Source organism: Papaver somniferum, chromosome 8 (genome assembly GCF_003573695.1).
Source record: "Papaver somniferum cultivar HN1 chromosome 8, ASM357369v1, whole genome shotgun sequence".
Taxonomy (NCBI): domain Eukaryota; kingdom Viridiplantae; phylum Streptophyta; class Magnoliopsida; order Ranunculales; family Papaveraceae; genus Papaver; species Papaver somniferum.
Genome location: NC_039365.1, coordinates 16,523,571 through 16,595,659, shown reverse-complemented (window position 1 = coordinate 16,595,659; position 72,089 = coordinate 16,523,571). Strand labels below are relative to the sequence as shown.

Genomic DNA, 72,089 nt, shown 5'->3' with positions numbered 1-72,089 from the left:
AAACGGAGGTACTACCGAGTAATATATCAAAGAATTTTTGTTTTGCTTTTCGATTTTTTTTTGCTCGGTAAGTAGGAAATATATTAAGAAAAAGGATGAATGGAGATGCTTTCGACTTTTCTTATTTTTTTTGCTTTCGACTTTTCTTATGACTCTTCTTCCGTTGCCAAATAGTCTGAATTACGGAATACGTATTATGCTACCAGTTACTGTCATGAAATAACAATGGAATGTTTGAAAAATGCAGAAGGAATAGTTTATATAAGTTGTGAGAATCAAAAGGAAAAACTAAAATCGACGAAGGAATGTGTAATTAACTAATTATTGAAACAAGAATCCAGCACCGAATCAACGTGGATTTCTATTCTTTTGCAATTAATGCATGTTAATTGATAATGGTTATTTTAGGGCCGGTTTGGATTTTTGGTTTAGCTTATTTGCTTGACTAAAGAAGTTGAAGTCGTATGATCCAGAAATGGGTTTTTACGCTTTTACGACTGCATGGCACACTGTAAATTCTTCTTGATATGTAAAAAATGAAAATCAAGTTTACCAGAAATGAGATACGGTATTAATCTTATCCTTCTCCAAGCTCTTAGCCTTATCTACTTCCCGGCGGGGGCACTGAACTTATTTGACTTTAAGCCCCTGGCCCCCTCTTTCCCTTGTTTCAATTATGCGTTCATATAATTATGATGGATTACAGCTAAACCCACTTGATAATCATTTTAGTAGTTAATACAGTTAGACATTTAGTACCACGTACGAAAACTTAGTCTGTGCACTCCATAACTAGCTGCTCCTTCACATGCAGCATGCATGCATCAATATATTCACCTGCATAAAGTTTAAAAATCAAATTGCCCAACTACATGTACAATTGTACAAGGCTACAAGCTCTGAACCTGAAGAGTCGCATTCAAAACAAACCTGGATTAGAAAATGCTTCCAAATATCAAATAGTACAATAATTTCTCCTGTTCGTAATTGGTTACAGAAAACAACATGGAGACTTACTTTTGTTGTTGTATTTTTTCTTTGAAGCATGAAATTGTATTAAATTTAGGAAGAAATAATACGAGGGTACATTGTACTCATAGAGTCTGTCATTATAATATGACCAATATACGATGGTGTTTTGTGGTCCCAGATTGTTGTGGAAAGATTTCTCGTTATGCTGTCATCTGCTGCTTTGTTTGCTAAATCGTCCGCCGCCTAATTTCCTTCCCTGTAATTATGCTCAACGGTGTAATGCGGAATCTAGGCCAGTCTGAGCTTGATTTCTGCTATCATATTGTTTAAGTACCAAGGTGGTTCGACAGCCGAGGTTAAAAATCTTAAAAGATTTTCCGAGTCCGTTTCGAATTTCACCCTTGGCCATTCTCGATCTGTAACTGTTCTTGACGCTATGAGCATGGCCCAAGTTTCGGCAGTGAGCGCTGTTGTTATCCCCAATGGTTGTGCAATTGCTAATATTGTGTTAGCATTTTCGTTCCGGCAGATAACTCCGGCTCCTGCCAGTCCCGGATGACCTCTCCCTGCTCCATCTGTGTTGATTTTGATCTAGTCTGGTTGGGATTTACACCATCCTAATAAAATTGTGATTGACTTGGGAATATGATGCTTAATGACTGTAGAAGATTGCATTCTTGGTAGCACTGGTGGAAGATTTTGTTGTGCCCAGGTGTATTCCTGTTGTACGCGGGTAGCCATTTGGAGTATTTTGTTTGGTTCAAATGCTTTTGGTTGTAAACGACGTCGTTTCTAGCTAGCCAAAGGGACCAGAAGAGAAAGCAGAATGTGGTGGTGGTTTCGTTACCCATTTTAGCCCGAAGAAGAAAGGATATAGATGTCTGTGGGTTTATTGAAGTGGGTATTCCTTGGTGGGAGATCTGTGGAGGGGATATCCGGGGAAGTAGTAGGTTCCATGAATCCATAGCGATCGGACAATGTAGCAGGATATGCTTTGCATTTTCAGGATTAGAATTGCCTTGGGGGCAAAGGTTGGAGTTGGTGAGGCGGGTGTGATTGAGTAGTTGGAGGGTTGGTAAACCCTCGTTAAGTGCTTTCCACAAGAAAAACTGTACTTTTGGTGGAAAAGGGAGCGTCCATTAAAAGTTGGTCGGAGGGAGTGGTGGGTTCTGCTGCAATTGGTCTGAAGTGTCTGTTAGGCATTTGTATCCTGAACCCGTCGTGTATTTTCCCGATTTTGTGAAGGGCCAGATTATTCTATCTGGATGGTTTTCATATGAAAGGTGAAGGTTGACGATTCTTTGCATTGTGTTTGATGGGAGGATGCTCGGCATTTCGTGATTCCAATATGATATCCGCTACTGATTGTATAGGGTAGCAAAGTGTTGGGTCTATGTAATTTTCGAACTGAGGGATCCAGTTTGCTTGGATTGGGGTGGTGGAGCCGTCTCCTATCTGGTGAAAGAGATGATTTTTCAGGGTTGGTATGAGGGAAGCCAGATTCCTCCACAGGGGCTTGCGGATGAGGGAGGAGGAGGGATGTTTAGGAGGATTGGTTGATGTTTAAGGTATTTCTCGTTGACTTAGTTTCGTTTGATAAGAAGAGAAGAACTTTATTAGATCACAGAAGAATGTACAAAAAAAAAACTAACGTGTAGTGTACAAAAAGAAATTACAATCAATAAAAACCAGCATCCCAATTAAGCATTGTATGAAAAAAAATTTAGCATGAATCCTCCTTCCAGCAGTTGTATCCCATGAGGGGACTAGAGTTTTAGCAATATCACAAAGCTCAACATCAGTTTTGAAGCTCTAATTTTCCTGGAAAGTGCGACAATTTCTCTGGTTCCAGAGAGTCCAAATAATAGCTGGTGGTATAAAGTTCCAGATATCTCTCCTGAGTTGCTAGAGATGCAATTGTTTGGCCAAGAGACATACAATGAATACATAGATTCTGGAAGGACCCAACCCTAATCGAATTTTGACGTAAGAGTAGTCCAAACACAGTGTGAAACTTTATAGTGAATTAGAATACGATCTTGTGACTCTGTACTATCACCACAAAGAATGCAGGAGTTATACAAGTCCATACCTTTACGATTTAACATCTCCAGAGAATTAAGTCTTCCATGTACAACACACCGCATAAGAAAATAAATTTTTGGTGAAATGCAAGCTGTCAATTTAGCCAGGCTAGCAACCAACTTTGGGGCTTTGAAAATTTTGAACCGAAAAGTCCAAATTTGTTACAATTACTTCAAAACTTAATACAAATGCCAATGTCTTGTATGTTAATTTAGGGACTCTACATGATGTTAGCCATAGCTCTGCAGACCCAATTCTTGTTATCGAGTAACCGTTCTTTCTGGAATTCTTTTCTATTTTCTTTTAAAAAAAAAGTGATTGGTAATTGAAATGATATTCAGTTGGTGTATGCGAGTTTCGAACCCAGTGCCACGACAGTGATAATAAGATTGTCTAATGATTTTTATACTGTATCAGGCATGTTCGACGCTCAGCAACTGGATCCCAAGCCTAATAATTTGTAACTATTAACAAAAGAATAATCACAATGGACGAATTTTTTTTTACATAATTTATGAACCAATCAAATACTCCCATCCCATCAATCCTAGTTGCTGGATGATGAACTATTGAGAATCGTCCTTGATATCATCATTATCGAATCCAAAAATATCCTTCAACCACTTGTAGATACCCATCTTTCAATTACATCATGAACACATTCTCTGCCCCTTTACGATAGGAATCCGCAACCCCTAAAACTTTACACTTAACACATTGATGCAACTTGTCTAAACACATAATTAGCTAAGAAACAAGATCAAGTCTTTATTATTATTCTAATCGTATCTTTCTAATCATCTCTTCCCAATTTTTTGTGTAATGCTGAGTGTGACAATATATATAGTGATTTAGGTTTTGCTAGTTGTTGTACGAACTATGTGGTGTACATTTCACGCTGACGCGGATACACATTGCTTATGAACCCTAATCCAAATCCATGTGACTGTTTGAGCAAGACGTTTCACCTTTAATTCGTTAATCAAACTAGATTATGGGTATAGTTAGTCTAAATTAATATTAAGAGCTAGCACTTTTTGTATTTAAAACGGAAAATGCGTCATTTGTCAAAATATTTTTAAAACACGGTTCAAATGGACAAGTAAAAATTAATTTGGGTGAAATGGACAAAAAAAAAATGGCAAGGATGACGCTGGATTCATCCTGACATAAACTTAAAAAATAACAAGGATGAAACTGGATGCATCCTGTGTAAATTAAAAATAAAAAAAAATATTTGAAAATGGGCAGGATGAAACTGGTTACATCCAGGCTATTTTTATATTTTTGTCCATTTAAACAGTATCAAATTCTAACTGTCCTTTTCACCCAGGAATTGTTGATTTGGTCTTTTTAACCAATTTTGTGCATTTAAAAATGTTTAAACTCTCAATAATTGTTCTTTATCATTTTTTTTAAAACCACCTGATAGCACTTTTTTTTTTCTTTAATCAAAAGCTAGATAAATCAAAGAAAATGAATGTACAAAACATCTACCAGTGGTAGAATAAGAAACAAGATAATTTAATGAATACAAGGTCCCAATTCAAGACATACAGAGTAAATTACTTGATAGAACTCCTGTTGGTGAACCATTTAACATTAATACTTAACTTTATTCAGAGAATTAACTCAAATATCAAGTTCTTCAAGGAACACATATACTTTTTTTATTTCTGGAAAAATGATATTTTCACTTTTATAAAAATGGGGTAGTAAATCGAATAACATATGATTCATGTGAGATTATCCTCAAAATCATGACATAAATTTTTAATAAACTCGAAAAGAAACTGTTCGGAAATCCAGAGCTGTGAGAATCTAGTGAGAATGCTAGAAAAGGAATTAGTTCAATTATTGGTCCAAAAATCCAACGCCAAACCGACGTGGAATTTTATTTTATCTATAAAAGTAGGGCTTAAACTATGTTGGTCGGTAATGCAAAACTTAGGACACTAGTTTGGATTTTGTGGTTTAAGTTTAGTTGTTTAAAAGGAAGTCGATATTCGGATATTGTCATGCATGCAAAGACAAAAGCATGCAGCTTGAGAGTTCATTGTAATTTTGCATTGGTGTGCGTATTGCTTTACTACGTGTCTTGGCTAATGTCTCTGTTTTAGAATACGTTAACGTTCTTCATTAACCCTTATCTATTGCACACGCGTGTACAACAGACAAACTAAGGCAGAAAACCCTTATCTATTGCACACGCGTGTACAATAGACAAACTAAGGCAGAAAACAGTTCTAGCATAAAATACCTCTGCATGTATTTGAAAAATTTAATCAAACAACTGAGATTGAAATGTCACGTAAACGTACAGATAATCAAATCACAGCTCTGTAATTATTCTCCATATAGAATGTGGACATAATCGAAGTAGCTCCATAGCTCTATAGTTATTTTCGTCATTTCTGGTATGCAATTCGATCACATAGAGATGATTAATAGGCAGCAAGATCATCAGATGTTGATATCAATAGGCAAAAAAGTAAAAAAAGAAAAAGATTGGATTAGTGTTGTATATCGAGTTGTTCACAAACTTGTACATCAAATGATATGATTAAAACCTGAAATTTGTTTCTTCTCATATCGACGTGGCATTTTGAATCTTAATCCGAATAGGGTTCCATTCCTCCATCCATGGACTAGTCTAATCATTTTGGAGACCAATATACACCAAAATATCTAGCTAACCGCGTAAATATCTTGACAACAAAGTTTCAAAAAGTACTTAGGAAATAAATATCTCCAAGTTATTTTCTGAATAATCACGATTTTACCGTAAATTATAATATCCATTTATTGATGGAAAAAATCCAAAATCAAAATAGCACTCGTAATCTGAGATGGAGATTGTGTACATGTGTAAGGCTGAAACATAGTTAGTGTTATCTACCTGTTCAAAGTGGTCTAGGGCCAGGGCCATCTACTGCATTTAAGGATTGGATTCTAGCTAGTCGGCATTATGTGTTTCGTATCCAAAATAGTTGCCTATCAGAGACACCGGAACTGTCATCGTTGGTTAGGTAGACAAAATGCATTTCACTATAAACCTAGTAACTCTAACAAACAATTAATTATTGTTATCGCTTTCCACAGTTGTCGTACAAATCGTGTAACTTTCCGACATTGTTTAACAGCAATATAGAATCCAGACTGTTCCATGGAAAATACCAGGAATATCCAAGTCCAGCAACCTTTAAGATGGAGTTATTCACATTTTTTTTCCCGTTCTAAGGTTTCATGAAAGATAGCTTGAAATCTGAACTAAAATGCTATCTGAATTGCGTTATGTGTTCTGATTATGGTCAATTTTACGGTTGATTTTGTTTCTAAATTTTAATCATTTCTTGAACTCAATTTAAAATGACGTTCAATGTAATTTAGATTGATGTTTTCGAATCCATTTTACATTCCACGCTTAGACTTGGACTCCTATGATTTATTCAAAAAATATTGAGGTATCATGGAACTTGGAAGATGAAATTCTTTCACGTTAAGACTTACTAAAAACAAAAATTTAATAAATCTAACCAACTATTTAGGATAATAAATATTTACAGCCAATTCCAACACACATGTCGAAAATTTCCCCAATCATTTTCTTCTGGATTTTTCTTTATGCAAAGGCTTCCAAATACAAGCTAATTATAAGTGATCAAGCTTGAAACATATTAATTTTTACAAACATATTAATTTTTATAAATTAGTTATCAAACTTATTAATTAACAAAATAACTACCAAGTGACGTGTTTTCAGTCATTTTTTATCTATTTAGGATCTCATCAAGGTCTTCCACACTTTTCTGGATCACAAAATTGGTTAAAAAGACCAAAATCAACAATTCCTGGGTGAAATGGACAGTTAGATTTTGATACTATTTAAATGGACAAAAATGTAAAAATAAGCAGGATGTAACCAGTTTCATCATACCCATTTTCAAATATTTTTTCTTATTTTTAATTTACACAGGATGTATCCACTTTCATCATCCTTGCTATTTTTTAAATTTAAGATAGGATGAACCACCAGTTTCATCTTTAATATTTTTTTTTTTGGCCATTTCACCCAAACTATTTTTTACTCGTCCATTTGAACTGTGATTTAAAAATATTTGGACAAATGACCCATTTTCCGTTACTGGATCAAAATACTGTTAGCAGCACACCTGAACTGACATTACCAATTTACCACCATCTCCCCAACAACGCATCTTATCCGTACCCAACTTGCAACAACAAGTTTCAAGGTCATCTTAGGAACTGTATTAATATATTTTATCCAAAAATTAATAAATACTAAAATCTTAAAAATAGAAAAAAATCTAATAAATTTTTAATTTCTATTTTTATAATAATTAAATGGGTTGGTTTGGTGGAAGATAAAGGGCGATGGAACAACACAAACTTCTTCTTCATCCTCTTCACACACAGTAAACAAATTCTTTCGCTGTCAAATAAAGGTCTCCCGTTTCATTTTTAATGGTTTAAAACAAGTGCTTGTCTTTTTGGTCCAACAATTCATTTCTCTCCATCTCTCCATTCAAAAGAAAACAACAAACACAAACCCCACAAAACAGAGGAGAAGAAGAGGGATAAAAAGAGTCAAATGTATACAAATCTATGTAAATGGAGCAGTAGCAGACAGACAATACCTTCCTCCTAAATTCTCAGCTTAATAGTATGTATATTTCCCTTTTTCTCATTCCATTCTCCAAAAGAACAATTTTTTTCTTCTCTACAGATTATTATTCTTTAATTTAGGGTTTGGGTTTCTTCTTTGGGTATCTTGTTTTTGATGAATTGGAGATAAGGTGGTATAGTTTGAGACTTGGGTTTCTTGTTTTTTATCAATTGGAATAAAGGGTTTTTGGATTGTTGATCATTTGAGGGTTTGGGAGGTCAAGATTTTGATCTATTTAAGGTAAAGATTTTCAGAAATTTGACCAATTTGAGAGGTAAATGTTTTCTTGATCAATTTGAGGTAAAGGGTTTCAGAAATTTGATTAATTTGAGGTGTGGGGGTATCTTGTTGTGATCAATTGGAGTTTATAGAGGATTCAGGATTTGGTTTGGGAATCAAGATTTTGATAAATTTGGGATTAGGGTTTTGATAATTTTTTGTGAAAATTGATTCTGATGGGAGCTGGGAGTTCAAGTATTGCAGCAGCAGAAGAAGGAGGATGTTCTTCACCAAGTAAAATGATGGTGGTTGGTCTCGGTGATATGCCTGAAAGCTGTGTTGCATCTGTTCTTGTGTATCTTGATCCACCTGAAATTTGTAAACTTGCAAGATTAAATCAAGCTTTTCGTGGTGCTTCTTCTGCTGATTTTATATGGGAATCAAAATTGCCTTCAAATTATAAGTATCTTATGGAGAAAATATTTGGTCAAGTTCCTGCTAATCTAAGTATGAAGGAGATTTATGCAAAGCTTTGCAGGCCTAATCGATTCGGGGATGGGACTAAGGTAAGATTATCATTTGATTATGTGGTTCTTCAAATTCGAGCATTTGGGGGTATTTGATTTGCAGTTTTGCTAATGGTTTTATTTGTATTGTTTTAGGAAATTTGGTTGGACAAGAGGACTGCACAGCTTTGTATGTCGATTTCGGCAAAGGCGTTAACAATAACCGGAATTGATGATAGGAGATATTGGAAACACCTACCAACTGAGGAATCTAGGTATAAATTCTTCTCTTGTTTGGCTTGAGAAATTTCATTTTGGGTTGTTAAATTCTGTTTTTTCCAATTAAATTTTGATCTGTCATTCGCTTACACTCGTACGATTTGTCTGGTTTTTGTAGAAAAATTTACAATAACTGAGTATATTCTTTGCTTAAGATTGTTCATTGAGATCTTTTTTCTATGAGTAAATAGATTTGATTGATATGCTTAACAAATTTGTTTGATATTTTTTAGATTTCGCATTCAAGTTTATTAATTGGTGGATCTGATTTATGAATTAGAATATGAAATTGAGCGATCGTTGATTTGTTCAATTCATATTTTAAATTGACACTTTTGTGGGCACAGTTTGGGAAAGTCATAGGCAAGAGTTGGGACTCGCTAGATTGATAACACCCCCTTTAGTTTTGAATTTACCTAGGCTTCTCAAATTAGTAGAAGCCATTTTCTACATCTCTCTCATTTCTGCGGGCAATTTGGGGTTGAGTACTATTGGACCACTGCAAAGGGAGGTTGGTCCCCGTGGGGATATAATCTTAGTAAACTTCCATAAGGGAGATGTAGAACATTAGACACCCAACCTCTACTGTGTCTGGACCGATCTTAAAGTTTAGGGTAAGGGATTGATGATGATGTCATAGCAATATTGTTTCCAGGTGTACTTCATTTAAATATGACAAGTTTCAGTCAAACATAAGAAATATAAAACTAGTTCAGCGTAGGAAACAAGTTTTACTTGGTCCACCGATGTTACTTTTGGGTTCAGTTGGTGCAGGCCATTGCTATGGTCTTTTAAGTGTAAACTTTCTTACAGACAGGAACCTGTTTATTGTTATACAGTTGTGGTTCAAGTTCTTATGAAGTTATAATTTCTAGTATTTATCTGTTGCGTTATTGGCTGTAAGAGTAAAAGCTGACTCGGTTTCTTTTTTCTGCGTTCTTTATAGGTTTAACTCAATTGCATATCTCCAACAAATCTGGTGGTTCGAGGTTGATGGAGAAGTAGAGCTTTGCTTTCCAGCCGGGACCTACAGCCTATTCTACAGGATTCAGTTGGGCAGAGCCGCAAAGAGGTTCGGCCGAAGAGTTTGTAACCCTGAACATATCCACGGATGGGATTTGAAACCGGTTCGATTCCAACTTCAGACATCAGATGGCCAACACGCGATGTCCCAGTGTTATCTGGATGAACCAGGTAACTGGGTTAATTACCACGTTGGAGATTTCGTTGTTGAAAACCCAAACACACCGACAAAAATCAAGTTCTCAGTGACTCAAATAGACTGCACCCACACAAAAGGCGGCTTATGTTTGGATTCTGTGTTAATATACCCAAGTGATCTTAGAGACAGGTTAAAACGGTAACCGATTTTTGAAGCGGATTTTAACCTTGTTTTCTAGGGTCTTAGGATTTAGCAAGAGAGAATATATGTTATAGGAGATATAGATATAAATAGATGTGTGCCCTGGTTGGTCTGTCTTGTTATTTTTTACATATTTTTGTTGGCTTCTCCTGGATAAAGCTGTAAAGGGATTGTTGTATATTGATCTGTCTATACTTTTCTTCAATGTAACAATCAACTACTCTGAATTTAGAGGTCCTGTTTTTGAGTAGCTGTACCTTGTTACTTAAAAGCTAGAGGTCATGTGTTTTGAGTGAATTTTCGCCATCATTGCTACAGAAAACTGCTACTCTGTTGCAGGAATTTAAGGAACACTTCTGTAGAAATTATTTTTTAAGTTTAAGCTTTTATGTTCTGACAATGGATTCGTTGTGCTTCATGTTGTCTTGAGAATAATTTCTCTTCAACTCTAAAGATATTGAGTTTTCTTCATTTTTTTTTGTTCTACAATAATTTACATGTAACGAACACATGATAAGAACCTGCACATTCTTCGCTAAAAATCTGTTGGGGTGAATGCCAATTACAATTGCAAGAGAAGTGTTGAAAACAGACCATATGCTGCAAACTTGTTGCGGGGGATGCCAACTGCAAGAGAAGAGTCGAGAACACGCCATATGCGAAGCAAGTGATGTGTTTTTATGGTTTTTTGTATTCAGAAGCACCTGGACTACAAGTAGAATGCTAGTGGCTTTGCAAACGTGCCATATTGCTCTATCTTGACATTTCTTGTTGATATGATGAGAGTATGATGAGATATTATCTGAGATATTTAGCCAGCAAAGAGTGGGACCAAGATTAGCAAAATATCAACACTTTTTAGGGTTTGAAGATAGTATGGCAGCCCATCTCTTTCTTACAAATATCAAAACACTCAAATTGACCTAAACAACTTGAAAAATAACTTGGACTTTTTATTATAAATGGAATTGCCTCTCATTTTAATCAAATGTTATCAACATTAGGTCTATATAATAATGGGAAAAAAAACAAAGAATATACCTTAAATGTAGTGTGGACGCTAAGATATATTATATGTGGTGAAGATTGGAATGCTTGAAAGCAATGTACCCTGCATTTCCACACTTCTGCCATGAATTGGTTCACTGCAATATCTTATGTATATATGTAGTCTTCTTCCAAGTTACTATCAATGACGATAACAAAACTTATCCAGGTGCTAATGGAGTAATATGAGGTCATTCGTTCAAGTCTTGTTGGCTACCAGATACATGAAACACCGATGTCATAAATGAATGGCTATTCAGCCGAAGAATGATACAATTGACTTCATAGTCATAATGACCGTTTTCTTGAGTTTGAGCAGTGAGCACTGGTTAGCAGAAATAACCAGATTCTCCACAAGAGCACTTACCTCCGCGGTGAAACTTCCAATACAAGAACGCATGCTGCATCATCTGATGGTTCCAACTCCAGGAGATGCTAAGCAGCATTTTTCTCAAGTACCAGATTATTGTGGTTTCTGACAAACTCCACCAGATAAGATCATTTGGGGGGGCTGCCATTTATGTTATACACTTCTCTGCTCCACTGAGTCTCCCTAACCGGCCAAGGAGATCAACAATATAAACACAATGCTCAATTCCTTGTGTGACACCAAATTCAGACATCATACAATAGAAGTATTGAGACATTCATTGGTGGGCCTCATGATTACAGGCACATAGGAGGGACACAAAGACGACTTGGTATTGCCACTCTCCCATATTACATGATAACTTTGATCGATTGGGTGGTTCAGCAAGTATTTTCAGTACATCGACAGTACCACAACATTTTCAATACATGTCCCATGGCTGCATTTGCAATGGCAGGTCTGAACCAAAACCAAGGTTCATAATTAAGCTGTGAATCTGTTGGCCCCTCCACCAATGTTACCAAGTTTGAACTAGCAGCAAGTCCTCCAGAGAAGCTCAAATGATCAAACTTGACTCCAGAATGATGCATTTTCACACATAGTTTGAAAGCCTCTTCACCATTGCGTTGATGAGAATTAGTAGCAATCATAACATTCCACAACACAGCAGTTTTACTAGCAAACTCGTCCAAGGTAAATTACTCAGAAGTGAAATCACCACATTTTGGGTACACATGAGTGCATTCCATGTAACCTCAATTCCCTCTGGCATGATATGAACAATTCGTTCACCTGCTATTATCATTCCGCATTTTCCAAACATGGTTACTTGAGTATTACCAATAAGCAAATTCTCATGAAAGCCTGTCCGGATAATAACGCAATGACATTTTTGAACAGAGATTTGGGGACTGACATGCAGCTAAAGCACTAGCAAAAGTTATTTTGCTAGTTCTTAGCACCTCAACCAAAGTTCTAGTGCATCCCCATGGTGACCATTTTGAATGCTGGAAGCCATCACTGAGAGCCATGAAATCAAATCCCTGTCAGACATTTCAAGAAACAAAAACTTCGAATCTTCCAAACCTTCCAGACTCAGAATACAGAGTAATAAGAGTATGGCAACATAAACAATTGAATCCAATCCGAATTTAACAATTAAACCATGGCTTCCCATTCCCCATCTAAGAAAATCTGCACCGCTGCTGCAAACCAAACAAGACAGTGCTGTAGAATTTGGATTCAAGTTAGCTAGATACATTTGCTGGAAAATTCCTAGTGATTCCTCACAAAGCCCAATCTGGGTTTATGCAAATCTGAATGAGTTCCATGATATTATGTCGTGTTCATTCACCCGATAGAAAACACAGTAAGCAATCTATACATCACCACACAACTACCAAACAAGTGTATAAACGTGTTCACCGCAGAAACATTAGATCCCAAACTAGAAACCATAACATGTGCAAGAACTTGAATCATAACTCACTCTGAAGTGTCCAACATAAACTAATCACTGTTACAAAAGAATTTTGATTGCAACTAACTTCTGGACCTACCCTAGTCTCGGCTGTAACAAAGTATATGTTCAGTAAAAAAAGTGAACGGAAACAAAACCACCGAATACAAGTACCTATTGATGCAGCAACATCATACAAAGGGGCCTGCACAAGGATAACCAGCAAATACAAGTACCTATTGATGCAGCTACATCATACAAAGGGGCCTGCACAAGGACAACCAGCAAATACAAGTACCCATTGATGCAGCTACATCATACAAAGGGGCCTGCACAAGGACAGTGCATATAAAGTCACAATTTCCAACCCGACAGAACAATCTTAACAATCTGATGACACTCCTACACAACCTACCAGCTAACAGGTATATCAAATGGCATAACTCTATCCAAGATGGATCCAATTGAAGTAAATATATGGACACTGAATATCCACACTGAAAGACAATAGCTTTTACTACTGTCTAAACTGCAAGGCAACAGGTGGTGAAATTCTCAGAATTACATTCCTGACAAGTGTAAGATAAATTCTAAATTCAGATTTCAGATTATTCAAAGAAGTTAATAATGACATGTTTTTTTCTAAATCTGCAATAAGCAACCCCTAATTACATTACACAAATACTTAATCATCATAGTGACAATGAGAAACAGAAATTATAAAGGAAAAAAAACATGGTTTCAATTTGAATCAGAAGATGAAGAATCAGAAATAAAAAGATTAATATGTTGAATAAAAGTAACATTTTTAGGCCTATCTTTTCTCCTAATATAACCTTTAGCTTCCTCCTCAGAATACTTTGAAAACCCTTTCTGTCCATTTCTTTTCCATAATTCTTCAGCGTAATTCCGATGTCCATAATAAGCCACAGATTCAACAATCGATCCTCCTGATCCTGATTCTTCTTCTTCATCTTCAGCAGCAGCAGAAACAATCTGAATAGGAAGTCTTTCGTAATGCCCATTATTAATCCCTTCTAATTCATCCATTCGATTTAAACCCAATTTCGAAACAGAATACAATTCTCCAAAAATCCGATTACCCGAATCGGGAAAATTCAATAGAAATGGAACTTTGTACGGACCACAAACCAATGGGTATTTGTTTTTTGATTTGTAAATCCCTAGATATTCAGCATCACCTGATTTTATCAAATCTTCTAATAAAACATGATTTGGAAAACCCTTTTTCAGGGTTCCGTATGTAAAAACTAGAAATTTCTTCTCCTCAACACCCATCACTTCAATCTCACTCAAAATCTCTGTGTATCGCTAGTTTCTGGGGAAGAAGAAGAATAGGAATCTTGATTCTCTAGGAATAGTGGTGAGTGGTGGTGGGTGATCCTTTAATTAAGTAGAATTAGAACACATTATGCGGGCCATCTTTCTGGAGTGATGTTTGACGTAGATATAGGGGAAATGAGTGCCGTGTGATCGTATCATAGGATAACACGTGGTTATATATACCGTTTGTTTGTTGCGATATTTTTAGCATAATGATGAAAAGTGTTCTTCACTCCATTAGATCATATCTTGCTCCTAGTTAGTAAGTTCGCCAATGATTCACGAATCATTCCGTATCGCGAATTTTACCGTTTTATTCGCGTATGTTTGCAACTCCGAACCCAAGACGCGTATTATGTGGTATTCCCGGATTATTCGTGAATCGCTCACGAACTTTACGTATCCCGAATGATACGTCCGTTTAATTCGCCAGAATTTCTTTAGCTTTAATGTTTTTAAAGGCCCTATTTTTTTGGGCGTTACTGCCTCCCAAGCATACACGGCCCAATATTAGACGTTGTTGTAATTTTTATGAAACAAAAATGACAGAAGAGATTTGAAGGTGAAGGTGAGAGAGATCTAAACCACTATACCACGTCCTCTTTGATGACTAATGTTGTATATATTATTAATATCATCATATTAAGTTTATTTTTTTCTTTAAATAACTCACGTGTATGCATAAAAATTAGTGTATGACCTTATAAATACTAATTATTTATTATATATAAATACCGAATTTTCAGATCCGAACTCACATTTATAAATCGAATTATACACGTACGTATGTCGTTCCGAATTACTGACAAATCACGTTCCGTTGACCGAATTTTGGACCGAATTTGGGTTTTACAAAACCGTATAATACTCGTACGTTTGCCGTTCCGTACGTTTGCCGAATCCCGAATTACTAACTAGGATCTTGCTTAATATGGTTCAAAAATAAATAAATTATCTTGCTTAATCAAGAGAATAACCTCGTTGCAAATGTATGGTTGATAACATTAAAATGAATTGAATGTCTACATGACTACTGAATACGGTTTGACCAATGAATTGATATAAAGAAAGATAAATTCTGTGTACAGGACAGTCATGAGAATATATAGCAGACTCGACTCTTTCTCTCTTAGATTTCTCATGTGTGTCGCACACACTTGCACTACACCACACACATTCACTCACACATTTGCACCACATTCTATTACCCTCCCTCAAGCTCAAGGGGGCTTGAAGAGGCTTCTTGATCTTGCACACACATTCACTCACACACATATTCTAAAAAGACCATATGGAGCAGTGGCGACACCTAGCAATAGTAGTGTCAGTTGGTGAAGTAAAACGGATAAGGTAGTTCAGCATCTTATGTTGCAAGAGTAATTGTTGCAGCAGTAGTTCACATAAAGAGATGAAAGCAACTGAAGTTGTCATAACTATCCAGTCCTTCCTCTCGTAACAATCCAGCAGAAGCACTGAGTAGTCTTGGTATTCTGCATTCATTGCGATATGCCAATCTGAAAACACAAGAAGTAGGTAAAGATATTTCTGGTCTTGCACCCAACAACATGAGGCAGTAGTTAGTATAACAAGGTGTCTCGAACAAGAAACTCAGCTGCAATGAAGCTTGGTTTTTGTAGTAGTACCAGTAGAGAACACCCATAGCATGCCAGGAACATGAGCAGTAAAGGAATAGGGCAACACACACAGCTCATGACAAAGCTCACATAAAAGCATCTCAATAGAAGCACCTGCCAACTGATCCATCATTGAAAAACTCCATCTCTAATTACCATTCTCAGCTGGACCTAATATTATTCAATCACACAAAATAACAAATAGGAAAGTAAAAGATAACTAAACCATGCTACATCAGAATTGAATGTAGACTCATTAAAAAGAACTTCAACCTGTACTTATATATCTCATCAATTTCAATCCCATAACAACATCCTCAGTTCCATCATTACACGCACAAAATACTTCAACACCGCAGTGAGGACCATATCAAGGAACATTGAGGTTGTCAAACTCAATGTCCTACTGAATTTAAGGAGAAATTCTCTCCACTACCCGGTGGACAAAATTAAGCTTCTTCCTAACTAACAATAGTAGCAAAAATAGGCATTCTCAGACCAACTAGATTCATGAATCAATATTAGTAGATCTTGATTAAAAAACTAGGTTAAATCCAACAAAGTTACGATGAAAAAAAATTCTGAAGACGAAATTGAATTTTGTTGAGAAAGTGATGTAGAATTTGAACACATGAGATCAAATCTAAAGTAATCTAAACATGAATTTGGAGATTACCAGCCGAGATTCAGATGATAGTTGATGAGGTAAGAGATTTCAGTCCATACACCAACAAGAAATTGAAATAACCAAGAGCTCAAACCCTAAAACTGAATTTTAGATCCAAAATACATGCTTAATTCTAATTGACGAGGTTGCAGTAAGCATCAGGATCAAATCCAAACCCTCACCAATTCCTGTAAATCTTTACTTCTTAGAAAACCTTATCAAATTGAGGAACAAATCTTCTTGAAGATGAATCAGAGACGAAGAATGGTGGAATCTATGGATCGATACCCTCAGAAATTCATGATTTCTGAGTCCGATACCATGATAACATTCAAATGAATTGAATGTCTACATGATTATTGAATACGGTTTGATCAATGAATTGATATAAAGAAAGATAAATTCTGTGTACAGGACAGACACGAGAATATATAACAAACTCGACTATTTCTTTCTTAGAATTCTCATGTGTGTCGCACACACTTGCACTACACCCACACATTCACTCACACACTTGCACCACATTCTATTAATGATGTTTACTCCTAGTCCAATTTTCAGGCACTTTGAAATATTCTCCAGCGAACTCTAGAAAGGTTTTCTTGATAATTTTCATTAAAAAACAAAGACGTTAGGGGGAGTGACATTAAAGTTAGAAGAAAAAAATAACAAGAAAATGAAGAAAAATAAAGCAAACTCTCAAAAAAGTAATTAAGAAACTCCAAATCAAAAGTTCGAGACACAAGTCTTATGCTCAAGAAGCTCCCCCAAAAAAAGTCCTTTTAGAAATCCTTATTTATGTCATGAAATGAGCATTCGACGACATCTATTTGCTCATCTTATTTAGAGTCGGAGTAAAAATATCCCAAACCATAATTATTTCCAATAAGAGGCATTTGCATTTCTGAATAAGATTTAGCATAACTCGCCAATATATTCTTCCACATATATAATGAAATTTGATTTAGAAAACAAACCAAATTTTTTTCCAGATTGTAACCCAACTAAGAAACATAGTCCTTTCCCATAGAAAGATTGATACGGATATGTATATACCACAAATTTATGAGATTACAGGTCGGAGCAACGATCGCAAGGAAGAGGTTCTAGCCTTCTAGGTAAAAGGAATCCTTTTCCCGAAAGTGGATAGGAAACCAAAGGCCAAAAGGTCCAAATTTTAAAAACTTACCATAGAACGGGCTTGAGCGCCATTTGATCTGGGCAAATAATTGCCCACCTTTTCCATAGGCTTGCTCCACCACCGGATTGAGATATTTTTGAAATGTCATAGAAAGTACGTCAACCAATCCTACTTTCTAAAGTGCAAGGGTTTGATTAATTGTTGAGATGTTGTCACGCAACATTTCTCTCAAAACTAAATAGTAGATGAGAGAGATATCTCTCTCAAAACCAGATAATATATTCTTCAACGTAATTCCTATGTCCGTAATAAGCCACAACTTTAATAATCGATCCACCTGATCCTGATTCTTCTTCATCTTCTTCAGCAACAGAAACAATCTGAATAGGAAGTCTTTCGTAATGCCCATTACTAATCCCTTCTAATTCATCTATTCGATCTAACCCAAATTTTGAAACAAAATACAATCACTCAGAATTTGATTACCTGAATCATAAAAATTCAACATAAATGGAACTTTATATGGACCACTGACTAATGGGTATATGTTTTTTTGACTTATAACTCCCTAAATACTCAGCACCAAGTGATCTTATCATATTTTCTAATAAAACATGATTTGGAAAACCCTTTTCAGAGTTCCATATGTAAAAAATAAATGTTTCTTCTCCTGAATACCCATCTTACTTCTTCTATCTCACTACCTCCAAATTTCTCTAGTTTTTATTCTCTTCTGGAGAAAAAGAAAAGAGAAATCTTGATTCTCAAGAAATGAATAGAAGTGAGTGGTGGTGGTGATATTAAAATAACAACTTACGGGGCCAACTACAACCTAATATTTTGTTTGTTTTGGAGGTATAGAGTAAAGGAGTGACGTGTGGTCATACTATAGTATACCACGCAGTGATATATAACGTATTCGTTTGTTTGTAGCGATACTTCTGTGGGAAATATTAATGTTTTTTTTTCATTTTCTTATAGAAAAAAATAGAAATATATTACTAATTTAATAGAATCGAACAGAGGGTTGGTGCCTCCCAAATTTAAGGACTTAGGTTTCTGCTACCAATCAAAGATAGATGTCTGAAATCTGTAGAGTTACCGTACTGAATGTCCTTACATATGATATTTTCAAAATAATTTAAATAAGACAGTAGGTAATCAACATTGAAGTTTGTCTTCCAGTTAGTATTTCATCTTCCTCCTTATAGTGTGATAGTTAGGTTCTTATTAGTACCCGAAAGATTGAAAATTCTGCAATTCAAAATGGACGCCCATTCTAGAGATTCTTGAGATGCAATGCAGTCTCCTTTTTCTTTCCTATGAGTCGTGACTCCTCTAGTTTTCTTTCCAATTGTTTCCCCGGAAGGACCCAACATAGAGTAACACATATGTTTTCCCAATCGCCCCATGGGGTTTGGGGTTGGTGTTTGAGAACCAAGAGAAGCACCAATCTGATAGGGTGTTAAAATTTAAAACTGATACATTCAAGTTTAAAGAGAAATGAGCCCAAACAACCTTAGTGAAATTGCACTGCATTAAAACGTGTTCCATACACAAATATGATTGATATGGGAAAAGTATTTATAAATATACCCACTAAGAGGTAGAATGTTTTGTTGTATTTTCCGGATGAAGAAATTGATCCTTGGAATAACATCCATGTTCTATATTTTTCCTGCCAAAGTATCATTTTGTTGAAGATTTTTCTTGTCAAGGATATCATACAGAGATTTACTTGTGAATATCCCTTGAGGGTTGTCCAACCATCTAAGAATATCATTTTTCCTTCTATGAGGATGAACGGTGAAAATTCGACTCACCATATATTCCAATCAAATAGAAGATTTAGAGTTTGAACATTCCATCCAGAGTCAGTTAAAGATCAGCAGCTAGACTAAAACCACTCTCCCTGCCATCCCCATAGAGAGAGAGAGATGGGATGACCTTCTAGATCAGGGATCCATTTATCATTCAAGATAAGAACACTTTTTCCATCCCCAATTTCCCACATGTTATTATCTTTAATCAACATCAATTCTTTGAATAATCCCTTCCAAGCCCAAGAGGACCTGTCGTTACAAGTGGCATGGAAGGGGTTTATTTTAGGAAAGTATTTAGCCTTCGTGGTTTAGAGCACATAGAATTAGGTTGATCGAAAAGTCCCCATCCATTTCTGGCTATTGTAGACAAGTTGAAATTTGTGAGATCTTTTAGACCATTGCCACCCTTCTGTTTATTTTTACACATACCTTTCCAGTTTTTTATATAAAGCCCCTTCTTTCAATCATGTTTTCTGAAAAAGCGGGGGTCTAACAACCACACCCAATATTTCGATTAACAATCTGTATTAACTAGCTCCAATATAATTTTAAGAGAATCAACTAGACATCCAGACTCAATATTAATAAAAATATATCAAAAAGTTATATCTCACTTTCTCGATTCAATACTTACTCAAGAAAATATAAATCTGCGAGTCTAATTGAATACAAGAGAAATCACTGGAGCGGTACCAAAGACCAATGTTCAAGGATCAATCAATTTCAATCAACAACCAAAGGTTGGATTTCCCAATTGATTGATTTAACGCACAACCTGTGATATTTCAATTATATAACAAAATACAATGCGGAAAAGAAATAACAAAGACACCAAAAGTTTTGTTAACGAGGAAACCGAAAATGCAGAAAAACCCCGGGACCTCGTCCAGATTGACCACACACTGTATTAAGACGCTACAGACACTAGCCTACTACAAACTAACTTCAGTCTGGACTGTAGTTGAACCCCAATCAATCTCACACTGATTCAAGGTACAGTTGCGCTCCTTAGGTCTCTGACCCCAGCAGGATGCTACACATTTGATTTCTTTAGATGATCTCACCCACAACTAAGAGTATGCTACGGCCCAAAGTCGAAGACTTTAATAAACAAATCTGTATCACACAAAAAATTCTACGTAATAGATAAATCTGTCTCCCACAGAAATACCTACGAGTTTTTGTTCCATCTTTTGATAAATCAAGGTGAACAGGAACCAATTGATAACCCGGACTTATATTCCCGAAGAACATCCTAGAATTATCAATCACCTCACAATAATCTTAATCGACTAGCGAAAGAAGATATTGTGGAATCACAAACGATGAGACGAAGATGTTTGTGACTTCTTTTATATCTTTCCTATCAGAGAAATCAATCTCAAGCCAATCTTACGATTGTACTTAATAAGATAGAAACAACAAGATTAGATCACACAATTACAAGAAAAGTAGTATCGGTCTGGGATTTTATACTTTTATAAGACAAGACAAGACATAATCGAAGTATAAGATCTTGTATACTTCGATTGTGTCTTGTCTTGTCTTATAGAAGTATACAAGACACAATCGAAGCAAAAACGATTTGATTCACTCGAATAGATTCATGAACTTTATAGCCACGGTTTGCAAACTTGCATTCCTTAGTTTATATAAGTTTAAGTTTCATGAATATTTGTTTTTAGAAAATAACCAACTTAAGTACGCATACTGGTACGCGGACTTAAATACCCGGCATAAGTTTGTTTTCAATTCACAAACTCTAGCAGAAAGTCACGGAATGTGAACTTCCGACAGTACGCGGACTCTAGTTCTGGTTTTCCTGAGCACATTAGTACGCGTACTTTGGTTCAAGGAATAAGGACTTAGACACGTATGAGTTACCACATAATATTTACACTCACCATTTTTTCCGATTCGAAACGGTTATTGAGCGTTACGAATCGGGGTTGTAACTGTTCCGGACCGTTACGAAAAGGGGTGCTACAATTTTTTTGTAACGGCCCAGCAGCCGTTACGATTTTTTTGTAACGGCGCTTGTAACAGCGAAGAGCCGTTACTACGTGGCACTGTCGTAACATGCGAGAGCCGTTACGAATTTATTTAGTAACAGAACGTTGTAACAAGCTGAAGCCGTTACGAATTTTTTGCAACAGTAAAAAAATTACTGCCGGTCAACCTTGACCTGGTCAAAATCAGTCAGCAATGACCAATTTTGACCAGGTCAAGGTTGACCGGCAGCTCATTCTCGGCCGGAATACGCCGGAATTCAAAATAACCACCTGCATACACCTTTCATTTATCCTTCACAATCAACATTATTTTTTTTTCAATCAAATTCATGTCCATTCAATCAATTCTAATCACATTCAAATGGATTCATACAAAGGATTCATACAAAATACAACTTAAATTATTCTAAGTATCAAATAGTAGGGGAATGTATACAAATTCCCATAAGTATCAGTTCATAGAAATTCCTATGTTCACAAATTTATATAACTTAGACTGTACATAGAAACTTACTGCAAATTTTCTATATTCACAGCTAGAGCTGATAAACCAACTTGAAGCTGCAAATTTTAAGACTTCAAGTTCGAAATCCATGCATAAAGTTATAGATGAAAAGTATCTGCTAAGTTTAAACTTCCTAAGCATATATACCAACCTATGTTAAAAGCAGAAAAAACTTCAAAAAAATATAAATTGGGGAGAAGAACAATGAGAAATACTTACTGTGGTTTTGTAATAAGAACAAGCCCATGATTTAGTCATCAAGAGCTTCAACTGAAACTGCAACCAGTGATCCAGGCCATCATTGCAATTGGTCCTGAAACAAACCAAAGTCCATAAGCTCTCTCGCACGCGCAACAAACAAAAGTCCCGTAAGAAACATGAAATCTAGAAATATACAAGTTAAGTACTTACCCGGTATTCTAGCAGGTACACAAGTTGATGCCAATCCAGCTGTAGTTCACTTCCCACCAGCATAATACCTCGCAAGTATAAATTGAAGGTCAGAAACCACGCCTCTTAAACTTTATAGTACAAATATAACCAAGTGAAGTACTTACCAGAGATTGATATTTCCCCGGCTGGATACTGCTGCTTCAGCTGACCTTGCGAGAAGTCCCCTGTGCATTCACATATAACAGAACAAAATCCACCCACACATATACAAATAAATGATGAACTGAAAGTGCATATCCATTCATAAGCCGGTTTGTGTTCACATATTTCAGGAAAAAGTTACATCGGACAAAAAAAGTTGCTTCAAGTAAAGCTATTCTTATGCACAACTGCATAAGAGTATGCGTATGAGTCAGCATACATACAAAAGTGTGAACTGAAAAAAAAAGGGAAAATAAGCCTAAATACTTGTTATGCAGCACTGCAGAAGTTGCTTCAAGTAAATCTATTCTTATGCACAACTGCATAAGCGTATGCGTATCAGTCAGCATACATACAAAAGTGTGAACTGGAAAAAAAAGGGGAAAATAAGCCTAAAAACTTGTTATGCACCACTGCATAAGAGCATACGTAAAAAAGTTTGAACTGCATAAAAAGACCAAAAAGAACCATATGAGTTGAGGCAGATACTACGCGATGCCCAAAAAGGTTGACACATCAAAAAGAAAGAGATGGTGTGTCGTAACTTGAGAGGCACATCTTTGGATGAAGCACATATCCTTCAATTCCAACGTCTTTGAAGGTCGCTGCATACTTGTTGGCACTCACAGTTATTGCATCTGGCTTAGAAATAGTATCGATACACACCTTGGCAAGATGTAAGGGTACAGGATCTCCGTGAATTATTTCTCCTAAACCACCAGTACAGATGTTACCAGTTGCAACCACTTGACCCTCGAAGTTCAGTAATGAACAACGTGGCATGCCATGTATTCCTGATGCAGCTGGTGAACTCGTCGCAGCTTGTGGAGATGATAGAGGTGAAGCAGAAACACCCTGTGGAGATGATAGAGGTGAAGCAGAAACATCCTGTGGAGATGGAGTTTTTGAGGTGCTGGCCAAGTTTGAGCCAACTGATGCTGGCATTGCAGATTGGATATCTTGAACTATGTGGCATAAGTTGCCAAGTCCTTCGATTAGAACCCCCACCTTTCCACCTAGTTCTTACACCATTTGAGTAACACCACCCTCATTCTGTTTCAACTCATTGACCTTGTGACGTACAGGAGCAGAAAGTTGGACTTGTGTACGAGATACAAGACCAAGAGAACGAGCCCGTCCTCTAGTATCCTTTCTAAAAGCTGCAGCAAGTGCACAAAGTTCCTTTACTGGAAGACATGCATCCAGTTTTTCTTTGATCTCTTCTTGCGCCTTCTTCAGCTTATCCTGTTGTGCCAAGCATAACAATCGAGAATATTATAATATGTTTAACTAAAAACAATGAGAAGACTTGAAATAACTGAAAAGTGAACTGACTCAAAGCATATGGATGGGCGCTAGGTAAGATTGAACCACTCTCTTGTGTATGAGCTTTAAGCCACACATCCTCAGGACTGATCTCTACATCAGGATTCTCGGCCTCCTACATTTACAGAGATCGAGACAAGTTGTGAATATATCCGAGTTTGAGGCATTATTGAAATACAACAGAGATGGGTAAAATTGTGAATGTAGAAGAGATCGAGAAAACTTACGTACCAATTCAGCTCTGACCAAACAATGAGGTTTGCGACCAGAACAATGTGTGTAGCCATATTGTTGTCTTTTACGCTTATGGTCAATTCTACTTTGCGTTGCCTTTTCTTCTTTTTCATTCTCACAAAATTTTATCCAATCCTCTTCTCTTACAGTTGGTGGAACATGTAGAATCCTTTCTTCATGAGTAGGGTACAAATCATAATAATCGGTACATAACTCAGTTTTAAATCTCCTCCATGGACCAGCCATGGACTTCTGAACAATATCCTTCGATGTTTCATGGATATTAAATTCATTCTGTAAAGTCAGATCTCATTAATGGCTTACTGAGGATACAACCACTATAAAATAAGTTAAAGGAGTGAACAACAACTGAGGATACAACCCTCATTAAGGTAATTTTTGTACCTTAAGGGTATTCCAAGCATCATCCTTATGCTTCTGAGGCACAAGCTTCCAGTTTTTGTATGAAACAGGCACATGTGTACGAACCAATGAGCCCTTCCGGTGACCAACTGTCGTGCAGTTCCTGGAAACTGGTTGTCCATACTCATTGACGACTACTGCTGCCATATCCTGGAAAAAAAAAATAAACATCATGAAAGAAAATATTGCATAAGAGAAAACAGATCACATAACAAGCGAATAAAACAAATAACACCTCTCAAATAATAAGCGATCAAATAAAACAAAAAAAAAAAAGCAAAACAAGAGCAAAACAAAGGCAGTCGTTCTTTTTATAGATATTCGTGAAGCGCAACACATTGCAAAGGTGGCATCAGTTTCATTTCAAATAGAACCAATTGAAAGCAAATTTTTGAAATTCTCATTGTCAGTAGGAACTGATTGATAAGCTGTAGGAACTTCAAATTTATCTACTGAACAAGTTAACCCCTGATGTGAGGGCAATACCACGGACCATCCCTCATCTGTAAGATCCTTCGAGTAGAACACTTGAGTCGCTTCAGATGCAAGGATAAACGACTCATCGGACACTCTAACTTTGTTTTTCATCTTGGATAAGTTGACCTTTATAACCTTTGAAACTGCATCAACCTTACACGCATTCTTATCTCCAACACTAACCCAATCACAACAGAAAACAGTTTCTTCAAACTCCATGTAATTCAAGACGATAATCTCTATAATAACTCCGTAATAAGTTATTTCTGCTTCCTCGGCCGACTTCGCTTTCAGTCTTTTAAAAGCTTTCATTGACACGCCACTGTTTTGCGATATATTCTTCGCCTCACAACCTAGTGTGCTAAAAGTAAAGCCATTGACTTGGTATTTCCTGTAGGATCGTGCCTTGAAGAGGGGTCCTTGCACGAGTCTCCAAAGTGTTGAATCAGTCTCTTTGGCTTCTATCAACTATAAAAGTTCATGTTGGAGTTAGTATCACAACCAAAAACATAACAAGTTGGGATGAAAGATTTAAGATATCATGTTACCTCGTCGCGCAACCATACATGAAAACTCTTTGAGGTCTGCTGACCATTAGACGTGTTGCCGCTAACATAGGAATCATACTTCCTGCAACCACATAAAAATAGTATCAAATAATGAAAACATCTAATGCATCAATGAAACTGCTATCTCAAATAAAACCAAATACATAGACATTGATACTTCAAAGAACAAACAAATAGCATAACTCTAGCATACTACACAACAATTTAAAATTCACATTGAAGCAGTAATGTTTACCTTCGCCAGTCATCTATCTCAAAATACTTAGATAGGATCCAGCTGCGGCATTGTTCAAATTGTACTTGAGTTAAAGTCATACTCTTTCCAGTACTTAGAGGCATCTCATCTGCAAACTCATAGTCATCATCTAAAAAAGCCCGTCGAGTATGTTTATGAGTACCATCACCATCATCTGACATGCCATCCATAAAAAATAAGCTAGCTTCTCGCAACGAATACCCTCTCGCAATGCATCCCTCAATGTACCTTTTATTGCGCACCAACCCTTTAAAGCCTTTCATTAACCTACAAAGAATAGTAAAGTGTAGAAGCTGTCAAGGCCTTATCAAGCATGATTCTTATACTAAGTTGTCAACTTCATAAAATTTCAGAAGAAAAAAACTTCAAATAAAACTTTCTTAATCAAAGTATCTTACACTCAGCACCTGACATTCCATATAACATTCTCAAATTCAATTTAATCTATAAAGCAAGGGTTTGTACCCTCCATATCAGCACTAGCCTAACACATAGTAAGTGTTAAAAGACAACCTTTCAATAATGAGAACTAACAGTTCCACTCCTTTTTATGGTTACCATGGATTTTTATACTACTGTGTTAGTCCAATCATGCATTTAACAACTGAGTTCCACTAAATAATTACAACACTAGCAATTTCTAATAAGGACATTACGGATTCGCAAATAGTATATTCACGAAATAAAGTCATCCTCTAGCATAAAAGAAATTAATCATGACAACACAATAAACAAAATTGCTAAACCTGGGAAATAGTCAAGTGGGAAATTTACCTCTCAAAGGGGTACATCCACCTAAATCTGACCGGACCGCAGATTAAAGCTTCATCTGCCAGATGAATCATCAGGTGGATACTAATGACAAAGAAGGATGGAGGAAAGTATTTTTCTAGAACACACATCGCCTCCACCAAACTAGCTTTAGCTTGTAAAAGATGCTCTCTGTTAATAACCTTCGCACATAAGATATTGAAAAATAAACTAATCCGGAGAAGAGCAACTCGCACATCTTTAGGAAATGAAGTTGCAGTATGAACAAGCAGTGGAAACAAAGACTGCATCATAACATGGTAATCATGAGACTTTAAATTCTTCAACTCCGGTGGATTCATACCAACGTTGTTGCGAAGATTGGAGCAAAACTTTGAAGGCACCCTTAAATTCTTCAAAACTGTACAGAAAGCAACTTTTTCATCCTTTGTTAAGGCAAAAGACCCATCTTCCATTGTTGTCTTGCCCGTGTTGTCATCCTCTTTCAACCATAACCGCTTTTTAATCCCCATAGCTTCCATATCTTTACGTGCATTAAGACCATCTTTTGACTTGCTATTTCCTAATACAGTATTAACAATGTGCTCAGTTATATTCTTCTCGGTATGCATCACATATGTACAGTGACGAACTGTGTACGCTCCCCAATACGGCAAATCATAAAGAATAGACCTTCGAGAAAATAAAGAGTGATCGGAAATTTCTTCATCAGCATACCCTTCAGTCCCTGTTTTACGTTTCTTTGATGGTGGTTTTCCTTTACCCTGTTTGCTTTTCAAATTAGCTACCATCTCTTGAACTTGCAATACTATTAGTGGCCATGGAGCTTTACCATGCTCAACTCCTCCACTGAAGTTTGTTTTATCATCTCTAAACTTGTGTTTCGTTGGCATCCATCTTCGATGTCCCATATAACACAACTTCTAACTATATGGCAGCCACTCAACATCTGTTTCTTCTCCACAACTTGGACAAGCAAAATACCCATGAGTTACACATCCAGAAAGAGTCCCTAATGCTGGAAAATCATGAATTTCCCATAACAACCTATCTCTCATCAGAAATTCAGATCGGTGAAGCTGTCGAAAGTCATAACACCATCATTCCATAACTCTTTCAACTCTTCAATCAATGGTTGTAAGTAAACATCGATATCTTTACCTGGTGCTCTCGGGCCTGATATCAATAAACATAACATAGAAAACTCCCTCTTCATACACATCGAAGGATGAAGATTATACGGACAGAGAATTACCGGCCAACAGCTGTAATTGAGACCAAAGCATCCATTGGGGTTGAAGCCGCCAGTTTTTATACCAAGAGTAACATTCCGTGCTTCCTTAGCAAACTCTGGACAAAAACTATCAGCACAATGCCAAGCTGAAGAATCAACGGGATGACGCATTACATTGATATCTTTCTGTGCTCTAAAATGCCAAAGCATCGCCTCTTCTATCCATGGTATACTATAAAATCTTTTCAGCCTTGCAATTATTGGAAAATGTCTCAACGTCTTCTGCGCAACTTGAGTAAGTTTTCTCTCATCATTGAAAACTCTTACATACCGCGGTTCTTGACATACAGGGCACTTCAGCAATGAACTCTTATCCTTCCAATAGAGTATACAATCATTCACGCAAGCATCGTAGGTTACATAATCCATCCCCAACTCTTGAATTATCTTCTTGACATCTGGAAACTTACTTGGCAGGGTGTTTTCTTCGGGAAGCAACTCTTTTATCAATTCTAACATTGCAGTCATACAATTATCTGAAATCGCATACTGAGTCTTTATGTTGTTCACCATTATCTCTACATACAACGCCGACTTTCCTTTAGGACACGAAGGATACAATGGTACTCTTGCTCGCTCGGCCGCTGATAACTTTTTCTTACAACACCCCTTGGTCCCAACATTCTCATCCACATCCACATTTGTTGTAACATTCTCATCCACATCCACACCTGCTGTAACATTCTCATCCACATCAACTCCTCATGTGACATTCACATCCATATCCATATCAGATGTAACATTCCCATCCACATCCACAACTACTGTAACATTCCCATCCATACCTGCTGTAGTGTTATCCCTATGTCTTGACCGTGCTTCTACTGAACTTTCACCATGATGACGCCATGTTGTATACGTCAAACAAATACCATATTTGAGAAAATGCAATGATATCTCACTAAGTGAAACTGAACCTTTACCATTCATACAATTTCGACAAGGACATGAAAATAAAACCCTCCCACCACCATTATTCTTGGAAAACTGTATAAATGACCTCACACCTTGTATGTATTCACCAGACTTACGGTCACACTTCATCCATTTCTTGTTCTCATCAGATGACATATTACCCTTCAAAATAGACTTTATAGGATCAAACCAAATACTTAGTCCTAGTGGTGGGTTTGCCGAAGCCCTCATGAAAACGACAGAAACATCCTCTCAACGAGGAGAGGATGAGCTACAAGTAGTTCATAGAAAACAGATTACAAAGAAAACAGAGTTCATACTTATGGTATGCAAGTTTTGTAACATTGTCTCAATGAACTGACTCACATCACATTTTTTTAATGATGTTATATTTGAAGGTGAATATGTTTCTACAGATGGATAAAAACATACGATTATGTTCAAACAATGTACGTAGTCCTAGTGATAGGGTTGTCGAAGCCCTGGTCGAATAACTTCACATGCTAGTTTACATAAAACACCATAATCTTAACATGCTATAAAGAAAAAATTAATTCATACTAATTGAAACCCTAAAACTGAAATTAAACAAATCAATTCATAATAATTGAAAACCTAAAAATAAAAGTAAAAAAAATCAATTCATACTAATTGAAATTAAACAAATCAATTCTTATACCTTCAATTTCAGCTCTTTGGAGTTTTTCAAAGTTCTTCAATCTTTCAAACCCTAACATGAAATCAGAATATCAGTTAGTATATATCCTTCAAATCCTAAAACTTGATTTAACAGATGATAAAACAAATACCTTCAAAGTTCTTCAACTCTTCCACAGATAAAACCCTGAAATAAGAGAAAGAAATCGTATCAGATTTATATCAGATAAAAATAAACCTAAAACGAAATCAGAAATAGAAATCACAATATATTTATCAGATGGAAAAACTCTAAAATTAAAAACCCCAATGAAAAAAACAGACGATGATTGAATGAATAAAAAAAACAAACTTACGATTGAAATAACAGATCGAGAAATTTGAATACTAACTGATTTGAAACTTACAATTGAAATAACAAATCGAAAAATGTCTTTGATAAATTTCTGGTATCTTCTGCGGAGGCAACGAGATGAGAAACGAAGAGAGAAAGAGAAAGTGAAAAAAATGAAATGAGTGTACTCGATGAAACCCTTATTTCTTCACGAGATTATCTCTTGAGGGGAGGAATAATACTCTAGCTTAGTGAACTTGGGTGGAAAAAGGGGGCACACGGCTGAATGGCACATGCGCAATAATATCTGTTACCGGCTCTAGTGTCACCAAGCGTGTGACTGACACACGTAAAAATTAGCATGTTACTATTCGTAACAGTTTCCCCTCTTACGAATCTGGAAAAAATTTCGTAACGGCTCCTCCCTGTTACGTCTAGGTTGTAACGGCCATTTGTAACATAAAAGTTTGTAACGGCTGCTGGGCCGTTACAAAATTTAGTTGCAATTCGGGGAAAATGGTGTAGTGTTATATCCAACCATGGTTATATAATCTAAACTCTCATTTCAATCATTGAAACATTCTTAGAGGATGTTATATAGTTGTTGTGTACACACTATTTTTCGTCAAAGGAACTTTCAAGTAATTGAAACTTAATATGAATTTCGTCACTAGTAAAGATGAACTTGGACAAAGCTAAAGCTTATCAACACATATTTCGAGAAATAGATAAGCGAGATAAACTCGGCTCGAAATAGAAAATGTGTATAATCAAAGTCTATATAGCAAAACGACTTTTGTCTCAAGATAGAAGATAGAGTAGATAGGATTTGGAGTGATAGATAAGTTCAAGTCTCCACATACCTTTTAGTCGATGAAGTTCCTGATGTGATTTGTAGATAGTGGTAAAAGTGGTTCGATTCTCAGACTTGTGAAGGATATTAATTAGACTTAAGTTCTAATATTAAAATAAAAAAAACTCACTAAAATTTTTAGCAAACTCAATCAAAGATGATATCAATATTAAAAGAAACACTGAGGCTAAGATTCCGCTATTTTTCAAGTTCAAAGTAATTAAACCAATACTTATATTTATGCAATTTTCTCGTTTAATTTGATTCTAAAATATTGCAACAAGTAGATTTTCAAAAGTAGTAATTGTAAATACCAAGTATGAAGCATCAAAAGTCTTAAAACTAAGCAAACTCCATCAAAATATATCACAATCACTCAAATAAAAATCATATTCAATAATAGTTCAAGGCAAATAATCATATAATTATTGCAAATAAAAAGATAAAATAGAATATACCACTTTTAGTTGGAAAAATAGCTTCCTCTATCGCCTCAGTAATGGGGTTTAGCTCCTCATATTAATCATGATCTCAAAATTTGTGTTTTTTGCTCAAAAGATGATTAAAAGAGTGAAAAGTAATAACACAGACTGTTTGCAACAGTGTATTGGTGTTGCAAAATAGCTGTTACAATGGAACTGTTACAGAAAACTGTTGTAAGTACTGTTGCTTTGTCGCTGATTTTAAGACCCTAGAATACGACTGTCCTGCACAGCTTAATGTTCTTCAGCTGTTAAACAACGACACTGTTCTGCGACTGTTTCCCGTGCGTCAATGTTCTTCGCGTTCTTCCTCTTCAGCAGCAGCAGCAGCAGAAATAGAGTTTGGTAAAGCTCTGATTTCTTCTTCTCTAGCTCTCCTTAGGTTCCCAAACTCTCGACACCTCTTCTATATGACCCAAGACATCTATTTATATCAAAAATACCGATTAAATCTCTCCCAAATCTTCCAAAATCTCTTTCCTTCTCTTCACGGCCAAATTGCGGCAATTTATTGTTTTAGAATTTCTACGCGTTTCTGAGCTTTCCTTTTTATTCTAAACTCTTCCTTAGATAGATACAAATCTTTGGGAAAGTTTACAGCACTTTAATCTCTCTAAAATTCCCTAAAACAGGTCACACACGTGACTTTCCATATTTTTTGTTGTGATAAAAATCCGTCAATTGAGCCCAGACTAATCGATTTAAACACCCATATCAGATTCCTAGACCATAAGGAGTCTATCCTATGAAAATCATAGGTTTAATCGACCTCAAACTCCTCCAAATTACGATTGCCAAAATCTGTTCTTCACTGCACCTATTTTCCAGCCAAAACCTGGTTTTTGAAACGTTGAAGATGGTTGCCCCTTATTCAGGATAGGAGTGCGATTAGCAACTTCCTGGAAATGGGATGCCCCTTAGTAATTAGGTTACCCCTTATCCAAAGTGAGAGTCCGAATAACAAATGTCCTCCGGGTGCCCCTTAGTAATTAGGTTACCCCTTATCCAAAAATACCTACAAATAAATAAAACACCATACTAAGTACAAAAATGAGCCCTAACAATATATAGAATCGAGACAAATCGGACACAAAAATGTGTCTATCAGTTCCACCAGTTCCTTGAGTAGTTCTTCGTCTTTGTATGATGAACGCCATGGAGTCTTGATCTCAGATACACTTTCTATCCTAGTCCGAGACTTAGCTATAAGTAGACTATAAATCAAGACTTATAGTTTTGATCACTAACATTGACAAACATGCTTGAGATAGCAACGCATGCGAGTTCGACCGAGCAGTGATCTAACAATCTCCCCCTTTGTCAATTTTAGTACAAAACTATCAATACATACGGAATACAAAAATAGATAAATAAACTTTTGTAGCTTCTCTTCCACATGCCTGATCTTCTTGGTTCTTCAACATTACTCGAAATCTTCGTCACTTCCAAGTACTCCAATGATCCCAAAAGATTGTAAGTTTAGTATCATCGTTGTTTAAAATCCGTAGCCATAACAATCAGAAAACAAGAATTTTCAATCATTGTTATACAATGTCATAGTATTATTACACAACACCAAAGTTCAATTGTATCACAACTTCGACAACAATACTATGGTGATATGTATCACTCCTCCTTAGTCAACACTCCATCTCACATGGAAACCACTCCCCCTTGCATAATGATCCGAAAACCATATGTATTTGTAGTGTGAACTACACAGTAATTCTCCCCCTTTTTGTCAATAAAATTGGCAAAGGTACGAAAACTAGTGGGATCCTAATGAAATTTCCATAGAGACATTTCATGACCAAAATCAAGCACATATCAACATTTTTAGATGCAATCATATAGCCGAAGCTAAATGCTTTCATAAAGGAGTTTATAAAGATACAAGATAACCCCTATAATATTCCACAGCCGCGTCCCCACAAAGATTTGGCAATTAAGTGCAAGTTCAATTAAGAACTCTCCCCCATAAAATGTCATTCCCGAAAGAACAGCAAGAGGGACCTTACTTTCAAAAGAAAAGAAGGATTTATTTGGACATAACAAATAACATACGAATATGAATTTGAATCCAAAAATACTCAATTAAATTAACCACAAGAAAAACCATGATTAATTTAATCGGAAATGCTCAACATAAGAGAACTTACAGAACCGCATAGTATATACATAAAATATGGATCAGGGAAGATCAATACTGCGGAATAGACAAGGATTCATTCTATTTTCCATCACTATTTGCACAATGACATACAATACACAAAATTTCATCCTATCTTCCATCAATATTTGCATAATGACATATAATAGGCTTAAAAATTTTGTAATGTCAAAATTTCATTCATTCTTGTATCAATACATGCATATCGACATACGTAGGACTTAACTTTTGACAAGGTATGGGACAATCATAGTTCATGGACGTAAACACACATATCCCATAAAAAATTGCAATATATAAAACCATAAATATTAATACTGCAAAAATCATCTTCCAAACAATTTTAGAATTTAAACAAATAAACCTAAAAGTATGAAGATGAAAACGTTGGACATAGATATGTGTAATCACAATAATGGCTATTCCAAACTCTAGTTATTATTCTAATCAAAACAACAAAATAAAATTCTCATAAGAAGATTTACTAGACAAATAACTCTTAGAGAACATGATTTAACAAAACATTAATCGCGGCCAGCACTAGAGATTGAACAAGAACTAGCTCATCAGTTGCTTTCTTCAGTTCGTTTTTCAGAAAATCAAGATTCTTTGTTGATATTCCGAGTTGTTCATGTACAACCTCAAAATCTCGAAGAAGATTTCCGACCAGCTGTGGTAGTTTGTTTTCATGATCAACATCATGATAGCAGGTTATGAAAACAGGGTGCTCGTAAAACAGGTTATGAAAATATATATATAGTTATATTTATGAGTGTTTCTTAGGAAACCCTAGAGATACTCGTATACGTTCCGTGTGGGTCCGGTGAACGTGCACTTATGGGTAGAACCTTGGTATGAGACCAAAAGAATAATGGAGCAAAATTTAAAAGGGATCTTGATACTCAAGAATCATTTTAAACAAGGGGTGACCTTCTTAGTTCAAGGGAACATAAGAGAATCGTTGAAAAGCAAGGCAATCAATTCTCAAGAGAGAATGATCTTGTAAAGTACTGGAGCAAGGCTCAACAGTTTAATGATCATCTTTTCGTACATGAAAACAATTACTCCCTCCATCCCACTATTAGATGACCTAATTGATTCAAAATTTTGTCCCACTATTAGTTGACCTATCTCATTACACAAGGGGATATTCCTAAAATTATCCTTTTAATTAATTATCGTTTGTATAAAAATATGTAGAATTTGGTATCCATGTTTATATTCGTTACATAGGTGTTTTAAAATGTCTTCCAATGATACAAAGTTTACGAAAATTCATGATATCGTTTGTGAGATAAATCATTTTTAAATTTTGGCAAGTTATTATCCATAAGGGTATAATTGTAAAAAATACCTAATAATACTCCTTTCCATTAGTTTCCTTAAGATTTATTCAAACTTCAACTAGGTCATCCAATAGTGGGACGGAGGTAACAACAACTACTTTCTCAAGACATACAGGTTTCTTGAGAATTATAAGCATCCTTCCATATTACAATAAGGATGCTACATTGAGTAGTCATGTTGTGTTTTGATGATCTTTTTGCTCATCAAGAATATTGACTTCTTCTCTCTTTCCTTTTTGAAGATTTTCAGAAAAATCAATAGGATTAGTAGAAAAAGATTTAACCAGAGGGGAACAAGGAATACCTGAACTTGCTTCTTTCCTTATCTTTTTGATGCTCCGCTTGAGTCTGTTTATGCTGATCTTGAACTCCGAGACTCGATCATTGATAGGAATGAAATATGGAGCAGACACCTCGGGTTAAGTGTCTTCTTTAGAAGAAGATAAGGAATTTGGTTTTTCTTTCTTTCTCCTATGTCTTTTTCTCTTCTCAGAGTTATTCAAGAAGTCAGTTGTCCTTCTGTCGTTCTTCTTTCTACTATTGTAGGCGTTTTTAGTCTCAAAATCACAATCAAGAAATGTGTTATCACAGTATTTCTCTTGATTACAGACAATGCCTTTTACTCCAACAATATGAGAAACAGGTTTAATAACTTCTTTAGACATCCATGCAAGAATGTTACGAAGTTTTTCACTCCTTAATCGAAAACGACATTTTCGTTCAGGATGTCCTTTATTTCCGCAATAATAGAAGTTAAGGGACTTGTTCTTCACTATTGTCGTGTGAGTAGATTTTTAAGGAGCAAAATTCTTGTTTCTAGGAGCTTTACTAGCTGCAAGAGTTTTTTTCACATGAAGAGTTATCAGTATGCAATAAGCCTTTAAACCCCTAGGTGTTCCTAGTGGCGGAGTGTTGTCTCCGAAGGGCTTACCAGAGGTATACCCACAAAACCTTTATACTCCAGACCCTAGCTATCTACACAGAACTTTGGAAGGAACTAAATAATCTCCTTGGTTGGCATACTTATTGACTACATGAGGAAGTACCCTGATGCGAAATTCCAATTGTTGTACACGAGTTTGCACTCAAGCATACTAAAATTCATATGAAGTGACAGAGCTCTACTCAGATAGTCGCACTATGGACATCAATATCCGGAGTCAAAACTAATCACATGGATAGATCAAGAAGATGGATATAGAAAAACATAGATGGTTTTGATGTTTACTAGGTGAACGGTGTTTCTCATATCTGTCTGAAGGCCTCCGCCAAAATGAACCTATCCTAATGGACTGAGATACCGGTCTGACTAATATCAACACACTGGCATATACAAGGGAACCAGTGATTGATAATCCTAACTCTAGGTCAACACAACTGGCATATACAAGGGTTCCAGTGGTCGACTTTATTGAATTTATTCCAGTTGGTCTGATGGTCTGGTCTTTTTTTTTTTTGTATCTCAATCACTCTAATTCACCCTAGCATTGGTAACAACTTGAATCGTGAGCCCCACCTAATCACTTAGAGAAACATAGTTTAAAAACAAAACAAAATAAAAACAGAAGTGAAAAGGACTCAACGAGATATGGTGAAACTATCATGTTATTTCTAACACCTGAGCTCTGTGCTTTTATGAATAGACTCTTTAGATGTTGCCATCTAGTCAGATTGGTTCCTCAACTCCTACAACCAAAATGCTTCCATCCACTTAGATTGGTTAGTGCCATCCTTAATAGGGATAAATTTCTAGGCTCTGGAGTTTATTTATTGCAACGAAAAGGTAACAAAAAGTTCTACCCCACCCCCAAACTTAAATCTAACATTGTCCTCAATGTTTCTAATCAAAGAACAGTACCAAAAATATAAGTAACATGAGGAAATAGTAAAGAGAGAAGTCGGAAAGATAGTACCTGGGTGAAGTGTAACCAAAAACCTACAAAAATATTATACAACATACAAAATCGCCTCGATGGTCAATCAAGGTAAACAGGGTCCTCCAGAGGGACCTCCTCAACATCACCTGTAGGAAAAGGCTCTAAAAAGGGCTTCAATCGCTGACCGTTAACCTTCGAAGAACTACTACCATCTGGTGTCTCAATCTCAACAGCGCCATGAGGAAAAACAGTACGGACCACAAAAGGACCGGTCCACCGAGAGCGCAACTTCCCGGGGAATAGATGCAAACGAGTGTCATACAGAAGAACTTTTTGACCTGGAGAAAATGACTTTCGTAAAATATTCCTATCATGCACAAGTTTCATTTTGTTCTTATACTCCTTAGCACTATCGTATGCATCTCTACGAATCTCGTCCAACTCATTGAGCTGGAGCTTTCTTTGAGCTCCTGCCTTGTCAAGTGAAAAGTTTAAGTTCTTAATAGCCCAATAGGCTCGATGCTCTAACTCAACAGGCAGGTGACATGCCTTGCCAAACACTAAACGATAAGGTGACATTCCAATGGGTGTCTTAAACGCAGTACGGTAAGCCCATAAGGCATCAGTAAGCCTCGACGACCAGTCTTTCCTATTTGGATTAACTGTTTTCTCTAGAATACGTTTAATTTCCCTATTGGAAACCTCTACCTGACCACTAGTCTGAGGGTGATATGGGGTTGCTACTTTATGGGTAATACCGTATTTTTCATTAAAAGAGAAACGGTCTATTACAAAAGTGTGAACCTCCATCACTAATTATAGCTCGCGGCGTACCAAAACGTGTAAGTATATTCTCTTTCAAAAACTGGACTACGACCCTGTGGTCATTCGTTTACACGGAACCGCCTCAACCCACTTAGACACATAGTCTACAGCGACAAGTATGTAAAGATAACCAAACGAAATAGGAAATGGACCCATAAAATCAATGCCCCACACATCAAAGACCTCAATCACTAAAATAGGGTTCAAAGGCATCATATTTCTACGGGAAATGGTTCCTAACTTCTGGCAACGCTCACAAGAAACACAATGACTATGGGAATCTTTAAACAACGAAGGCCAGTAAAATCCACACTGCAAAATCTTAGCAGCAGTCTTCTTAGCACTAAAATGACCCCCACATGCATGTTCATGACAAAAGGAGATAATACTAGACTGGTCACTCTCAGATACACATCTCCTAATAATCTGGTCCGGACAATACTTAAACAGATAAGGATCGTCCCAAAAGAAATGCTTAACCTCGGCTAAAAACCTAGAACGATCTTGCTTACCCCAATGTTGAGGGGTTCGACCAGTAACAAGATAATTCACTATATTTGCATACCAAGGTGATTGGGAAACAGAAACAATTGTTCATCAGGAAAGCTATCCCTTATAGGAAGGGAATCACTAGGGGAACTAACAACTAGCCTAGACAAGTGTCTGCTACTACATTTTCTGCACCCTTTTTGTCTCTAATGTCTGGGGAAAATTCCTGTAACAATAGGATCCATCTAATCAATCTAGGTTTGGTATCCTTCTTAGATAAAAGGTATTTCAAAGCAGCATGATCTGTATAGATTATGATCTTAGAACCTAATAGGTAGGACCTAAACTTATCCAAGGCAAACACGATGGCTAAAAGTTCCTTCTCGGTAGTTGTGTAGTTCATTTGGGCATCATTCAGAGTTTTGCTAGCATAATAAATCACATGAAGTAATTTGTTTTCTCGTTGTCCTAAAACGACGCCTATAGCATAATCTGAAGAATCACACATAATCTCAAAGGGTAGGTTCCAGTTAGGTGCCTGGACTATCGGGGCAGTAGTGAGTAAAGTTTTAAGCTTCTCAAAAGCCTCTAAACAAGCATCATCAAAGACAAACTTAACATCTTTTGCAAGCAAATTGCAAAGAGGTCTAGAAATCAAGCTAAAATCCTTAATGAATCGACGGTAAAAACCTGCATGCCCTAGGAATGACCTAATATCTTTTACGGTTTTTGGGACCTGTAAAGTCTTAATAAGGTCAACTTTGGCTTTGTCTACCTCTATACCCTTTGAAGAGACGATGTGCCCTAACAATTCCTGATTTAACCATGAAATGGCATTTTTCCCAATTAAGCACTAAATTTTTTTCCTTACACCTAGTCAACACTAATGTCAAATGATGCAAGCACTCATCGAAAGATGAACCAAACACTGAAAAATCATCCATAAAGACCTCTAAGAACCGTTCTACCATATCAGAAAATATGCTCATCATACAACGCTGAAAAGTTGCAGGGGCATTACATAGCCCGAAAGGCATGCGTCTATACGCAAAGGTACCAAAGGGACAGGTAAAAGTGGTTTTCTCTTGGTCTTCTGGGGCAATAACGATCTGATTATAACCGGAGTAGCCATCTAAGAAGCAATAGTGACTATGTCCAGCTAATCGCTCTAGCATTTGGTCGATAAAAGGAAGGGGAAAGTGATCCTTCCTTGTGACCTTGTTCAATTTCCTATAGTCAATACACACACGCCATCCCGTGGTCACTCGGGTTGGGATTAATTCATTATTATCATTCTGGACTACAGTGATACCTGATTTCTTGGGGACAACCTGAACAGGGCTGACCCACTTACTGTCTGAAATTGGGTAAATAATACCCGCATCTAACAACTTAAGCACCTCTTTTCGAACTACCTCTTTCATGTTAGGGTTCAGTCGACGTTGCATCTCCCTAGAAGGTTTGGAGTCTTCCTCTAAATGAATCTGATGCATACACACAGTAGGACTTATACCCTTAATGTCTGCTATAGTCCACCCTAAAGCTTCCTTATTGTCTTGAAGTACATTTACTAGCCTACTTTCCTGATCACTATCCAAATTGGAAGCTACAATCACAGGTAAAGTCTCAGATGGGCCTAAAAACACATACTTTAGAGTATCGGGTAGTGGTTTAAGGTCCAACTTTGGGGGCTCTTCTAAAGAAGGAATTAGGGTAGTCTCAGAAACTGGTAACGGTTCGAACCTAGCTTTCCATCTATCAGTGTCTAACACAGGGGTAGAATCTAATAGAGCATTCACCTGTTCAATAGTGCTATCGTCGTCAAAATCTAAACCAAAATGGGATAGACAACTTTCTAATGGGTCTTCAGACAAGATGTTTGGTAATGACTCCTGAACTAAGGCTTCTATCATGTTCACCTCCTCAACACATGTGTCATCTAGCTCATGAGGTTGCTTACTGACATTAAAAATGTTCATCTCCATAGTCATATTACCAAAAGATAAACTCATCACACCATTTCGACAGTTAATGATCGCATTAGACGTAGCTAAAAATGGGCGACCTAAAATCACAGGTATCTGGTTCTCTGGGTCAGGGACAGGTTGGGTATCTAGGACCACGAAATCCACTGGATAAATAAACTTGTCGACCTCAATAAGAACATCCTCGATAACACCTCGAGGGATTTTAACAGACCTATCAGCTAACTGCAGTGTCATCTGAGTAGGTTTCATTTCACCAAGTCCTAGCTGTAAGTATACATGGAATGGCAGTAAGTTCACACTGGCTCCTAAGTCAAGTAAAGTTTTTCTACCCGGAAGTTACCTATTGTGCAAGCAATGGTAGGAGAACCTGGGTCTTTGTACTTTGGAGTTGTGGTGTTCTGAATGATTGAACTTACGTGACTAGCTAAAAAGGCTTTCTTATGGACGCTAAGTTTTCGCTTTCGCGTACACATATCCTTAAGGAACTTGGCATAAGCAGGAATTTCCTAATTGCATCTAATAAGGGAAGGTTTATGGTAACTTGCTTAAAAACCTCCACTATGTCATTAAAGTTCGATTCCTTCTTTGTTGGTACTAATAGCTGAGGAAATGGGGCTCTAGGCCTAAAATCAGACCTTTCAGGAACCGAATTCACATCATCAGAAACTTTATCAGTCTCTTCAGCTACTGGTCCTGAGAGGTGAGATCCTGAGGGGTGAACTACAGTATGTTCACTATCGGGCATGGTTACCTTATTGTCTACAACTCTACCACTTCTAAGGGTTCTAACACATTCAATTGATTCGATGGTTTTGCACCTAATTCATGAACTCCTCTAGGGTTGGGTTGTGTTTGACTAGGAAACTTACCTTTTTCTCTCAAAGAATCACTTATCAGACCAACCTGGGTTTTTAACTCGGAAATAGCCTGACTATTTTCTTGTCCTATCCTGTTACTAGCTTGTAGACTCTGTTCTACGGATAACTGGAATTTTGCAGTTTTGCTGAGTTACAAGGCGAGAGATTCCTCTAAACTTAGGATTTTCTTATCTGACTGATTCTGAAACTGAGCTAGTCCTGAAGGATTCTTAGTATAGCCAAAACCTGGGGGAGCATTAGAATTACTAAACTGACCTTGACTTTGGCCTTAGACCACGAAAGGTTCGGATGGTTTCTCCAACCAGGATTATAGGTTTCTGAATATGGGTCAATCTTTTGACGGTTATCAAATCTAGTGTTATTATAAAGAGCATTGGCCTGCTCTTCAATATTCTGGCCTTCCCAAAAAGGCTCCACTCTACCACTAGTCTGGCCCACTTCTAAGGCTTCTAACCTTTTTGCTATAGCAATTTTGGCATCTGATTCATAGCCTCCTTCTACCCTATTAACGTTTCCTCTACTTAAAAGAATTGTTTTCTGGGGTGCCCTACTATTTTCCCATTGCTGGGTTTTTTCGGCGATTTCATTAAAAAATTCCATCGCCGCATCAACAGTTTGGTTTTCAAATCCACCAGTGCATAGAGACTCAACCATGGTCGTTGTGGAATAATCTAAACCCTCATAAAGGATCTGAACTAGCCTAACCTTTTCTAAACCATGATGAGGACACTGGGATAATAAATCATTGAACCTTTCCAAATACCTATATAAAGATTCTCCCTCTTGTTGTGAAGATGTGCATATTTGCGTCCTAATAGACGATGTTTTGTGCCTAGCGAAAAACTTATTGAAAAAGGAAGATGTAAGTTGTTCATATGTCTCAATTGACTCGGAGTCCAAACTATACAACCACGACTTGGCCTTACCTTTCAGGGAAAATGAGAATAACCTAAGTTTCAAAGCATCATCATCTAAGCCTCTAATTCTTAGAGTACTACAAATTTCCTCAAAATCCCTAACATGGTAATAAGGGTTTTCATTTTCTTTCCCTAAAAAGATTGGGAGCATCTGTAAGGTCCCAGGTTTCAGTTCATAGGGTGCCTCCGTTTCAGCTAACTTAGTACACGAAGGACGGGTAGTACTAGTTGGATTCAACAAAGCTTTCAAAGTTGCCATTTCTGGCGCTATCGGAGCAACAGGGATTCTCTCCTCAGTCAAAGGACGTTCAAAAACAGACTCTTCAAAAGTCGGACTTTCTAGATTAAGGTAATCGAGACGCTTCGAACTACTAGGTTTCTCTTTAACAAATCTACCTAGTGCGTCTCTTTTATGTTCAGGCATACAATAGAATTTTCTAAATTGGAAGGGTAAGCAAACACAGATCAAGGCCGACTCAACCGAATCAAACCAATTGATTTCTAGCAAACAAAAAGCATGATGGCTCCACTTAAATTATTTCTAGACCAACTTCTAATCCTTCGAACGGGAATTCGTTACAATTTAAGCAAACCCCTCTGGAATCAATCCGAGTTAACGTAAGTTGAATAGAGGCGAGAGAAGCTCGGTGGAGATTTGATACCCAAGGCCTCACCGGTATTACAAGGCGGCGCAGTCACGCATTCAACTTACAGAAACCGTCAAGAGCTTCGAAGTATGCTTAAAAGAGTAACCAATATTTTTCGAATGACTTTCCTGTTAAGCTCGTTACCCTATCGGTCTCGTTCTAGTCAAAATTTTAGGCTTAGGTTCGCGTAGGTTACGTGTTCCTAAAGCGGGCAAGAAGAGAACGGTGATGAAATCCGAACCCTTATCTTGTATGGCCAGGCCTTGCCCTTTACTAGAAAAATAAATGTGCGTATTCAGTCCTCAACATATATGCATACGAAGGAGTCCAGTAACTCGCTGACATGGGATTCACGAGTGTTTAGAATCTTACCTTCCATTCCATACGGGGGATGAATCGGTTGTAGTCGACTCGGGCCACTGATTCCGATGTCTAGTGTACGAACCCAAGGTGCAAAGACAATATCGTAATTGTCCTCCTTCTCTGCAAACAGTTTATATTTAAAGTACCCTTCCGTGGGGTAATAAAAAAAATAATGTCCCAAAGTCCAAAAGTCCAAAAAAATAAAGAATAATTACAAAAATAATAAACCCTAATACAGTTTTTTTTTCAAATAAAATAAACAAACCCTAAACTAAAATTGTCTAAAATAAAATTGTCTTCTTTTCTGTTCTTTTTGCTTTAATCTTTAGCTCCAAGTCTTTATGAAATCACCAAACTCCTTGGCTCAATTTTCTTAATGATCCAGAACCGGTAGACACAAGATAAATACCCAAAAACATAGAAAAGGACAAAAAAAAATAAAAAATAAAAATAAAAAAATCTAAAACCCTAAAAACAAGTCCGTGTCGACGGCGCCAAAAATTGATGTGATTTGTAGATAGTGGTAAAAGTGGTTCGATTCTCAGACTTGTGAAGGATATTAATTAGACTTAAATTCTAATATTAAAATAAAAAAAACTCACTAAAAATTTTAGCAAACTCAATCAAAGATGATATCAATATTAAAAGAAACACTGAGGCTAAGATTCCACTATTTTCCAAGTTCAAAGTGATTAAACCAATACTTATATTTATGCAATTTTCTCGTTTAATTTGATTCTAAAATATTGCAACAAGTAGATTTTCAGAAGTAATAATTGTAAATACCAAGTATGAAGCATCAAAAGTATTAAAACTAAGCATACTCCATCAAAATAGATCACAATCACTCAAATAAAAATCATATTCAATAATAGTTCAAGGAAAATAATCATATAGTTATTGCAAATAAAAAGATAAAATAGAATATACCACTTTTTGTTGGAAAAATAGCTTCCTCTATCGCCTCAGCAATAGGGTTTAGCTCCTTATATTAATCATGATCTCAAAATTTGTGTTTGTTTCTCAAAAGATGATTAAAAGAGTGAAAAGTAATAACACAGACTGTTTGCAACAATGTATTGGTGTTGCAAAATAGTTGTTACAATGGAACTGTTATAGAAAACTGTTGTAAGTACTGTTGCTTTGTCGCTGATTTTAAGACCCTAGAATACGACTGTCCTGCACAGCTTAATGTTCTTCAGCTGTTAAACAACGACACTGTTCTGCGACTGTTTCCCGTGCGTCAATGTTCTTCGCGTTCTTCTTCTTCAGCAGCAGCAGCAGCAGCAAAAACAGGGTTTGGTAAAGCTCTGATTTCTTCTTCTCTGTCTCTCCTTAGGTTCCCAAACTCTCGAAACCTCTTCTATATGACCCAAGACATCTATTTATATCAAAAATACCGATTAAATCTCTCCCAAATCTTCAAAAATCTCTTTCCTTCTCTTCACGGCCAAGTTGCGGCAATTTCTTGTTTTAGAATTTCTACGCGTTTCTGAGCTTTCCTTTTTATTCTAAACTCTTCCTTAGATAGATACAAATCTTTGGGAAAGTTTACAACACTTTAATCTCTCTAAAATTCCCTAAAACAGGTCACACACGTGACTTTCCATATTTTTTGTTGTGATAAAAATCCGTCAATTGAGCCCAGCCTAATCAATTTAAACACCCATATCAGATTCCTAGACCTATAAGGAGTCTATCCTATGAAAATCAGAGGTTTAATCGACCTCAAACTCCTCCAAATTACGATTGCCAAAATCTGTTCTTTACTGCACCTATTTTCCCGCCAAAACCTGGTTTTTGAAACGTTGAAGATGATTTCCCCTTATCCAGGATAGGGGTGCGATTAGCAACTGCCTGGAAATGGGATGCCCCTTAGTAATTAGGTTACCCCTTACCCAAAGTGAGAGTCTGAATAGCAAATGTCCTCCGGGTGCTTTCCGACAACTTTTCGAGCCAATTTTTTCCAAAAATGTTTATTAGCCAAAAATACCTACAAATAAATAAAACACCATACTAAGTACAAAAATGAGCCCTAACAATATATAGATTCGAGACAAATCGGACACAAAAATGTGTTTATCAGTTCCACCAGTTCTTTGAGTAGTTCTTCGTCTTTGTATGATGAACGCCATGGAGTCTTGAGCTCAGATACACTTTCTATCCTAGTCTGAGACTTAGCTATAAGTAGACTAGAAATCAAGACTTATAGTTGTGATCACTAACATTGACAAACATGCTTGAGATAGCAACGTATGAGAGTTCGACCGAGCAGTGATCTAACAATCTCCCTCTTTGTCAATTTTAGTACAAAACTATCAACACATATGGAATACAAAAATAGATAAATAAACTTTTGTAGCTTCTCTTCCACATGCATGATCTTCTTGGTTCTTCAACATTACTCGAAATCTTCGTCACTTCCAAGTACTCCAATGATCCCAAAGATTGTAAGTTTAGTATTATCGTTGTTTAAAATTCGTAGCCATAACAATGAGAAAACAAGAATTTTCAATCATTGTTATACAGTGTCATAGTATTATTACACAACATCAAAGTTCATTTGTATCACAACTTCGACAACAATACTATGGTGATATGTATCACTCCCCCTTAGTCAATGCTCCATCTCACATGGAAACCACTCCCCCTTACATAATGATCCGAAAACCATATGTATTTGTAGTGTGAACTACACATTAATTTCCCCCTTTTTGTCAATAAAATTGGCAAAGGTATGAAAACTAGTGGGATCCTAATGAAATTTCCATAGAGACACTTCATGACCAAAATCAAGCACATATCAACATTTTTAGATGCAATCATATAGCCGAAGCAAAATGCTTTCATAAAGGAGTTTATAAAGATACAAGATAACCCCTATAATATTCCACAACCGCGTCCCCACAAATATTTAGCAATTAAGCGCAAGTTCAATTAAGAACTCTCCCCCATAAAATGTCATTCCCGAAAGAACAACAAGAGCGACCTTACTTTCAAAAGAAAAGAAGGATTTCTTTGGACATAACAAATCACATACGAATATGAATTTGAATCCAAAAATACTCAATTAAATTAACCACAAGAAAACCCATGATTAATTTAATCGGAAATGATCAACATAAGAGAACTTACAGAACCGCATAGTATATACATAAAATATGGATCAGGGAAGATCAATACTGCGGAATAGAAAAGGATTCATTTTATTTTCCATCACTATTTGCACAATGACATACAATAGACATAATCCTTATACACAAAAGTTCATCCTATCTTCCATCAATATTTGCATAATGACATATAATAGGCTTAAAATTTTTGTAATGTCAAAATTTCGTTCATTCTTTTATCAATACATGCATATCGACATACAAATGACTTAACTTTTTACAAGGTATGGGACAATCATAGTTCACGGAAGTAGACACACATATCCCATAACAAATTGCAATATATAAAACCATAAATATTAATACTGCAAAAATCATCTTCCAAACAATTTTAGAATTTAAAAAAATAAACCTAAAAGTATGAAGATGAAAACGTTGGACATAGCTATGTGTAATCACAACAATGGCTATTCCAAACTCTAGTTATTCTTCTAATCAAAACAAGAAAATAAAATTCTCATAAGAAGATTTACTAGACAAATAACTCTTAAAGAACATGATTTAACAAAACATTAACCGCGGCCAGCAACTAGAGATTGAACAAGAACTAGCTCATCAGTTGCTTTCTTCAGTTCATTTTTCAGAAAATCAAGATTCTTTGTTGCAATTCCGAGTTGTTCATGTACGACCTCAAAATATCGAAGATGATTTCCGACCAGCTGTGGTAGTTTTTTTTCATGATCAACATCATGATAGCAGGTTACGAAAACAGGGTGCTCGTGAAACTCGATAGGCTTTGCCTTCTCAACATTGTCTTCCTTGTTGCATCCATCCATTGTGTACATAGAAATTAGATGAACCTTTTGACATTACGGAACGTGTATATACCAAAGCTGAGCATGATATATATATATATATATATATTATATTTATGAATGTTTCTTAGGAAATCCTAGAGATACTCGTATACGTTCCGTGTGGATCCGGTGAACGTGCACTTATGGGTACAACCTTGGTATGAGACCAAAAGAATAATGGAGCAAAATTTAGAAGGGATCTTGATACTCAAGAATCATTTTAAACAAGGGGTGACCTTCTTAGTTCAAGGGAACATAAGAGAATCGTTGAAAAGCAAGGCAATCAATTCTCAAGAGAGAATGATCTTGTAAAGTATTGGAGCAAGGCTCAACAGTTTAATGATCATCTTTTCGTACATGAAAGGAAATACTACCTCCGTCCCACTATTAGATGACCTAATGATTCAAAATTTTGTCCCACTATTAGTTGACCTATCTCATTACACAAGAGGATATTCCTAAAACTATCCTTTTAATTGATTATCGTTTGTATAAAAATATGTAGAATTTGGTATCCATGTTTATATTCGTTACGTAGATGTTTTAAAATGTCTTCCAATGATACAAATTTTACGAAAATTCATGATATCGTTTGTGAGATAAATCATTTTTAAATTTTGGGAAGTTATTATCCATAAGGGTATAGTTGTAAAAAATACCTAATAATACTCCTTTCCATTAGTTTCCTTAAGATTTATTCAAACTTCAACCAGGTCATCCAATAGTGGGACAGAGGTAACAACAACTACTTTCTCAAGACATACAGGTTTCTTGAGAATTATAAGCATCCTTCCATATTACAAGAAGGATGCTACATTGAGTAGTCATGTTGTGTTTTGATGATCTTTTTTCTCATCAAGAATATTGACTTCTTCTCTCTTTCCTTTTTGAAGATTTTCAGAAAAATCAATAGGATTAGTAGAAAAGATTTAACCAGAGGGGAACAAGGAATACCTGAACTTGCTTCTTTCCTTGTCTTTTTGATGCTCCGCTTGAGTCTGTTTATGCTGATCTTGAACTCCGAGACTCGATCATTGATATGAATGAAATCTGGAGCAGACACCTCGGGTTCAGTGTCTTCTTTAGAAGAAGATAAGGAATTTGGTTTTTCTTTCTTTCTCCTATGTCTTTTTCTCTTCTCAGAGTTATTCAAGAAGTCAGTTGTCCTTCTGTCGTTCTTCCTTCTACTATTGTAGGCGTTTTTAGTCTCAAAATCACAATCAAGAAATGTGTTATCACAGTATTTCTCTTGATTACAGACAATTCCTTTTACTCCAACAAGATGAGAAACAGGTTTAATAACTTCTTTAGACATCCATGCAAGAATGTTACGAAGTTTTTCACTCCTTAATCGAAAAAGACATTTTCGTTCAGGATGTCCTTTATTTCCGCAATAATAGAAGTTAAGGGACTTGTTCTTCACTATTGTCGTGTGAGTAGATTTTTAAGGAGCAAAATTCTTGTTTCTAGGAACTTTACTAGATGCAAGAGTTTTTTCACATGAAGAGTTATCAGTAGCTTTAATAATATTGATCTTACTAGTTTCTGGAGTGTCTATTCCTTTATATCCTAGACCACGTGTATCATGATGTTCTTTACATGCTCCAAGCATAGAAGATAATTTTCTAGAGCTATACTTCAATCTACTCAGACTCTCTTCCAGTGATTTCACTTTATCAAGAGCAACAACGAGGTCAGTCTCCAAGGATTTTTCTTTGGAAAGAAGAATGAGTTCTCTATCATTGAAACATTTTTGTTGAGAGTCATATCTTTGCTTCAGATTCTGCAAGTCTTTCTTTCAACACAAAGAGATTTCAAAGAAGATTATTACATTCAGACCCTTTTGCGAGTACTTTTTCTTCTCGATCTTTAACGATAGATTGTAAAAGTTTATATCCACAATCATACCCTTTAAATAATTTTCTCAGTTTTCTGTTTTCTTGACAGAGAGGTGCCATGTATTTACTCAAGCAATTAGTTGACTTCTTTTCTTTCAAAGCATGGTCAAAAAGCTTGATATATTGAGAGACTTCCTCATCAATACTTTGTCCTCCTTCTGAATAACTGTTATCTGAAATATCATCCAACTGTTCATCAACAGATTTTTCCCATTTAAATGCAGATTCAGTCAAAGGACCAGAAACAGAGTTTTTCTTAGAAGCTTCAGGACTTTGTAGTTCACAAGGATGACTCTGAGCTAATGTTGCGTTATCTAAGATATTATTATCTTCCATAGAGTCAGATCGCTACAAACACAGGCTTGTAAGGTCTTTAAACGTGTTTTCCTGCTCTGATACCAATTGAAAAAGCAGGGGTCTAACAACCACATCCAATATGTCGATTAGCAATATGTATAGACTAACTCCATTATACTATTAAGAGAATCAACTAGACAATCAGACTCAATCTTAATAAAAGTATATCAAAGAGTTATATCTCACTTTCTCGATTCAATACTTACTCAAGCAAATAGAAATTTGCGAGTCTAATTGAATACAAAAGAAATCACTTAAACGGTACCAAAGACCAATGCTCAAGGATCAATCAATTTTAATCAACAACCAAAGGTGGGATTTCCCATTTGATTGATTCAACGCACAACCTGGGATATTTCAATTATATAACAAAACATAATGCGGAAAAGAAATAACACAGACACTAGAAGTATTGATAACGAGGAAACCGCAAATGCAGAAAAACTCCGGGAGCTAGTCCAGATTGAACACGCACTTTATTAAGTCTCTACAGACACTAGCCTACTATAAAATAACTTCGGTCTGGACTGTAGTTGAACCCCAATCAATCTCACACTGATCCAAGGTACAGTTGCGCCCCTTACTCTCTGATCCCAACAGGATACTACGCACTTGATTCCCTTAGCTGATCTCACCAACAACTAAGAGTTGCTACGGCCCAAAGTCGGAGACATTAATAAACAAATCTGTATCACACAGAAATTCTACGGTAATAGATAAATATGTCTCCCGCAGAAATACCTACGAGTTTTTTTTCTGTCTTTTGATAAATCAAGGTGAACAGGAACCAATTGATAACCCAGACTAATATTCCCAAAGAACATCCTAAAATTATCAATCACATCATAATAATATTAATCGACTAGCGAAATAAGATATTGCGGAATCAATAACGATGAGATGAAGATGTTTGTGACTTCTTTTATATCTTGTCTATCGGATAAATCAATCTCAAGCCAATCTTACGATTGTACGTAGTACGATAGAAACAGCAAGATCAGTTCACACAACTACAAGAAAAATAGTATCGGTCTGGCTTCAAAATCCCAATGAAGTCTTCAAGTCGTTAACCTACAGGGTCTCGGTAGAAACCTAAGGTTAAAGGAGAATTGACTCTATCTAATATAACTAGTATCACACAGGAGGTGTGGGGATTAGGTTTCCCAGTTGCTAGAGTTCTCCTTTATATAGTCTTTCAAATTTAGCTTAGTAACAAAGCATTCAATATTCATCGTTAGATGAAAACCTGATTAGATTCAAGGTAATATCTTTCAACCGTTAGATCGAAACTTAGCTTGTTACACACAAATGAAATGCACGTTTATTTAGGTTTGTGTAACTGTACATCTAGTTGGTTCAACAGTAGTTAACCAAATGGTTATCCATATGATCACTTTCATATCAACCATATTCTTCTTTACCATAACTAGTTCAAATGACTCAAATGAACTAGTTAGAGAGTTGTTCAATTGCTTTGATCTTATAGAAGTATACAAGATACAATCGAAGCAAAAACGATTTGATTCACGCATACTGGTACGCGGACTTAAGTACCCGAAATAAATTTGTTTTCAATTCACAAACTCCATCTAAAATTCACGAAATGTGAACTTCTGACATTACGCAGACTCTAGTTCCGTTTTTCCTGAGAAGCAAAGTACGCATACTTTGGTTCAAGGAATAAGGACTTATGCAGGTATGAGTTACCACACAATATTTATATCCAACCATGGTTATATAATCTAAACTCTCATTTCAATCATTGAAACATTCTTAGAGGACGTTATATAGTTGTTGTACGCACACTATTTTTCGTCAAAGAAATTTTCAAGTAATTAAAACTTAATATGACTTTCATCACTAGTAAAGATGAACTTGGCCAAAGCGAAAGCTTACCAACACATATTTCGAGAAATAGATAAGCGAGATAAACTCGGATAGAAATAGCAAATATGTATAATCAAAGTCTATATAGACTTTTGTGTCAAGATAGGAGATAGAGTAAATAGACTTTTGAGTGATAGATAAGTTCAAGTCTCCACAAACCTTTTAGTCGATGAAGTTCCACCAGTTCCTTGAGTAGTTCTTCGTCTTTGTGTGATGATCTCCATGGAGTCTTGGGATCAACTACACTTTCTATCCTAGTCCGAGACTTAGCTATAAGTAGACTAGAAATCAATACTTATATTTTTGATCACTAACATTGACAAACATGCTTGAGATAGCAACGCATGCGAGTTCGACCGAGCAGTGCTTTAACATTTTCCCCACAAGAAGTCTCTAATTATGGCAGTGGATCTCTAAGTGGTTTTGTTAGGAAGAATAAAGGTGGTCATACTATAAAAAAGTATAGTTTCTAGAACAGCTTTAGACATGACACCTCTACCAAGAGGGGAGAGATTTACCATTCCAACCTTTCACTCTAGCATCCATTCTTTCTAAAAGAGGATCAAAACAATAAATCTTTAACTTATTTGTGAAAATAGGGCCTCCTAAATACTTATCATCAAGCCTAATCTTTTTCACATGCAATATGTTTATTAGATCGTTTCCCAAACTATTACTGACATGAGGTGTAGAAAATATTCCAGATTTAAAAAAAAAAAATTATCATCTGATCCAAGATGTCTTGCCATAATCATCTAATACTTTTGAAAGGTGCTAGAGCATTGCTCGGTCGAACTCACAAGTGTCTCTATCTCAAGATGCTTGTCAAATTTAGTTGTTAAAACTATATCTTGATTTCTAGTCTACAATTAGTTAAGTCTCTGACTAGGATAGAAACGTAGTTGATAAATAGTGGATCACGACAGTCATCATTGCGTTCGAATGTTTGAAGGCGAAGATCAACCGAAGCTTTTGGAGAACTTCATCAACAAAAGGTAAGTGAAGACTGAACCACCTATATCTCAAGTTATATTCACTTTTCTATCATTTGAGATGATGTCGCATAACTAATTAGACTAGTATGCATAGACAAGAATTTCGAGACGAGAACTAATTCTAGTTGGCAAATTTCTCGAAATATAATGACTAAGCTTAATGAAAATTTGTTCATACTTGATGAATTTTGGTGAAGGACAATTTATTGTTCGGAATCAAAATCGTGATTTAAGTTTATCATTCGGATATAGCCTGGAACAGTGATATGTGTCATTGATGTTATTCAGGAATGTTTCGAATTAATTTAGAGAAATATAGAACTACTATTAATTCGGATACAAGACAATGGTATTAGTTTTACTGGGAAAATGGTTATAAGTCTGAACCCGTATTACATGTATTCGTACAAGTAGCAGAGTATCTATATACATATTGACTTGCAGATTAGTGGTAAACACATTCTTATACATATCATATGAAAATCTGTGTGACTCGTGAACCAGATCAGTATGCATACTCGTATGCAAACAATTCTTGAACTGGGATTACGAAACCGGGGGTGAGTATCCAAACCGGTACGCAAACTAAAACAGTTTTGTGTTCCTGAGCTCGATAGCGTTTCCAAATTGGTACGCAAACCGATTTAGTTCTGTGAACTCCGGAATCAGCGATATTCTTAAGGTTTCCATCTAAGGTGAGAAGCTTCTAGATGTCGACATTATTTGAACATGTACATAACTCTTATCATTAATTGTTCAAAGATATTCCTTGATACTCAAGGTGATCCCAGGTCCAAAAAATTGAAAAGCATTTAATTATGATTTTCATAGTATATGTTTTTATTACCAGCAATTAAAGCATATCCTCTAGAAAATATTATTAGTTAATGTTCTAGACTAATAATAGAAGTTTTGTATGAGAGTTTTCTGAAATATGGTTTGGTAATTAATTGGAAATAGGAAAACCGAAATTAGGTACTTTAATGTGAATATATTGAGAATATTTTCGGTTTTGGAATTTCCTTGTTGTCCAAACAACCTTGGTGTATAAATAGTTGAGTTTTCACTTCTTGCAAACTATCCTAAGAGCCAGGAAAACTTCATTCTTGTAGTTTCTGGTGGAGCCGTCTATTTGAAGAGGAAAGTACCCTAATTAGGCGAAGTCTCTTACGACCGCTCGTTTAAAGACTTATGTGGGATCAAGAAGCTCTATGAGTACCGTTGTTGGGAAACTAGATAATTGCATTGTTATTTTAGTTTTTGATTATTGATTTGATTGACTAATGTTTTTTGTAACTTCGATTGCACCTAGTTTGATTATTCTTGAGAGCCTCCTCTTCTGACATATATAGGTGTATCCGTACTACTTTAGGGAACTTAGTTAACCTCAAGCTAAGTTGAGGGAAGAATCCTATTCTAGGTAGGAATCCTTGTTTAGGCAGGATTCCTAGTTAAGGAAGAGTTTCGTTTTAGGAAATACTCTCAGTTAGGAAATAAATTCCTAATAGAAATCCTTGGTCGGATGAGTACGATGAAGGCTATAAATATAGGGCTTTGGATAATAGATAAGGACATACACTAGATACAGAAAACCTAGGAAAAGCTTGGAACAATACTTGTGCAAGCTAGCAAAAAGTTTAAGGTTGATCCACTATTTAGAGAGACTGTGAGCGTAACAAAGAGGGAATTGTAATCGTTTTCTTGTTAATAATCTAGAGAAGATATTTTTTCGAATTAGTTTCTTGTGTCTCTTTTTCTAAGTATTTTAGTCTATTATTATTTTAAATCCCTCCTCTATAATAATAGCTACCAAGGTAAAGGGATCAAACGTATCAATTTGGTACCAGGAGCAAGGTTCGTTTCTAGGGTAGATCCCTGTGGTTTATGGTTTTCACTAGATCTATATACATATTTGGTGAGGTACTCGAGAAGCTAGAAGACGTTAGGAGAACAAGGGGATCAAGTATGGCGAAGTCAGATGATGATGATCCTAAGCAAAGTTAACCACAAACTATGGAAGAAAAGGTGGCTACGCTACAAAAAAACATGAAGTCGATTCAAACCAATCTTGAAGAATTGACTGAATGTGTTCGTTCTCATACACCCAAGCTCAAGATGAAGAAAAATATTACACCTTCACCTGAAGTTTCAGAAGAAGAGGATAAGGAAGAAGAAGAAGAAGAAGAAGAAGAAGAAGAAGAAAAAGAAGAAGAAGAAGAAGAAGAAGAATAAGAGGATGAAGAAAAAAAGAAAAACGAGTTTCTTAAAAGTCCTACATAAACTAAACTTCATGGTAAGAATCTCAAAATTGATTTTCGTGTTGATATTCCACTTTACGATGGGAGTGTCGATGTAGAAAAATTGGATGATTGGATTGAATATCTAGAGACGTATTTTTATTTCTTTGAATATGGTTCAAAGGAAAAGATTGCTTTCGCGGCATTGAAACTACAAAAACATGCTCTAACCTGGTGGAAAGCTTATCAAAGACAAAACCTAGGTAAAGGAGTATTGTCGTGGAAAAGATTCAAGGCAATTGTAAGGAAACAGTTTTATCCGGTTGGCTATCTTGAGGAGAGATGGTTCAAGCGGTACAACTTGAGGCAATCATACAACCAAACCGTACAAGATTATACTTCGGAATTTCAGAATCAAGCTATGATTTTGGATTTAGACTTAGGAGATTACGTTATCTACATGAAGTATATCTCTTGGTTCCATGAGTAACAGAAGGATTTGAAGATGTTTTCAATAGATACTATTGCTGAAGCAAGTATAAAAGCTAATGCTATTGAAGGCAGGCTTAAGAAAACTGACTCTAAGGGAAATTCCAAGGGAAAATATGGAGGTACCACTGTGAAATGAGGTGAAAGGAGCAAATAAGATGGGAAGTATGGTGACAAGGAAAGTTTAACTTGCACCCATTTCAAACAGATGGGTCATTTTATCGACAAGTGTTGGGTAAATAACCCTCATCTAAAGCCCAAAGGGTTGCATAGAAAGGAAGCCAAGAAGGCAAAACTAGTCGCGCAAACTCCAAAAGAAGTCCAAGGACTAACTAAACCTAACTCAAATCTCTCTCTTACGACATGGACAAAGAAAAGACCTTTAAATGATGATCCTAGGGAGAGACTCTTCACAGTGAAGATGCAAGTAAAAACATCATTGGTTGATGTTGTTATTGACCCGTGAAGTCATAAGAATTGACTTTCACATTCTTTGGTACAAAAGTTGGGTTTCAAGACTTTCAAACATCCAAAACCGTACCTTTTAGGATGGATTCAAAAAGAAGGGGGCGTACAAGTTATACAGTAGTGCACGTTCAAGTTTGCTCTAGATGAGTCATACATTGACGAAGTTACTGCGACGTAGTTCCTTTGGATGTCTGTCAGGTAGTACTAGGTAGTCCTTACTTATGGGATAGAGATGCAACTCTACAAAGGAGGGAACACAATTATACTTTTATCAAAGATGGGGAAAGTTTTGTGATTCGGTCTATAGATTCTTCTCTTGAGGGAGAAAGTGATAAGCACGTAAATGCTACATTTTATACCCATATTTATATTAGTTAGGACTCAATATTTTGGCTAATAATACTGTTTTGAGCTATTCGTAGGAAATACGAGTGAATTGGATCACTGCAAAGATAAACAGTTAATGATGGTGTTTGCGGCAAAGACCACCAAAGGAGTCAATGGAATGCCAAGTCCATTACTTATGTTGCCGCCCGACTATCCCTCCTTATTAGCTGGAAGTTGGAATAGTGGATATGCGTATGTAAGTCCACTAAGAATTAAAGAAGGGTGCACCTGAGATGTTGAAGTCCTGGACATCTTTGTGTCGTTGAGACAAGAGGAGTACACGCTTACTTGTACGCTAAGCATTTTCAACCTTTGTGTTATATCTCGAGTTTTCTACGATGAATTGAAGTGAAGCCGGTAGTTCATGAGTTCCGGAATGAAGCAACCGTCAACTGGAGACGAACTGCAGATGCGAAGAAGAGAAGTTACAACAAGTAATGGTTGTGTTGGCTCAGCTGGATTTGGTAAGGATTGTGGTTCGAGTTATGTGCAGGGAAGACAAAACATGTTGCTACCGTTGTTGCATGGCTGTGAACTGGAGAGAGATGTTGTTGGCTGTGGTTTGAAATTGGGGCTTAGCTGAGGTCCCTTGAGACAGCAATTTTGGTGAGTCGTGAATTCATATTCTCGACAGTGGACAAGAAATATTGCAGCTGTCTACTGGAGTCTGAAGTGGCTGCTGGTGTTGGTTGTGGAGATGAAGACGTAGATGGGTTTGAGGTTAACGGCAAGGTTCAGAAATACACCAATGTGTAGAAGAAAAGCTCGGAGGTAACGGAGAAGACTGGGTTCATTTGAAGGCAGAAGTATAATGGGTGTTGGCTGACGATGGCAGAGATGCAGATGATGAAGTAATGGCAGCATCAGTTCCTGCGGAGTGGAACGAGTATCCATGATTACTGTTCTCGAGATCAAAGGGTAGAGGAGCTGTTTTTATTCAAGCAACAACGATGGTGTTCTGGGCGAACTTGGGTCTCTGTCGTGGCTGGTTCGATTATGTTTCGAAGGGGATTGAGATGGTTGCAGTCGGTAAAGTTGGTGGCTGAATGGACTGAGATTAATCAGCATAAAACAGGAATGAATGGAGTTGGGATAGCTTGCATGGACTGAATTGATCACTTACTGAGACTCTTGTATCTCGGTGGTGGCAGTAAGTATTTGGAGCTGAGTTGTGAATGGAGTATGACTGGAATTTGTTGAAGTTAATGGTCGATCCACTGCTGGTGATCATTTGGTTGAGCTGTTGATCCGATTTTGAAGCAGAAGTGACTGTCAGTGATACTTGAACTGGAGTTCGTGGATATGTTCTGAAAAGTGGTTAAGCTGGTTCCGGTCGGTGAAGAAGAAAGGTGGTGTTCTGAAGAAGGACCGCGTTTGGACTTTGCCTGAACGAGGAAGTTCGAGCTGGTAACGGACCCGAATGGACTGGGCCTTGGGAAATCACATTCCGGATCGGTGAATCTCTCGCGCAAGTAGGGGTGTGCAGAAAAACCGAAACCGCGGTTTTCACCCGTAACCGTCCGCAAAATTGCGGGTGAAAACCAATCCGCAAGAGTCTATGGATCGGACACGGTTGAGTTTTCAAATCCGCAAGGTTCAGCGGTTTGGTTGCGGTTGGACTTTGAAATCCGCGGATTCACCTGCACCCGCAAAAGTTGAGTTTTAGATTTTAGATTAGACTAGATATCTCTAATTTAATTTACTAGGAAAAGAGGTTCGTCCTCTTCAGAGAACATTTCAAGATCTGCATAATCTTCTTGAAGAAACTGAAGGTTTTGAAGCTTCTCGATGCTTGCATGTGATCCATTCCGTGCGTTGTGAGAACTACTGGAAAAAGAAGTTGTGCCCTCCTCTTGATACTGAATATAAACACAAAAAAAGGTAGCAGTTAATTATCCGCCAAAGGTGGTCTAATGTGGACAAGAATCCTGCTAAAACACTAATTCAGGAAATTTATCATGTTGTTTGTCAATTCATAGAGGAAATTAAATTCGTTTTCAAAAACAAGGTGCTACATCAAATGATTAAAGATCACTACACTTATCAGTTGCAGTGTTAATTAAGATTACTACCTAATAAGTATATATTGTACTCATAATGTTGTGCAACAAAACTTTGGCAATTGCTTCATTGTTATTAATTTATTATCATGGGAGTAAGACAGTGAGTTAACATAAATAGAGAGATCAATTACCCCTACGAAGGGATTTTCACAGATAGGCAGACTTTTTTTTTTTTTAATTTTTTTTCTAAATCCGCGGTTAATCCGCATCCGGTCTGCATCACCCGCTAATCCGTGGATGTCAAATCCACGGGTGATTGGGCCGGTTACGGTTCAATTTTTCAAATCCGCAACTTTGACGGTTTGGTTGCGGGTGATCCCTAATCAGCAACCGTCCGTCCGTTGCACACCCCTAGGCGCAAGACCTATATGCACGTAGGTTTACGAACATAAAGGGGAGACAGGTCGGCTACAAAGCCGAGAATTGGAAGAGAGCAAAGAGAGAAGCGCGGCTACGAGGTGGAAGACAAGGGTTTGCAATTCTTATATTTTCATTTCCATCATCTTCTTGATTAGTTAGTGAATCTTTTCAGTATGTTTATGGCTTTTGAGAAATCCATGTCTAGCTAAATCTTCGTAACTAGGGTTTATGATTGAAAACTACTTGGGGTATTTGGCTATTTGAATTGATTAATTGAGCAAAAGACCATCATGATTTGAATAGATTGATTTTTGAATATTGTTTATCGATTTATTGAAAACGTGTTGTTGCTTCACCGGTTTTATAAACCTATATGCATAATGAATTAGTTTTACAAATATGTTTTCTCTTATTATTTGATAATCCATGCTTGGGTTAAATTCTTTGATGGGTTATGCTTAGAAAAGGCGGATAATATTTGTGAACTAAAATTAGTTTCGCATAATTTTATCGCTAACGCAATTTGATGGTGCATACTTTGGTTAAGTCTTTTGATGTGCTAGACTTAGGGTGTCCCAGCGATATTTGTGGCTCTAATATTTATAATAGGTGATGCCAATAGAACAGGCGATAAACGTATTTTCATAATTATGTTACCTATAGAAATAATGGTTGACATCACAAAATCCTGGTTATTGTCTCTCTCTACGAATTCACTTTATTAGTTTATCTTAATCTAATTATTTCGTTTTCATTTATAAAAATCCAAAAACATCATTGCTGGTTAATTGATTGAGAATATTGATTATTGGTATTTCCACCACTCCATGTGGGAACGACCCGTACTTGCCTCTGTCTACTAGCTAGACACCGTGCGATTGCGGTTATCATAAATTAATATCTCCATATCCTATCAGAAAGCTTGACCACAACCACTCAGGCTAAGCGGCTGGTGAATGCTAGCACAAAGTTCATTCTCCTTGTGATCCGTTCTCTTGTGGAGAAGCCGAGTAAAGTTTGTTTGACAGCCTTGACTACAAAACAAGAAGGCGACCTATAGAGGTTGAAGTTGAAATACGAGGATTTATTTTATAATGTCACGGGGTTACCGCCAAAGAGGAGTGTGGAGCATGAAATTTTGTTGACCCGAGAGAGTTCTCTTTTTAATGTAGGTCTTTATCGCACGTCCATAGAGGAATATGATGAGATCAAGAAACAAGTCCAGGAACTTCTTGAATTAGGAATGATAGTGCCAAGTGCTTTACCTTATGGATCAGCGGTATTATTGGTACCAAAGAAACATGGATGCTGGCGTATGTGTATTGATTATAGAGTATTGAACAAATTCACTATCAAGAATCATTATCCTCTACCTAGGATAGACGACATGATGGATCAGTTGGAAAAAGCTCGAGTTTTTACAAAGTTAGATTTCAAATCCGGATACCACCAAGCGAGATTCCGAGAAGATGATACATGTAGGACTGCTTTCAAAACCAAACAAGGCTTGTTAGAATGGTTGGTGATGCATTTTTCTTTGTGTAACGTTCCAACGACGTTTATACGTTTGGTGAATGATTTATTACGACCTTTTATAAAATATTTTGTGATTGTTTACTTGGATGATATCATAATATACATCAGAACTTGGGAAGAGCATCTCGTTCACGTTGAGAAGGTGTTTAATGTGTTACATGAAGGACAACTGAAGTTGAACGGAAAGAAGTGTGAGTTTGGAAAGGAGGAGTTGGTGTATCTCGGATTCATTGTTGGTGGTAGACAACGGAAGATTGATCCAAGAAAGGTTTAAGTGATCACTAAGTGGCTTAGACCTAATACTGTAACTGAAATCAGAAGTTTCTTTGGGCTTGCACATACTTGCGTAAGTTTATCCGGCATTTTTCGACTATTACCGTACCTTTACATAGTTTGACAGGAGCTAAGGAAAGTTTGAATGGTAGAAAATCCATGAAGACGCTTTTCAGTTACTAAAAAGGAAGATTTCAGAAGCACCGGTGTTGGCATTTCCTAGCTTACAGCGTTGAAGTTGAGACCGACGCTTCCAACTATGCAATGAGAGGAGTGTTGTTACAAGATGGTAAACCACTGGAGTACCGTTCATAATTTTTCTCAGGTGCTTTTAAGAACTACGCACCTTATGACAAAGAATTTTATGCTTCATATCAATGTATCAAGCATTGGCGAGTGTATCTCTTAGGTAAAGAAGTGGTGGTACATTCAGATCAGAAACCTTTGGAGTATCTACACGCACAGACGAAACTACAACAAGCCCGACACATGAAGTTGATATCTTACTTGATGAGTTTCAACGTTCTCATTAAGTACAAGAAGGGAGTAACAAACAAGTTGGCAGATATGTTGTCTCGTCCACCAATCCGAGCATTAATGGTGGCCATGAGAATTCAACCGATTGTTCCTCAAGAGTATGCAGAGTCATACACATCTAGAAAAGACTTCAAGAAGGTGTTTGAATGTGTAAAGAGTGGGTTGAAAGGCGAGTTTGAACCCCGATATGGATTGTTATACAAGAGTCAGTTACTTTGCATTCCATAAGATGGAGATCATTTACAATGGTTGAGAGAGGCACACACATACCCAGTTGCTGGACACTTTGGGATGAATAAAACTATTCTTAACCTTCGTCGTTATGTCTTTTGGCCAAAGATCCAAGATGATGTGGCTAAGTTGGTTAGAGGGTATAAGTTGTGAAGCACATCTAAACCTTCCAACAGGAAACGTGGGTTATATATACCATTACCATTACCATCAAGACCTTGGGAGAGTATCTCTATGGATTTTCTTGGTGGGTTACCAAAGTCCAAGTCTGGTTATGATTACTTGTTCGTTATGGTCGACCGATTCAACAAGATGATCGCATTAATTCCATGTAAAAAGACGGTATTGGGAGACGGTGCAGCAAATCTCTTATTTGAGCATGTGTGGAAGCATTTTGGGTTACCTACTTCGATTTTTTCTTATAGGGATAGTAGATTCCTTAGTCACTTTTGGGATTCTTTAAGGAAGATGATGGAAACTAGGTTGAAGAAGAGTACAACTTTTTATCCACAAACAGACGGACAAACAGAAGTGGTCGACGTGACTATGGTTCACATGTTAAGGGGATATAATTCCAAGCACCCTAAGACTTGGGATGAGAGTTTACCATATCTACAATTTGCATTCAATAGAGCAGTTCATATTTCTTCGGGAAAATCTCCTTTCGAGACGTGCTATGGTTACTTACCACCTAGTCCTTTCGATCTAGTATTTTCTTGTAATACCTCAATGGAGGGAAAAGAAGGAAGTCAACGGAAGCACAAAAGTTCTTGGGAAAGATATATCAGATTCATGCAACTTTTGAAGCACAATTAAAGAAGTCACAAGCCAAATACAAGTGTTCCTTGTAATTTCGGTGTTGCTGACTTGCTATGGTTAAAATTAGGTAAGGAACGACTGGAGGGGGAAGGTAAGACGTTGAAGCCATTGAGGTATGGACCATTTCGTATTCTCGATCAGATTGGTGACAATACCTTTCGTATGGATCTTCCAACTTATTTAGGAATGTACTCAGTTATAAATGCCGAATACTTGAAGTTGTTTGAACCACCATTATTAGATGGTGACAGTGACGATACTATCATCTTACCATGTGTAGAAGACTTATGGTTTGATATGGAGGAACCACTCAAAGAAGACTGCGTATTGGAGCGAAGAATGACTAAAACACGACAATGATAGAAAGAAGCTTTTCTAATTGGAAAGGTTAAGTTCCTAGCAAGGCCAAGTGGTTTAACAAGGAAAAGGGGACTCTCGAGTTCCTTAACCTTCATTCTTTAACTCTCACAGGAGTTCCAGTTATTAAAAGGGAGGCCCATGATACATGTGTATCCGTACTCTTTTAGGGAACTTAGTTAACCTCAAGCTAAATTGAGGGAAGAATCCTATTCTAGGAAGGAATCCCTGTTTAGGCAGAATTCCTAGTTAGGGAAGAGTTTTGTTTTAGGAAATACTCTTGGTTTAGGAAATAGATTCCTAATAGAAGTCCTTGGTCGGCTAAGTACGATGAAGGCTATAAATAGAGGGCTTTGGCTAATAGCTAAGGACACATACTAGATACAGAAAACCTAGGAAAATCTTGGAACAATACTTGTCCAATCTAGGAAACAGTTTAAGGTTGATCCACTGTTTAGAGAGATTGTGAGCGTAACAAAGAGGGAATTGTGATCGTTTTCTTGTTCATAATCTAGAGAAGATATTTTTCTTCGAATTACTTTCTTGTGTCTCTGTTTTCTCAGCCTTTTCGTCTATTATTATTTTGAATTCGGCCTCTATGATAATAGCTACCAAGGTAAATGGATCCAATGTATCAATAAGGGTTACTCAAACTAGATCAATGTATCGACGGTATATTTAAAACCATCTTAGGATCTAAAGACATCTTGTGATAATCCATTGTTAACAGACTCCATTTTGTGCGTGATTGATTACAAGAGGATTCAAGTTGTGTTGTGAAGGTATTGAAGGTAATAGAAGATATGAAGATGAAGAAGAATTCTTATCAGTTTACGTATCTGGTGGATTTAGCGTACAAACCTTGATCTGCTAGGATCCATCTAGAATCGTGTTTATCTTTGATAGACTTGATTGAATAGTTGCGTGAGATCTGCATCAACTTATAGTTTCTCTTTGAGATCTATATTGATTGAATGTAAATCTCGAGTTTGATTCTTTCAGTAATCAGAGTTTATATTGATTTAACCAAAAAAAAGAGTTTATTAGTTTAAAAAGGAAGAGCCTTTATCAAAAACTCACATATCATTATAGGAAAGATTGATTAGAGTGGTTGCTAAAAATATTCTTCCTTTGTTGTTTGGAATACAATCCAAAGGACTTGTTATTCACGTGCGTGAATCTCAAAGTCGAAGGCGCAGGGATACTGAGGAAACTAAGTAGCTAGGAGTAGTCTAATTTGTCTCCACTATACGAAGTTGGTATTGGATTTTGTATAGCGGCTTAATTATGAGAGTATTCAAAATTGGACTAGGTCCCCAGGTTTTTCTGCATTTGCGGTTTCCTTGTTAAAAAAATCCTGCTGTATCATTTACTTTATTATTACGCAATTATAATTTGTTTATTATATTTTTTTTATTATAATTTAAAGTAAATACACTTGTACATTAACTAGGAACTTGATATTGATCCTGTAAGTTTTCGGTTTGTTAATGTACCTATTATCAAGTGAACACTTTGTTGTTGTATTGTCTCGATTTCATATCCATAGACGATCACATAAAGTGTATTGGATTTCTCCACTTTACTTTGATATTCTCACATTGTTAGGTCAGTCCGAACTAAACATGTTCCAAGTGGACACCGTGTTGAAATATTCCTTTAGTGTTTGTTGCTTAAAGAGGTTTACACACGGTGGATCTTGAATAGGTTGTTATCAAATAAAAGATTGTGGTGTATTTATGTACCCTTGTATTTTCACACCTCTTTTTTCATCGTGATGAAGAGTACCATTTAGGTCTTCTAATATCATCCAAAGTTTTATCATGTTTTGACCCATCAGGTTAACCATTCTCCAAGAGTTGTCTTTCCCAATATCCTTAAAGGGAATCTCATACATGCATTTAAAAATTAATTCAATTTTGGTTCTTACATTTCAAATATTACAATTTATTTTATTTTTATCCCAGTAAGTGACAATAAGTTTGACAGAATTATCCCAAGCCAAAACAAGATCACCATCGCCCATTGGAGATTGGCAAACATAATTATAAAATAAAGACTGATGCATCGTGTCTAGAACAAAATCCTTTCCATATATAGTCTTAGATAGGAAAATAGTATTTGGTTAATTAGAATTATTAATTTCCTAAGTTGTTGACTAGTTGTTTTAGATTTTAATCCTTGACAGTTCCATGAAAGAATTCTAATGAACTGCTAAAAGTATGAGACTATAAGGTAAGATAAGGTGGGAAAGACAACGGTTTTAACATAAAAGTTCGATTCCAAATTCAAATGCAGTGTGATGCAACCAGGGATAATCAATAAGAATGAAAACAAGAGAGATTTTGAAAAATACCGATTAGCATCCTTAAGTTTTTCCACCGTACGTGATTCCAAGATCTTTGATTGATGAACTGAAGCATTTCCAGATGAGATTCTTCCAGCCACTATTTTCTTAGCTCTAATATTCTTGATAGGTCTTGATTTAGCCATGGTTCCAACTTTAGAACCCGTATTGAATTCCGCATGATTCAGAGTGGGGTTGTTAATGTTCTCGCAATATTGATAAGCAATAATGATGGGTTTTGTTTTCTTATATTTACGGGGGATCTCTTGTTCATTAAATTGACGTCGAGAAAGATTGATACCCAGTAACCAAGATGATTAATGAATGAGATATGCGGATTTTCATATGTTTTTCCCGAATAATTGAAGTTATATTTATAAAAGAAAAAAAAACAAACTAGCATAGTAGTGTTCAAAATAATGAATTCTCAAGCTTAAAAGAACCTCAACTTTTACTATTCTACTTGAAAATCGTGGATTTTTTCCGATGTGGTTCAAGGGTTTGCTTGAACATGAACATAGATTAAGTTTGATGCGCCTAATAATAGCGTATACAACCTAACAATTTAGCGAATGTTTTTTTTTCCGACTTTTGTTTTTTTATACTCCCATTACATAGTTGTAATTTTAGCAATTTATTTAATAGACTATTGTTATACTGATTTTCCAGAGTCACTATCTTGTTTGGTAAATTTAGAGTCCTGTTATTAGGAGGAAAATAATGAATTTGAGGAGGGAAAAAACTAACAAGAGTGTAGTCAACATATGGTCAAAGTCAAGTAAATAAAAAGACATAAAATAATATTGGACTACCCAACCTACCCTCACTAGTTTTCCATTACAATCTCAATCACCATCGATAGAAAAATTAAAAGAGATAAAAATATAAAAAATGACTTAATGTAGAGATTTTCTTAGAACTTTATATTTACAATTAAATTGCTAAGCGATTTAGTTATGTTCATGATTTGATTAACTGTTATTACCCGTTTTCTAATTTAACACGAACAATCAAACATTTATCATAGCATGATGATATTCCGGTTCAGATTGTTTTTCTAGAATATCTTTACTGAAGATAGGTGGATCTTCAACTTAATTTTTTGATTTTTCTACCCAATCTAGAAAAGATTTATTTGAGATTGATGATCAGGAAACACATAATCTAAAAGACAACAACATCACATATTTACTTGGAATTTATATTAAATTCTAAGATTTCATTTGAGATTTGGAGTCTTAGACTAACATGTATGAAGGATTTTATAATTTCTCATTTTCGTACAAATAACTAGTTATATGTATTTAATCTTCATGGTTGATGCTCATAGTAGGTGGAGGAAAGAAATTAGGGTGTGATTGATTTTAGGTTATTTTTGTCGTAGAGAGAAAAAGATGTATTTAATTTCAAGGATATTATAGACTTTCCAGTGCTTTTTGAAAAGGTCAATCCCTCATTCAATTTCTTAATTTCCTCCTCAAATCCATTCTTTCCCTCGTAGTAACATGACTCTAAATTTATGTTTATCTATAACCACTTGATAATGATGTTGGCATAATTATTTTAATAATTTTTCACAAATATTTTTTTACTCTCAGAGATGAAACGAAAGAATGATGATCTAAGCTTCTTAACAGTCACTCATATAATAGATTATGGGCTCATAATCCACTATAATAATGGTTACCAAACAACTGTAAGAATGAGTTTGTTTTGTATATTATGGATCATTTAAAAAATTGAAGTAGTAGCCAATTGCAAAGGAAGCAAATTGCAACTAATTAATAACTTAAGTTACATCTTCTCATTCGAGTGTTGTGTTGATAACACTTTCTAATGGAAAATCACGAATGAGTGTTCTTTCTAAAAGGAATTATATTGATTTTTAAACTTGAAACTTATTTTACCCAAGTAGTTTGAGAGGTTTCGGCTGAAGTTTGATTTTTTTTTTCCCGAGTATTTTAGAAAACTTATTGTTTCTTTTTGTAGTAGCAATAAACAAGAACTCTGTCATCACCATTCTGATCTTGGTAAACTATCTCTACAATTCCAATATAACCTTTAACCTGCCAATTCAACAGAAATGAAACTCTATATGGACCACAGACTAATGGGTATTTGTTTTTTGATTTGTAAATCTTTAAATATTCAGCATCACCTGATCATATCATATCTTCAAAAAGAACATGATTTGGGAAACCCTTTTCCCACATGTAAACACCAGATGTTCTTCTCCTCAACACCCATGCTTTCGATCTATCTATTTCTTTATAAAAAAAATTAGGTTTTTATTATTCGTCTTTTGAGGAAGAAGAAAAGTAAGAGCATTCTTGATTCTGCAGTGAGTGGTGGTCGGTGGATCTATAATACTAATGTTATTGCTTATTCGTTTGTTTTGGACTTCAGAGTGACATTTTAAGTAGGTGTAGGAGAACCTGCACTATGTGATCATATTATTGTATGACACGTATGATAATTTGAGTTTTTTTACGTTTATTACGATACTTCCAATTAGGCACGTAAAGTACGTTGGTACAATTGTACATGGATTCTTTAAATCTCTATTGTTATTATCATTTACAAGTAATAAGGTTGCATCAGTAGATAAGTGCTTGTTGCTAGTAGAATTATAGGTTGTTTGGATCCATCATAAGAAGTAATTTTGAATATCTAAAAGCAAAAAAATAAAATAAAAAATGAAATTAGAATGGGAATAAAATTAGAGAATGACTTTTTAAAACGAAAAGAATTAAATTTCTATGAAGTAATCTTTTATTTTTCTTATGTTTTTTGAAATTGGTTTCTTGTATCCACCACCAGAATCTCCAAATATCAAAGTATGTCTTTGTAGGAAACTAGTGACCCTTGATTTAGTAGCAGGAAAATTTAGAAACATACCATTGTGAAATATGAATGATGATTAATCCGTTGTAAATGTATATTTACAAATAGTATCATAACCAACTGTTAATATGGTCGAGTATGATGTTTGCTACGTCGAAAATGCTTGACAATGCGTGAGTAGAGAAAATTCATGTCATAAACGTTTAAGGAGCCAAATGTCCAACCTTGCTCAGTATATGCTCACCTGAAAATCTCTTTAAGTCTCCCGGTTACGCAAGAAAACACACATTGTTTCCCAAAAAAATCTTTTTGTTGTAGTTCAATTATACAAAAATATGCTCACAGTTTTGAACATTCTTTCAAGTAATATTCATATTTTTATGATATTAGCCTACTGCTCGTTCTCAGTTACTAAAAAAAGAAAAAATCGACAACCTCTATGATAAAGATCAATGAACGATTCGAACAATCTAAAATTGTATTTGCTTGTGGCGACTTTATAAGATTCAGAGTCAGTGTAATGAGAAAGGGATAAAGAATCAGAAGAAAACAAGAAGATGCCATGGTTGATAGTGTATTTGTAGTATCGAACAATTAGATGTGAAGCCGTATTCGACCAAATATTTTGAGTGAAACGAATTACGAGCTTACGAATAAGAGATTGAACAGAAGAGTCATTATTACATATAACAACAATGTCATCAGCATATAACAGGACATAAGTACATAAAATTTTAGAATGGAAACTCATAGTAAATTAATTAGCATGATCTCATTGAAGACCTTCATCAATAAGGGTTATAGAGAATTTGAGAAAATTATTATCTCTTTTGTTTTAAGAACCGAGGGAATGTAGGACCAATTTTGAATAACGACATCATTAACGCCTAATTGATGGAGGGACAAATTTGGCATTGCAACATGTGATATAATAGAAAACGAAAGGTAACTAACTTGGAAACAAGATAAACTATTCATGGTAGTCAATACCAAAAATGAGCAAAGTATTCATGGTTCATTTAAATTTATTTTGATCATCTTCAGAATATGATATGGAATTATGAATTTGTGGGCTTGTGCCTCAAATGTTGTTGAATTAATTTTTTCCGGTTAAACATTCGAATCACTCGTTGGTATGTCCGTTTGATACTTTGATATTTGTTATCCACGATGATCTATTGTTTAGTAGAGAATTGGTAAAGTTCGAGTAGCAGTAGAGGATATTTAAGCTTAAAAATAAAGTTGTTTACGAAATAAATATATTTTTAATGAGTGATAATATTAAAGAGAAGATATTTATAAACTTGTAATTTTTCCATTTTCAAAGGAGTATTACTAAATTGAAGAAATTCTAATTTTTAAGTTTGAGGCTATAACATCAAATTGAAAGAATAATATCAAACTCTGGTACTTCAATTGTAATCGACTGAAAGCAATTTGGGAATTTTGGATGAAAAGTCTATCATTAAACAAAATTATGATGAAATTGAAAACAAAATTGGCTTGGGGAAAGAGAAAATGGGATATCCATTAAACATTTTAGTCACCTTGTAATACACCACAAGGTATGAACCACAGAAACAAAAGTAATATCCTTACATTTCACCGTAGAAATAAAAATAATGAGCGTTTCTTTTTCTTTTATAAGAAAAAACGTATAAGCTTGAGCCTGGATATGTTAAATGATATTTTGAATTTAAGAATCAATAATGTTGGTCATAATATATTATTTTCCTGCGCTATTGGTCAATTAATATAAATTTAACAAATATTCATATAATGGATTATGGGATGCATAATTTATGGGCTCATAATCTACTATAATAATGGTTACCAAACAGTTACAAGAATAAGTTTGTTTTGTATGTTCTGGATCATTTAAAAAATTGAAGTAGTAACAAACTGCAAAGAAAGAAAATTTCAATTAATTAATAACTTAGGTTACATCCGCTCGTTCAAGTGTTGTGTTGATAACACTTTCAAATGTAAAAATCACCAATGAGTATTCATTCTAAAAGGAATTAGATTGAATTTTAAACTTGAAACTTATTTTCTACCAAGTGGTTGGAGATGTTAAAGGCGAAGCTCGATTTTGTTTTCAATTCTTCTCGAGTATTTTAGAAAACTTATTATTTCTATTTGCAGTAGCAACAAACACGAACTCTGTCATCACCATTCTGACCTTGGTAAATTATTTCTACAAATCCAATATAACCTCTAACCTGTCAATTCAACTGAAATGGAACTCTATATGGACCAAAGACTAATGTGTATTTGTTTTTGATTTGTAAATCCCTAAATCTTCAGCATCACCTGATATTATCATATCTTCTAAAAGAACATGATTTCGAAAACCCTTTTTCCATATGTAAACACCATATGTTTCTTATCCCCGATACCAATCACTTCAATCCATCTATCTCACTCTAAAATTTCTTCTAGTTTTTCATTCTTCGTCTTGTGATGAAGAAGAATAATAATAGGAGAGTTCTTGATTATGCAGTGAGTGGTGGTAGGTGGATCTATAATAATAATGTTTTTGTTTGTTTATTTGTTTTGGACATCAAAGTGATATTTGATGTAGGTATAAGGGAACCTGCATCGTGTGATCATACATTGTATGACACATATGATATTTTGAGAGTTTTTTTTTCGTTTGTTACGATATTTCCAATGAGGACCAAAGGAAGACAATGTGTTGGTCAACAAGATTAATAATCTTTCAAAGGTTAGTTTTATTGCATATTATCATCTCTCAATTATGAAAGGATACATAGAATTCCATACTATGAAGTTGATAGAGAAAATTGGTATCAAACCATCTGAACTATGTTGGTCATGTGCAGGCTTTGAATGATTTTTATCCAGTCAGCAGCGTAATCAAATCCGGACCGATAATGTACCATCTGTTGATGCTTCTAGTCCTACCACAATTGGCTCGATTTCTAGTGTTGTTGATATTGTGGGGAATCATGATATTAACAATAGAAAGATTCAATATGTGAACCTACTGAAAAAAATAAGAAGGTAGCAGCTAAAGGTTATATCATGCAGAGATTGGAGGGAAGGCTGTTTCATGGAGTACCGGTTGGAGTAGATGAAAGGAGAGTGCGGATTGAAACCATCTTGGATGAGACTTGTGATGTATATGATGCACCGCAATGGGATGATTATTGGACTTTGAAGGACCTTTTAGGTATGACTGGATGGTTAGTATGGCCTTTAAGACGTCTGGAATTTTTGATGAATGAAATTGTTGTGGGTGATTTTATCTTTTTTGGGTAGCTTAAGTTACATGTGTCACGGTATTTCTGGAGCAAATATCTTTTAAGAACTTTGTGCAACCTTCGTTACATGTGTAACTTTGTGGGGAAAACACCTTGTAGTATTGTTTTTTTTTGGTTATGTGAACTTAGTGCTGATGTGCAGCATTTTTTGATACTAAGTTCAAAAAATGTTTGTGCTCCTATTATAATCATGGATTATAGTATTTTATTTCTCATATTGTTATTCCATTCGTATTACCAAGATATTGTCGTTAGGTTAGCACTAGTTGTCCTGTTGCTCCCATAATTTTTTGAATTGCTAGGCTACTGAAATAGACAAAAATTATATTGATGATCTGTTTTGCTTGTGAAATGCAGGCTACTGATCTGTTTTTTGCTTGTCTATTATTGATTGTCTATAAATTCTTTTGCAACACTGTATGTAATAAAAAGTTGTGACCCACTGATTATTTTTTTCCCTGACTGACAACTGTTTTTCTTCAATAAATTATGAGAATCAGGGATTGTAAAACCTTTTTGGATTCTAAGCAATAATAGATAAGAAGAATTTGTGAAAAGTTAACATTGGTTCCTAAGTATCCAAACCACCAAGCATTTCAAATTACCCGTTCTTGCAGAATCATTCAACATTATAATATCTTTTAAGAGGTTTGAACCATTCAAATTACCTGTCCAAACCATTCAACATTATAATACCAAATAACGGTCTGATTTCATATAAACCAAACAAAGTCTAATTTCACATACACAAACAAAGTCTAATAAGACTTCCTGTTACTCCCATAAAATTATAATTCATTGAAGGACAATTAATCCTACAAGATCTTAAAAGCTTCAAAATTCGTCAAAGGATGTAACAAAGGTCGTAAATTAGGTTCATCTAAAAATAGTTATTGGAAACTGCCAATTTGGGGTTTCTCCAAATTATTGATTGCCTGCATCATCTATTACGGTGAATGGTTAACAACCCACCAATCGACGTTTTTAAATCTTTAGAGTAGAATAATCCACATGCCTCTTCAGCGAGAATTGCAAGCTCGTCCCTCCAATTATCGGAATCCCTCATTCTCTTCATATTCACCAAAATCAAATCTGAAACGAGACAAATTTTTCTTCCACTTCTCGCTTTCACCCAATCATAATAAAACACAACCTCGGTAAATTGACCATAGTCCAATTCTAAGATTTGATTCACAACCCCATACCACTTGGTCAATGAAGTCTTGGGATTTTTATCGCCTTTCTTGCTCCTAAATATGGTGTTTGTTGTCATGCAAACACCATTGTCTTGACTAACGACCGTTTCTTCTTAATACATGGGAGAGAAAACAAAACCATTCACACGGTACATAACGAACTCTTTCGATTCAACATGACTTCTTACATATTTCCACAACAATGTATCTGTTTTATTTTCTCCTAACAGCTATGCAATAAAAAAGAAACACAATTAGCATAGTAGTAAACCAACAAACAATTTGTGAACCAAGTCAGTATTAAGTAGACATGCATTTAGTCAGGGGCGAAGCTACATGGCCTAATTTTCAAAATATTTCGGTGCTAATGAGCATGAGACATTAAAAGATTTTATACCCGGCTCTCATAGTCATCAATAATGAAAAAGCGGAGGTCTAACAACCACACCCAATATTTCATTTTGCAATCTGAATAGACAAACTCCAGTATACTTTCAAGAGATTGAACTAGACAGTTAGACTCAATCTAGAGAAAAGTATGTCAAAGATTTTTATATCTCGATCTTTCAATCCAATCAGCGAATAGGAATTTGCGAACCCGATTGAATATAAGAGAAATTATTTGAATGGTAACAAAGACCAATGTTCAAGGATCAATCAACTTCAACAACCAAAAGTTGGATTTTCCAATTGATCGATTCTACGCACAACATGTGATATTTCAATCATATAACAAAATATAATGCGGAAAAT

The 72,089-nt window shown here is 35.9% G+C and overlaps 3 protein-coding genes and 2 long non-coding RNA genes across 5 annotated transcripts; 1 reads left to right on the top strand and 4 right to left on the bottom strand.

Annotated features, from left to right (window-relative positions):
• Nucleotides 1–7,490: 7,490 nt before the first annotated feature.
• On the top strand, nucleotides 7,491–10,408 carry LOC113304394 (F-box protein PP2-A12-like). Its single transcript, XM_026553496.1, has 3 exons — nucleotides 7,491–8,529; nucleotides 8,626–8,744; nucleotides 9,695–10,408. Exons 1-3 carry the CDS (start codon nucleotides 8,200–8,202, stop codon nucleotides 10,110–10,112), a joined length of 867 nt encoding a protein of 288 aa, XP_026409281.1. The 5' UTR covers nucleotides 7,491–8,199; the 3' UTR covers nucleotides 10,113–10,408.
• A 3,158-nt stretch (nucleotides 10,409–13,566) lies between these two features.
• Nucleotides 13,567–14,407, bottom strand: LOC113302717 (putative gamma-glutamylcyclotransferase At3g02910). Its single transcript, XM_026551663.1, has one exon. It carries the CDS (start codon nucleotides 14,284–14,286, stop codon nucleotides 13,729–13,731), a length of 558 nt encoding a protein of 185 aa, XP_026407448.1. The 5' UTR covers nucleotides 14,287–14,407; the 3' UTR covers nucleotides 13,567–13,728.
• A 902-nt stretch (nucleotides 14,408–15,309) lies between these two features.
• Nucleotides 15,310–17,164, bottom strand: LOC113304393. The gene is made up of 2 exons (XR_003338172.1): nucleotides 15,975–17,164; nucleotides 15,310–15,845 (listed from the first exon to the last, which is right to left on the bottom strand). It is a non-coding gene; the product is annotated as an uncharacterized LOC113304393 (long non-coding RNA).
• Nucleotides 17,165–25,580: 8,416 nt separating this feature from the next.
• LOC113304372 lies at nucleotides 25,581–26,017 on the bottom strand. The gene is made up of 3 exons (XR_003338144.1): nucleotides 25,972–26,017; nucleotides 25,716–25,797; nucleotides 25,581–25,635 (listed from the first exon to the last, which is right to left on the bottom strand). It is a non-coding gene; the product is annotated as an uncharacterized LOC113304372 (long non-coding RNA).
• Nucleotides 26,018–27,820: 1,803 nt separating this feature from the next.
• On the bottom strand, nucleotides 27,821–29,128 carry LOC113305175. The gene is made up of 2 exons (XM_026554267.1): nucleotides 28,843–29,128; nucleotides 27,821–28,758 (listed from the first exon to the last, which is right to left on the bottom strand). Exons 1-2 carry the CDS (start codon nucleotides 29,126–29,128, stop codon nucleotides 27,821–27,823), a joined length of 1,224 nt encoding a protein of 407 aa, XP_026410052.1.
• Nucleotides 29,129–72,089: the final 42,961 nt, after the last annotated feature.

Bases quoted from the DNA above. Each gene is read 5' to 3' on its own strand.
- LOC113305175 (XM_026554267.1), bottom strand. From the start codon at position 29,128: ATGTCATCTGATGAGAACAAGAAATGGATGAAGTGTGACCGTAAGTCT. The intron at 28,759-28,842 runs GTATGGATGGGA...ATGTCACATGAG, and splicing joins TAGGGATAACACTACAGCAG to GAGTTGATGTGGATGAGAAT.
- LOC113302717 (XM_026551663.1), bottom strand. From the start codon at position 14,286: ATGGGTGTTGAGGAGAAGAAATTTCTAGTTTTTACATACGGAACCCTG.
- LOC113304394 (XM_026553496.1), top strand. From the start codon at position 8,200: ATGGGAGCTGGGAGTTCAAGTATTGCAGCAGCAGAAGAAGGAGGATGT. The intron at 8,530-8,625 runs GTAAGATTATCA...GTATTGTTTTAG, and splicing joins GATTCGGGGATGGGACTAAG to GAAATTTGGTTGGACAAGAG. The intron at 8,745-9,694 runs GTATAAATTCTT...CGTTCTTTATAG, and splicing joins CTACCAACTGAGGAATCTAG to GTTTAACTCAATTGCATATC.